General features: G+C 37.4%; 1 protein-coding gene across 1 annotated transcript; it reads right to left on the bottom strand.

The window, feature by feature from the left end:
- Positions 1–8,630: 8,630 nt before the first annotated feature.
- LOC131435708 (uncharacterized) lies at positions 8,631–66,157 on the bottom strand. Its single transcript, XM_058603862.1, has 9 exons — positions 65,201–66,157; positions 20,112–20,214; positions 13,833–14,046; positions 13,626–13,771; positions 13,434–13,496; positions 11,525–13,045; positions 10,897–11,466; positions 10,689–10,766; positions 8,631–9,605 (listed from the first exon to the last, which is right to left on the bottom strand). The coding sequence occupies exons 1-9, from the start codon at positions 65,225–65,227 to the stop codon at positions 9,004–9,006; spliced, it is 3,324 nt and encodes a 1,107-aa protein (XP_058459845.1). The 5' UTR covers positions 65,228–66,157; the 3' UTR covers positions 8,631–9,003.
- Positions 66,158–68,402: the final 2,245 nt, after the last annotated feature.

Here is a 68,402-nt window from a genome sequence, read left to right as displayed (position 1 = left end):
CGTCAAATGGTGAGATAATTAAGTCCTCACAAGTTCCTGTTTCATGCCTCCTTGAGCGTCTATGATGACATTTGGTCAATAGAACGGCGTCGGCTGGGTTCTATCGCCTTCTGTGTTAGTAGCAGAATGAGAGGGTGGCTTGTAGGTTGAAGCCCATCCTAAAGTGCAATATTTATCATAGTGCATCGCAACGTGTGGTTCCGTTGTTTGTTGCATTATTTGTTATATATTGAATTGAATTATATTACATTGTATTATATATTGTTATTTTTATTATTATTATTATTATTATTAACAGTTCGGCTGAAAAGTTCGTATCGTTTAATAGAAACACACATTTTTTTGCCAAAATTCGTTTTTATTATTCAACATAATTGCCATCAGAGGCGATACAGCGATTATAGCGATCTTCCAACTTTTCGATACCATTTTTGTAGTGCGATTTGTCCTTTGCCTCAAAATAGGCCTCAGTTTCAGCGATTACCTCTTCATTGCTTCTACTTTTTTTACCAGCGAGCATTCTCTTGAGGTCTGAGAACAGGAAAAAGTCACTGGGGGCCAAATCTGGAGAATACGGTGGATGAGGGAGCAATTCAAAGCCCAATTCGTTCAATTTCAGCACTGCTCAGAATCATCAATTCGTTGTTGTTTTTGATCGATTGTGAGCTAAAGCGGCACCCATTTTGCACAAAGCTTTCTCATATCCAAATATTCGTGAATAATATGTCCAACACGTTCTTTTGATATCTTCAGGGTGTCAGCTAACTCGATCAACTTCACTTTACGGTCATTGAAAATCATTTTGTGGTTTCACGTTTTCATCGGTAACAGCCTCTTTTGGACGTCCACTGCGTTCATCGTCTTCGGTGCTCATATGACCAGTACGAAATTTTGCAAACCAATTGCGAATTGTTGCTTCGCCCGGTGCAGAGTCTGGATAACACTCATCAAGCCATTTTTTGGTATCGGCGGCACTTTTTTTCATCAAAAAGTAGTGTTTCATCAACACACGAAATTCCTTTTTTCCATTTTTTTCACAATAACAAAAGGAGCTTCACTCAAAATGCAACATCTTACAAACTAATAATCAGACAGCTGTCAAATTTATACACGTATCTTTTGAAGGTTGGTACTAACTGAAAATGGTATGGATTTAATTCTAGTGGCGCCCTCTCATAAAAACGATACGAACTTTTCAGCCGATCTGTTATTATTACTATTAAAAAAGAAATATATTTCCTGCAGTACTACGACGAAAGAAGAGCATACCTTATACTGCGACATCAACTGTTATATATTGTATCATAGCATATTACTTTATATGTTATATTTTGTTATGTTGTAATACGTTGTATGGTATTATAATTCATTGCTTTATATCATATTATATTGTATTAAATTATAGTATATTGTTAGAATGTATTGTATTATATTACATTATGTTATATTATATTATACTATATTTTTTTATATTATGTTATTTTTAAATAAGGTTATATCACAGAGAACAGATATCCAACAGACATTCATGCATGCAAAGTCGTGTGTAACGGTGATTTTTTTTATGCTTCACACAGCTTTTTAAAAAGGTTGTACTAGCTTGGATGTCTGTTCTCTATAGTTATATTATATTATATTATTTCCTTTCTCATATAGAAAGGTTATGCAATCACTTGAAAAACCGACTAGTGAAAATTGACCCGGAGAGCCAAGTGTCATATACCATTCGACTCAGTTCATCGAGCTGAGCAATGTCTCTGTGTGTGTATGTGTGTGTATGTGTGTGTGTGTGTGTGTGTGTGTGTTTGTGTGTGTGTGTGTGTGTGTGTGTGTATGTGTGTGTGTATGTGTCAAATAATCTCACTAGGTTTTCTCGGAGATGGCTGAACCGATTTTGACAAACTTAGATTCAAATAAAAGGTCTCGTGGTCCCATACGGAATTCCTGAATTTCATCCGGATCCGACTTCCGGTTCCGGAGTTTTACCCTATAAGTGTGTTCAATATTGTACACCGGCGAGACAAAACACGTAAAAAATTTCCTAAACTGGTCTCAAAACTACACAAATCGATAGTCATTATCGGTACGCAACTAAACAAAACGATTCCGGCTATCCTGGTTCCCGGTATCCGGTTCCGGAAGTACCGGAAATAGTGGTCATATATACCAAAATAGATCTCACACACTTTTCTCAGTGATAGTTTGACCGATCTCCACAAACTAAGATTCAAATGAAAGGTCTCGTGGTCCCATACGGAATTCCTGAATTTCATCCGGATCCGACTTCCGGTTCCGGAGTTAGAGGGTAAAGTGTGTTCAATATTGTACACCGTCATTTAAACCGGCGAAACAAAACACGTAAAACATTTCCTAAACTGGTCTCAAAACTAAACAAATCGATAGTCATTATCATTAGGCAACTAAACAAACCGATTCCGGCTATCCTGGTTCCCGGTATCCGGTTCCGGAAGTACCGGAAATAGTGGTCATATATACCAAAATGGATCTAACTCTCTTTTCTCAGCGATGGGTTGACCGATTTCCACAAACTTAGATTCAAATGAAAGGTCTCGTGGTCCCATACGGTATTCCTGAATTTCATCCGGATCCGACTTCCGGTTCCGGAGTTATAGGGTAAAGTGTGTTCAATATTGTACACCGTCATTTAAACCGGCGAAACAAAACACGTAAAACATTTCCTAAACTGGTCTCAAAACTAAACAAATCGATAGTCATTATCATTAGGCAACTAAACAAACCGATTCCGGCTATCCTGGTTCCCGGTATCCGGTTCCGGAAGTACCGGAAATAGTGGTCATATATACCAAAATAGATCTCACACACTTTTCTCAGCGATAGTTTGACCGATCTCCACAAACTAAGATTCAAATGAAAGGTCTCGTGGTCCCATACGGAATTCCTGAATTTCATCCGGATCCGACTTCCGGTTCCGGAGTTAGAGGGTAAAGTGTGTTCAATATTGTACACCGTCATTTAAACCGGCGAAACAAAACACGTAAAACATTTCCTAAACTGGTCTCAAAACTAAACAAATCGATAGTCATTATCATTAGGCAACTAAACAAACCGATTCCGGCTATCCTGGTTCCCGGTATCCGGTTCCGGAAGTACCGGAAATAGTGGTCATATATACCAAAATGGATCTAACTCTCTTTTCTCAGCGATGGGTTGACCGATTTCCACAAACTTAGATTCAAATGAAAGGTCTCGTGGTCCCATACGGTATTCCTGCATTTCATCCGGATCCGACTTCCGGTTCCGGAGTTATAGGGTAAAGTGTGTTCAATATTGTACACCGTCATTTAAACCGGCGAAACAAAACACGTAAAACATTTCCTAAACTGGTCTCAAAACTAAACAAATCGATAGTCATTATCATTAGGCAACTAAACAAACCGATTCCGGCTATCCTGGTTCCCGGTATCCGGTTCCGGAAGTACCGGAAATAGTGGTCATATATACCAAAATAGATCTCACACACTTTTCTCAGCGATAGTTTGACCGATCTCCACAAACTAAGATTCAAATGAAGGGTCTCGTGGTCCCATACGGAATTCCTGAATTTCATCCGGATCCGACTTCCGGTTCCGGAGTTATAGGGTAAAGTGTGTTCAATAGTGTAGACCGTCACTTAAACCGGCGAAACAAAAAACGTAAAAAAATTTATAAACTGGTGTCAAAACTACACAAATCGATAGTCATTATCAGTAGGCAACTAAACAAATCGATTTTGGTTATCCTGGTTCCCGGTATCCAGTTCCGAAAGTACCGGAAATAGTGGCCATATATACCAAAATGGATCTCACTCACTTTTGTCAGCGATGGTTTGACCAATTTCCACAAACTTAGATTCCAATGAAAGGTCTCCCGGTCCCATACGAAATTCCTGAATTTCATCCGGATCCGACTTCCGAATCCGGAGTTATAGGGTGCGTATTAGAAGAGTTTGTGTGTCATGTTAGTTGGTGGCCGTACGAACCGACTTCGATTATACCGGTTCTTGGGTTCCGGTGCCGGAAGCGCATATAATAGTGAACCCACTTCGTTTTCTTAAGGATGACATACGCGAGCAAAGCACTGTTTTATTCTGTATGTTATGCACAAACAATCTCTTGGTTTCTTTCAAAAATCGAAGAGAAAAATTTTGAATAGAATGCCACAATATTATATGTACATGAGAAAGGCATCATTACACTACTAGGTGGATTAAAACAGGTTGTTATATTGAATTGTATTGTATTATATTATATTTTTTTATATTAATTTATATTATATTATATTATATTATATTGTATTATGCTTAATTATATCGACAATGGGGAGGGGCAGGGAGTGTATCAGGGTATCTTACAAGTGAATGACTGGATGATGAAGTGGATTGCCAACCTGAGTAACGTGGGGGAAGCTTTGTGTTTCTCCCTGAAGGTCTGAAATTAGTAAGACGCACCCTTCTAACAAACAAACCATCAGGCGGGTTTAACCTGGTACAGCGAATTTTTTTATTATATGGCCGGATGTTTTTGCTGGAAGGCGCCGAGTCCTCAAAACCCATTTTGGCCTTCTTAACAGCAATTATATGAAAGCTATCTGATAATCAAATTCGGAACTACTGTAAGTCTACCCGCGTACACTGATAATGTCTTGAACTGATGGTGGCTTCACACATACATACATACATACATACATAATAAAGATTAATACGATTTGAAAATTCTGTGAATTATGACGAATATTTAAAAAAAATCAGAGAATTGAAAAAAAGCTGCAAAACTCTTTAATACAGTCTGTTACATAAGAGCGTGGTTACGATTACTCGCGATAGGTAAAGTGGAATGGTGTGAATTTTTCAACACAGAGGGCGGTAGTGTCCTTCATGGTGTTGAACAGTCGTTCGCACCGCACGCGTATAGCTCTTGGCTCCTGGAAATTTTTTCTGGCTACCTAGAGTTTTATTGATTCAAAGCTTCAGTCTTTTTCAAGGCTACCTGAATCACTAACAGTCTTTTTAAAGACTAATAATTAGTCAGCCTTTCTCAAGCCTATACAAAGAGTCATATTCTAATATAATCAGTCTTTTTCAAGACTAAGACATTAATCAGCCTTTTTCAAAACTAGCCATTCAAAGAATTATTCTTCAAACTAATCAGTATTTATTAAAACTACCACAAAATCAGTCTTTATCAAGACTCAACCAAACTAGGAGTCTAATCGAAGACTAATTTAGCTTAGTTAATTCAATTGCAAATTTAATTCATTTCAAAAATGCCTGCGTTCAACCGGAAAGGCAACAAGCCTAAGGCTAAAAATAATTCAATACGGAATAAATCACAATCCGTAATCAAAATTTTTCTAATAACATTCACAAGATGACAAGATGTGGTAAATCGCATTCGAAAGACGTTTGTCCAATGAATGAAACCACTGATAAATTTTCATGTTCAAATTGCGATGGAAATCATAAATCCAATTATTTGAAATGTCCTGTCAGGGAAAAATTTTTAAACGCTCGTTCGACAACAAGTCAAACAACGACCTTAAATTTACAGAACATACCTAAAAATCAAAAAACGTTATAAATGCCACGCCTAATTCATCTAAGGCGGTTATTTCTTGGAATTTAAAACAAAAAACAGATACGCTTTCCAATCCGTCTTCTAACGAAAACAATTTATTGACAGGTAGATCGACCTCGTCATCATCTTCTTCTAATGTCAGTTTTGCTGGTATATTAGGTAGAAATCTGCCACCTATTTCTTCTGATGTAAATAATCAAAACACAGGACCGCCTTGCAGTTCATCTTCTAACGAAAACAATTTATTAATAGGTAGACCGGCCAAATCATCTTCTTCTAATGGCAGTCTACCTACAAATATTCCTTCAATGCCATTCGCTTCTTTAAATGAAGTCGATTTAGGCGATATAACTGAAAATAAAATGATCTACCTACAAGATCAACTTTTTCAAATGATCATCCAAATGAATTCGACTTCATCACTTTTTGAAGCATTTCAAATCGGATGGCAATTTGTAAATAATATTATAATGAATTTAAAATTTAACAGTGATGTTAAATAATTATTTGAATATTTTAAATTGGAGTGCTCGATCTTTGAAATCGAGTGAAGATGAATTTTATAATTTTCTCGAAGTTCACAAAATCCATATTGCCATTGTGACAGAAACTTTTCTTAAACCAAATGTCAAATTGAAAAGTAATCCACATTATGTGGTTCATCGATTTGACAGGTTTACTGGAAGTGGAGTTGCCATTTTTGTCCAAAGGCAAATTAAACATCGAATTTTACCTTCTTTCAATACTAAAGTTATTGAAAGCTTGGGAATCGAAATTGAAACCATTCATGGAATTTATTTCATCGCTGGAGCATATTTGCCATTCCAATGCACCGGCGAACAATTAAATTTCTTTAAAGGCGATTTGCAAAAACTCACAAGATATCGACCGAAATTTTTCGTAATAGGGGACTTAAATGCTAAGCATGTCCAGTGGAATTGTAGGCAAAATAACAGTAATGATAAAATACTTCATAATCAACTCTCAGCTGGTTACTTCACAGTTCTTCATCCCAGTAATCCGACTTGTTTCTCTTGCGTGAAAAACCCGTCTACAATTGATCTGGTTCTAACAGATCAAAGTCTCATTAGTAGTGAACCGATTACACATGCTGACTTTGACTCAGATCATCTTCCAGTAACATTCAGACTTTCCAACGAAGCTTTAATTAATCCAATTAGTTCTATATTCAACTATCATAGAGCTAATTGGTTGGATTACAGATCTCACATTGAAAATCATGTGGATCATGAAACTATTTTAGAAAATTCTGCGGACATCGACACAGCAATTGATAATTTGAATCATTACATAATCGAAGCTAGAAATCTTTCAGTTCCCAAAGCTCAAATTAAATTAAATTCTCCTATCATCGATGACAATCTTCAACTGCTAATTCGGTTGAAGAATGTTCGTCAACGAATATCAATGTTCTCGTGATCCTGCTATGAAAAACATAGTTAAGGATTTACAGAAATAAATTAAACATAGATTTACTCTTTTGCGAAATGAAAATTTCGCTAAAGAAGTTGAACAAATTAAACCATATTCTAAACCTTTCTGGAAACTTTCTAAGGTTCTTAAGAAACCTCAGAAACCAATTCCTGCTGTCAAGGAAGAAAATCAAAAACTTCTTACAAATGGCGAAAAAGCTCAAAAACTCGCTCAGCAGTTCGAGAGTTTAATTTTGAACGTTGTGAGTCCTATTGAAAATGTAGTCTCACTGAAAGATGATCATATTTCAACTCAAGTATTATTACCAAATGACATTATTGATACGAATTTTGATGAAATTAGGTCAATCATTAGGACACTTAAAAACATGAAGGCTCCTGGTAATGATGGAATTTTTAATATTCATATTAAAAATCTTCCCGATGTTGCCTTGAGACTCTTTGTTAAAATTTTCAATAAGTGTTTTTCTTTAGCTTACTTCCCTAAGAGATGGAAAAACGCTAAAGTAATTCCTATCATCAAACCTGATAAAAACCCAGCAGAAACATCAAGTTATCGACCAATTAGCTTACTTTCTTCTATCAATAAACATTTTGAAAAAAATATCTTGTTGAGAATGAACGGTTTTTTTTTTCAAATGAACGGTTTTGCCCATCACTAGTTTCTACCCAAATAAACGCACGAGATTTGCGTTTCAGTGATGCTCGTGCTATATAGGCTGGACTAACTTTAGGCGACACAAAATTAATTATATTACGTGAGCACTGCAGTCAAACGAGCTTATGATGAATGTCAGACCTAAACCTTATTAAAATCTAATCTTTTTGAAATCTAGGATGTTTCAGTGTTATCGAAAATGCACTATGAAAAGCTTTTCACTTTTCTGAAAATCTGGTTATGAAAATGTTCGTGATATATCTCGATGAACATTAGAAAAGGTCCGACAGTCTCTCTTTGTTTACTCCTCCTTTCCATTATTACAGCAAATTCCAGTAATTTCCAATAATTTAGTACAGTGCATATCGAAAGTTGATGTTTTTAGTTATTATCGCATGTGAAGTGTTAGATGGAAGGATGGCTGATGGGACCATAATAACCGAAAGAGAAAATAAACAAGAGGAAACTGTTATTTGCTCTTGGGACCTTTTCTAATGTTCGTCTTCATATACCTATTAATTTTGTTCTTGGCAATTTCCAAATGTGTATAAGATCAATCTAGCATTGAAAATACTTGATCAAGGTATATCAGACGATTTTTTACAAGGTTCATGAAACCTGTTTAGCTTCGATCATTTATTGCTGTTAAATTCAACGAAATTTATTCAACACTTTTTTCCATCGACCTTCGAAAACATAAACTCCACACTTAGCCTAGAAAATCGTTTTACAAGAAAATTAAAGAGCCGTAAGATATCCGAATTTATCGAATTTCAAAGTCTCTCCTCTGTCTGGTCTGTCATCTTTGCACTGAAACCAACTCAGAATGAACATTTAGGGGTTTTGGGTTTGTGCAATAAGTTCAGAATAATTTCATCATTGACATCAAGGTCATGGATGTTCAAATGATAACGACTATCTCTATTACCTTAATTCAAGCATATTTATTAGAGCTCTACGTGGAAATAAATAAGTACAACTGAGAGGAACGTTGGTCTCGCAATTTAAATATAGCTTATGCGATTGTTTAATTATCGATCAAAGTTACGCAAATATTATGATACTTCTTCATGAGGACCTAAATCATCAAAAGGCAATAGCACACAAAAAGATAGAAAGCAAATGATTCACAATGAGCAACTGCTGTCAGTAATGCAAACTAAATCACGATACTTAAATTCAAATGAGTATTTTCTTATCACGTCCACCCGTTGATTGGCACCATCCAAGATATTAGGCCAAGTCCAGTCTTTCCTCGTGAAGTTTCTCCTCTAACAACCGTACGATTTTTCTCTCCTCAAACTCCCTCAATTTGTGTTTCCTGTTTTGCCTGCCGCTTGACAAACGGAACCCCGGCCATTTTTTGCAGGGGAAGTCGTCGGCTTCGCAGACGTCGGGTTCGATTTTGACGAGCCTTCGGAGGCTGTTGTAGGTTCCAACTTCCATCATCAGCCTGTACCAATCGTTGAATGGGAAGGTCTTCCAAAGCACGCCCATAACCATCAGGAGGCGGAGGAGCCGGCCAATTGATGTGTGTTGGCAGTTCGCTCCTCGCAGTTCCGCAGTTGGGCACATAGATAACCGGAATGAATCCGAGATAGCCTGCAGGCTGATTTGGTCGATTATGATCCTGAGGACAGTTACAAGGCCTTTGCGGAACATTTGATGGAGGAGGGTAAGGATAAGGAACGAAAAAATAGGGATACTGCGATATGGCCACCTGATAGTTAGGATTGGATGGGTATTGATTATTGTTACCACTAGATGGAGGTGAGCCGGTATCAATTGGCCGATTTGGAGGTTGCACTCCACTAGCAGTTGCTGGGTATTCCGTATAAGCAGTAGTGTATTCCGGCCTTGGTCCTTCGGTAGGTTCGTATGGATATCCGGTGGACGGTTCTAAAAAAATATCAGATTTATAAATGGAGCTCTTACATAACTTATTTGTAATAGTGCTGAACCTTGAGGGGGTCTACCAATATCTACACTACCACCACCGCCGACTGTTACGCTACCTTGCTGGGACCCTAGAAGAGGCGCACTAATACTGGCATTCGCTGTTAGCATACCACTAACTTCAGCACCGATGAGATCGGGACTTATCACACCCACGAGCGATCCACCGGAAGTACTACTTACGTTAACTGTACTGACCGCTAAGGTTTCGGTATGATTGAGCGTACCACCAATTGTCACCTGAGTTCCCATACTCGAACCTTCCAAATTGGTAGCCCCAGAAATCGACAAGTGCGTGCTGTTGAAACTGTTCGAACCTGTGTGCATTCCTTGCAACCCTTGGCCATCCAAAGATCCACTGCTTACAGACGTATTATTATAGGAAGCACCAACAATAGATCCGGTCAAGTTGTGACTCGTACTTGCTTGAATTCCCGGGTTACTGCCAATATTGCCACCAATAATCGTTGACCCAGTATGCGTGGAACTATTGTGAGATGTCGTTAAAGTTCCACTAATCCCTGCTTGAGAAATGCCAGTCTCTAAGGTGAAGCCTCCTAAATGTATTCAGAAGGATAAACGAGAAGCATAAAGCAGGAAAAGCGCAAATTGGAAGCGGCAATTAGTGAATAAAAGCTCTCGAAAATAAAACTAAAAGATCGGCAGGTATTTACCGTGTTGTCCACCAACAATAATTGATGCGCCAAGGCCCCCAATGCCAGCCAAATTTGGTCCAATGCCAATGTGCACTGATGTGCGTAGTTCGTGATAGTTATGTGTATGTGAGGATGTGCATTTGGTGGTTGTGAGTGTTTGTGTAGTAGTGCGCATGTGGTTATATCATTATTTTATGAAACAAAAACAGCGGGTTAACAATAATATGACTAGGCAATGTTCTTTTATTCTTTGGTTTAATGCAACAGTAATACATTCCTCAAGGTATTTAAATTAGTCAGCAACACTTACGAGTTAGTACTCAGATTTACTTGACCATCCGTTGAACCCAACGGTAATAAGTAACCTTACCTCCTGTTGGACGCACAGTCGTTCCTTGAGATTGACCCTGTTGTTGGCCTTGCCATTGACCTTGCCCCTGACCTTGACCTGCAAAACGCAATTCATTTATTCTCTCGATATATTTCTTCAATTTAAAATTGAGTTAAGTAGGTTAGAGGAATTTAAATTGTTTGTAATGACATTTGAAAGTCACTAACTATGGCAGGAAATTCAATACCTTGGTTTTGATTTTGACCTTGCCATTGCCCCTGCCCTTGGCTTGGCCCCTGACCTTGATTCTGTCCTTGCCATTGGCCTTGACTCTGTCCTTGTCCCGGGTGTTGGCTTTGTGGCTGACCTTGTCCTTGATTTTGTCCTTGATCTGGCCGTTGACCTTGTCCTTGCCATTGACCTTGAGCTTGCCCCTGCCCAGGTTGCTGTATTTGTCCTTGCCCTTGGCCTTGCCACTGCCCTTGTCCCTGTCCTTGGCTTTGAGATTGCCCCTGACCTTGTCCCTGTCCTTGCCACTGTCCTTGCCCTTGCCCTTGACCTTGACCTTGACCTTGACCTTGACCTTGACCTTGACCTTGACCTTGACCTTGACCTTGACCTTGATCTTGACCTTGACCTTGACCTTGACCTTGACCTTGACCTTGACCTTGACCTTGACCTTGACCTTGACCTTGACCTTGACCTTGACCTTGACCTTGACCTTGACCTTGATCTTGACCTTGACCTTGACCTTGACCTTGCCCTTGACCTTGACCTTGACCTTGACCTTGATCTTGACCTTGACCTTGAGATTGATCTAGAAAAAAATGGAATTTATTCAAATTAAAATTATCCCACTTATGTTCTGTTCTTACCAGGTTGCTGTCCTTGCCCTGGTTTTTGATGGCTCCATTCTACCTGTGTATTATGTTCACTAGATCCTAAGGGACCTTGATGCGAACCTTGATGTTGTGCTTGGTGATGGCCACTACCATTTTGATGACTTCCTTGGTAGCTTCCCTGATGCTGACCAGAACTTATCGGGCCCTGGTGCTGCCCTTGATGTTGTCCCTGATGTTGACCTTGTTGAGCCCCTTGATGATTACCCTGATGCTGACCTGAACTAATCGGTCCCTGGTGAGATCCTTGATTCTGACCACCTTGTTGACCAGATGCTCCTTGATAAGATCCTTGATGCTGCGTTCCCTGAGATCCTTGCCCAACACCCTGATGGCTACCTTGATGCTGACCTTGATATTGACCTGAGCTAACAGGCCCTTGATGAGAACCTTGATGTTGGCCACCATGTTGACCAGACATTCCTTGGTGGCTTCCTTGGTGTTGACCTTGATGTTGTCCTGAACTAATAGGCCCGTGATGTGATCCCTGGTATTGCCCTTGATGCTGGTGACCAGATCCTGATGATGACATTTGTCCTTGACTCTGACCTCCTTGATTTTGATTTTGCCAGTTTCCTCCTTGTTGTTGACTTTGGCCAGAGCTTGATTGATTCTGCCCTTGACTAGAACCTGGACGATTTTGTGTTTGCAATTGACCTTGCCCTTGTCCTTGATGTTGGCCCTGTCCTTGCCATTGACCTTGTCCTTGACCCTGCCATTGACCCTGTCCTGGTCCCTGACTCTGTCCTTGGCCTTGCCATTGTCCTTGTCCTTGTTCTTGTCCTTGTCCTTGTCCTTGTCCTTGTCCTTGTCCTTGTCCTTGTCCTTGTCCTTGTCCTTGTCCTTGTCCTTGTCCTTGTCCATGTCCTTGTCCTTGTCCTTGTCCTTGTCCCTGTCCTTGTCCTTGTCCTTGTCCTTGTCCTTGTCCTTGTCCTTGTCCTTGTCCTTGTCCTTGTCCTTGTCCTTGTCCTTGTCCTTGTCCTTGTCCTTGTCCTTGTCCTTGTCCTTGTCCTTGTCCTTGTCCTTGTCCTTGTCCTTGTCCTTGTCCTTGTCCTTGTCCTTGTCCTTGTCCTTGTCCTTGTCCTTGTCCTTGTCCTTGTCCTTGTCCTTGTCCTTGTCCTTGTCCTTGTCCTTGTCCTTGTCCTTGTCCTTGTCCTTGTCCTTGTCCTTGTCCTTGTCCTTGTCCTTGTCCTTGTCCTTGTCCTTGTCCTTGTCCTTGTCCTTGTCCTTGTCCTTGTCCTTGTCCTTGTCCTTGTCCTTGTCCTTGTCCTTGTCCTTGTCCTTGTCCTTGTCCTTGTCCTTGTCCTTGTCCTTGTCCTTGTCCTTGTCCTTGTCCTTGTCCTTGTCCTTGTCCTTGTCCTTGTCCTTGTCCTTGTCCTTGTCCTTGTCCTTGTCCTTGTCCTTGTCCTTGTCCTTGTCCTTGTCCTTGTCCTTGTCCTTGTCCTTGTCCTTGTCCTTGTCCTTGTCCTTGTCCTTGTCCTTGTCCTTGTCCTTGTCCTTGTCCTTGTCCTTGTCCTTGTCCTTGTCCTTGTCCTTGTCCTTGTCCTTGTCCTTGTCCTTGTCCTTGTCCTTGTCCTTGTCCTTGTCCTTGTCCTTGTCCTTGTCCTTGTCCTTGTCCTTGTCCTTGTCCTTGTCCTTGTCCTTGTCCTTGTCCTTGTCCTTGTCCTTGTCCTTGTCCTTGTCCTTGTCCTTGTCCTTGTCCTTGTCCTTGTCCTTGTCCTTGTCCTTGTCCTTGTCCTTGTCCTTGCCCTGATCCTTGATTTGATCCAGCATCAGGACGATGACCTTGCCCTTGCCCTTGCCCTGAGAAAAATGTAAGCAAAAATCATAAACTTGCTCTGAAAACCGTACCTCATGGGTAATCTGAAACGAAAATAGAGAATACCTTGAGGATTACCAGTTCCACTTCCACCAGGTGTACCCGTGCCGCCGGAGGGTTTTGTAGGTGCTGTGAAATAGTTCGTGGAACGAACATGAACAAAACGGTGATTGTTGGTGCGAAAAAGCCTAGGTGCAATAGTGAGTGCCACGTGAAACCTGCCGGTCTCTACAGAAACCCGTGTTGGAGACTACTTACCGGGAGTGGGACGTGCTGTTGTTACCGGAGGTCCGTCCGGTCGAATACCACCCGGGTACATTCCGCACCCTCGGGGTAAATAAAGATCTCTCCACTCGACCATTTGACCACGTTTCCGTAGTCTGGGATCTTCGTCAGTAATTGAACTATTTGAAATTAAAATGACATATTTTACCTTAACATAAATCTGCTTGTTGAAAAACCTACTTGCTGTACTGCGTCGGTGCATCTGTGAATATTTCTGTTGGTCGATTCGGCTCAACTAGCCGGTACCCATGGGAATCCGCTACGTAATGTGTGACACGAAGCATTCCATTGGGGTCGATGTAACCGTAACAACCGTACGTGACTCCATCTGGACCACGTGTCTCGTGATGAAACTGCCCGTTGGGACCAACCTCGTAGCCGAACTGATAGGCACCTGTAAATAAAATAGGTAACCAGAAATCATTCATCAACTTTGACATGGGATTATAGCTAAAAAGCAGTTTATATTTTTGATGTGGAGCACATCTTTGTTTTCTATATAGGGAAAAAAATTAAAAGCTCAAGGAAAAATACATGTAGAAATGTGGTCAGATATCACGTGTAACATGTCAGAGGCAGGTAGCTGCTAAAGAACGAGACACAAAGCGCTATAAAACGATTTGGAGCTTTAATTGATTTGCTTGATTTTGTGTCACGCGAGTTTAGATGAAATGCTTTGTTATGTCGTTTTCACCTGAGAAATTTGCAAGTATCCCAGGGTAAATTTTAATTGCTTAAGATTAATTTCTAATCTAAACAAGATGAATTCGATTAGTTATCGAAATTGCAAAATGGTAGTAATGGAACAGAGCTAGTACAAACTTTTTCAAAAAAGCTGTGTAAAGCATACAAGTGAAAATCCGTTTCAAATGACCGTTGCGTACGACTTTGCACGCATTAATAATCATTGTATGGGAGCTCGAACGCAAGAGCCCATAAGCGACTGCTGGGCTGCTCGAAGCGCCTTTACAGGAGAATTGCTAGTTGGTGATTGCTTTTTAAAACAACCGTTAAATTTCTCACACACATTGAAATCTCTACTTGGATGTCTGTTCTCTTTGGTGATGGTAAAGAACTTAACGCTATTGGCATATTGTCGCAAAACTGAAATGTAGAGGCGCTGCTTGTTTAGAGGTGATACTTTCAGCAAGAGCTGTCAAATCGGTACGATTTCTTTTGAAAACGGGATAAAATTCATTTAAAAAATCATGGAATAAGTTGAAGAAAAAGTTTTTACTCTGAGGTGGTAATGTTGAACTTAGTTCATTGTGCGAAATCTACCGTTTATTCAGAATAGAGTATTAAACTTGATTTGATACCATTTTTCAAATGCCTAGAAATAACAAATAAAGTATCCAAAATAAATAGTATTCGATCGCTATACATTCTAGTACTCGAGAAATTAACATTACACTGATTCCTGTTTAAATAAATGTTGATCCGAAAAATCTAACCTTACCCAATTTCACACATTTCTGAAGATTTTCCATGTTTAATCGTAGTTTACACTAAAAAAAAAGTAGTAGTAATCACTTTGAAATCGATTTTCTTCTACTCCGAGTGTACTTTTATTGCTTATATCTATTTATACTATTGAATAAACGATAAAAATGTTGCAAATCACTACTGCCGATATGAAAATTTCCGAAAGAATATTCCTTTTCATGGTTCCATTTTTCATTGGCAGGTGTCGCTACCGGTAAATCAGCTTTGCGACAATGTGCCAATAAATAACTACATGCGAAGAGAAGCTTAAATTTCGAAATCCGTTACGTTAGTATGCACGTAGGTATAATTGCATATATTTGGGCTATTGATGTAATTTCGTCGGATACAAGACAAACACGAATCAAGACAAACAGAGTTTGGGTTCACGTGTTCGATGTTGGTTCGGAATACGTTGAGGTCTTTTTTAACACGGGGGCTACCTAGCGCGTGAAAAACCGCAATAAACGCGTAACTTTGAGAATCCGCGTAGCTTCGGAAATCCTAGTTAAAAAAAATCGCGTGTCAAACGCATACAAAAAAAATCGCGTGTAATAGATCGATGGAAGGAGACTCTCGTGCAATCGCGCTCTCAAAAGCATGGTGATTGATTAAAAATATTTATCCTTAGAAATTTTGGTCGCCATGTTCCACATCAGTACAACCGCATGGGCTGATTCTTGTAGTTTTATCTTTCAACCTTTATCTAAATCAACTTCATATTCCTCTTAACATTAAAACCCTTTTTAATCCACCTAGTGGTGTAATGATGCCTTTCTCATATTGCTTATATTTTCAAAAATATTCACTAGAGGATTTTTTTTTTCAATCTTGAATAAAATAAACTTGCTTTGGGTACGAACTAACAACCTTTTCAATTTGTAAACAGGTATGTAAAGTTCATAAGAATTTTTGTTTGTTTTGATCGTCGCACTAAATAATTAAACACACTTTACTCTATAGATCTGGAGCCGGAAGTCAGACCCGGATGATATTAAACAGCAAGCTATGAGACTAAGGGAACTTTTATTTGAGTATAAGTTTTTGTAAATCGATCAAATCATCTCTGAAAAATTGAGTGACTCTCGTTTTAGAGTTTTAGACCACTATTTCCGGTACTTCTAGAACCGAGAACTTGGAACCAGTATAACCGAAGTCGGTTGTAGAGTAAGTAACTAATATAGCCTACACATTAAATCAGTTTTCAGTCAAATTTTTTAGAATTTTACCCTCTTTTGCGTCGTCGCTCTAAATGACGGTGTGCAATTTTAAACACATGCCGAACAAGAAATTGACGTCAATTTGGTCAGCTGGGATTGGTGGATGAAAACATAGGTCAATTCTAACCTTTTTTCAATAGTATGCTATTGAAATACTGAAACGGCGTTGCCATACATGTTTAAGTTAATAGTTTCCGAATCGATTGGTTATTAAATTTTATCAATCCATCAACAAATAACTGAGTTATTAACGTTCAAAATTATGACGCAAAAAGGTTACGCGGCTATTTTTGAAACTTTTAATTGACCCCCGGCCCCGTATAGGCATTTTTAATGCCAAAAATTAAATGTTTTCCTTTCTCATATAGACAGGATAAGCAATCACTATGAAAATAGACTGTTGAAACGAAACTCGGTTGGTTGGGTGTCATATACCATTTAAATCAGTTCATCTCGAGGTTAGCAAAAGTCTGTAGGTGTGTATGTCTTTATGTGAGTATGTGTGTATGTTAGTTTGGGTAGAGTAAACCCCTGCTTCTCTATTTTGAGGTTTCTGTTAAGACATTAAATAGTCTTGAACATAATTTTTACATATCACTACTAATGAGCAACGGACAGAGAGAAAAGTCAAAAATGCAATACTTTTCAATAGAACGCACCTGAATTCTACACGGAAAGAAAGTCGTTACTACTGTTATAATTAGAAAATCATGATACCAATCATTTTAATTTATCATGAAATCATGAGCAATAACTCTTCTCCCATGAAAATTAATCATGGTTTGAAAATGCATTACTTGAAGAATGCATTTCTTTCAAAGCTCGTAACTCTAATTTTCTACCCGGATATTACTTTGAACCCTCTGCCTCAAGTGATGTGATAGATTAATAGATTAATGGTAAAGCAAAAAGCAGACATTGAAAAGCAAGACCTACTGAAAATGTTTACTTGATCCTGAAACATGTTATTTAATAATCGTGTTGTTTTACCCACCGGCTGATAGAGAATTAAACATAACATATAAAAATAAAGATAATGAACCGAAAATTGACATCATAAGAGACTAAGCACGGCTATGCTTTTTATTTGACAAACATCAATGTTACATTTTGTTCGAATGTATTCTTACATATTTGATGTGATCGTTGTTGCTAGAATAATATTCCGAGAGCTAGCGTTTAATTCGAAATCTAACGAAATCATGATCCGAGAAATTTTAATCATGGTGTGTTATCATAACATGAAAATATATTATTTTCCCCAAATCATGACTCGTTTTGATCATTTCTAGAATCGGAATTTTGCCCGTGTATTCGTGTTTTTATACACACCTAGAAGCGTGTTTCTATATGCACCTAGAATATATCGTGGAAATTTTTGGCTTCTTTTTTGGCTTCTGATACCGACATATTTTCGTTTTTGTTAAACATGACTCATTGTTACAGTTGATCTATATCATGTTTAATGTACATTGATATATTTTTAAGTGATGAAATATGTAAGCTTAGACGCATACTTAAAACATGGGGTATGTTTAACACAAATTCAAATCATTTTTGTAGAATTAAGTCATATTACGAATTACGTTCTTATGAATTGAGTCATATTTGGATTTGCATCACCAGTAAATTTCCTAATTTTTTACATATGAAAAAACGAATTAAATCCATATATTGTCAAATTGTGTACGTCTTATTAGATGATGAAAAATAATGATTTCGAATATATCTAATACCAGTATCCGGTTTCATTCGCACCGGAAAAGGGATCATAGACTCCATAATGCAACTCATTCCATTACCTCAAAAATGGAAGAACAGTTTTCTACAAATTTAGGTTCAAAGGTCTTACGGTCTTCAGCACTGCTATTAAGTTTCATCGAAGTCAGACACCCGGTTCCGAAATTACATGGAGATGCGTTCGGAATTCACTTCATTTTCTCAGAAATGGCTTAACAGGTTTTCACTAACTTAGGTTCATACAAAAGGCCGCATGGTCTCATAGACTGCTATTGAATTTCATCCGAATCCGACTACCGGGTACGAAAATAAAGGGTGGGATGTACTTAAAGTTTCAAACTGTCGATTTTTTTTTTATTTGACTAAAACTGTTTCAATCCATAGGTTATGCAAGTTAATGCCCGTGTAAACATTCTTGTTTTTATTTAATGAAATGATTTTTAAATACCTAAACATTTTAGAAGAATGTGACAAATATGAGAAGGCATTCATAATTTGAATCATACGTTATACGTTACGGAATTACCAAAACATCTTATTCTGTTTTACTATGCTATATAGAAAACAAAGATGTATTTCAATTACAAGTAGGTTTACATTTTTTTCCTACAACAAATCACAGAATTGCGGAAGCAAATAATGCCTTAATGGTAACAGATCGGCTGAAAAGTTCGTATCGTTTCTATAAGAGGGCGCCACTAGAATTAAATCCATACCATTTTCAGTTAGTACCAACCTTCAAAAAATACGTGTATAAATTTGACAGCTGTCTGATTATTAGTTTGTGAGATATTGCATTTTGAGTGAAGCTACTTTTGTTATTGTGAAAAAAATGGAAAAAAAGGAATTTCGTGTGTTAATGAAACACTACTTTTTGATGAAAAAAAGTGCTGCCGATACCAAAAAATGGCTTGATGAGTGTTATCCAGACTCTGCACCGGGCGAAGCAACAATTCGTAAGTGGTTTGCAAATTTTCGTACTGGTCATATGAGCACCGAAGACGATGAACGCAGTGGACGTCCAAAAGAGGCTGTTACCGATGAAAATGTGAAAAAAAATCCACAAAATGATTTTCAATGACCGTAAAGTGAAGTTGATCGAGATAGCTGACACCCTAAAGATATCAAAGGAACGTGTTGGACATATTATTCACGAATATTTGGATACGAGAAAGCTTTGTGCAAAATTGGTACCGCGTGAGCTCACAATCGATCAAAAACAACAACGAAAAACCACGCTAAAATTGAACGAATTGGGCTTCGAATTGCTCCCTCATCCACCGTATTCTCCAGATTTGCCCCCCAGTGACTTCTTCCTGTTCTCAGACCTCAAGAGAATGCTCGCTGGTAAAAAATTTAGAAGCAATGAAGAGGTAATCGCTGAAACTGAGGCCTATTTTGAGTCAAAGGACAAATCGTACTACAAAAATGGAATCGAAAAGTTGGAAGATCGCTATAATCGCTGTATCGCCTCTGATGGCAATAATGTTGAATAATAAAAACGAATTTTGGCAAAAAAATGTGTGTTTCTATTAAACGATACGAACTTTTCAGCCGAACTGTTAATAACCAAATTATGTATATATTAGGGCTGAAGAGTTATCACTCGTGACTGAACACCCAACTTAAATCTTAACAATTGAAATTTAACTCATATTGCAATAAATAATACATTGAAAAAAAATGTGTATCACATTCCACGCATTTTTAATAAAACGCAGTACGCAAATTTGAACATATTTTAGTTTTGAGGTTGTCGTGTTTAAGAAAGTAATCCAATATACTAGAATATCGCTATATCTTCAACCCATTCCATTACAACTGCTTAGAGTACATAGCATATGGTAAGTTTGTCAAGCTATGCGATACGTCAACAATAAAAATTGCATTTCAAACATGTTCTTCTCCCTATACTGCTATTATCATAAAAATCCATATTATTACAATGGCTCTTTATAACCGACTTCAAAACTCTTAGTGCCCGTTCTTGAATCGACATGTAAAAAACACTCACTTGTGTTGAAATTCGCCTCATGGTACTGAGTTTTTCCAGGTTCAGCTATGTCCACAATAACTTCCTGCTGCCCTCGAACAAAGGCGAACTGTAGCATCAGAGTCTGAAAAAGAAAATAAACAGAAAATATACCGGTCAATGTCTAGAAAACGCCATGATGGAAAAAATCTTTTCAATTTGGTATGACCAGAGTTGTATTGAGCGTTTCTGGAACCCGAAGCGAGCTCAAAAATATTCTCGCTCTAGGTATTCAATTTTTGGTGAGTTGCAATGCAATTAAAAACCAATGGTAAGCCCAAAATGTTGATAAGTTGTTAGTCTGTGCAAAAGGTTTTATAAAAGCTTTAACAATGACCTAAAACATTTATACTAATTTTGAAAAAAGAAATCGATTAAAGCTGTCTTGGAATAGGTAGTCATTGTTGAATTGATTACAGAACCCTTATGAATTTTAATTAAAACTTGAAAGCATTAGCATGTTATACGTACATAGCATGAAACACTACAAGATATATTCCTTTGAGTTTGTTCGAACTGTTGACGTAGGACTACACAATTATTGTGAAAATCACTGTTAATTTCTGCTCTGAGCTTTTAGGTAGAAGTTATGTTTTTTGTTCTCAAAGACTTTTTGTATGAGTGCTTGTAATTTTGATTATGTCAAGAGGGTCAGTTTAAATAGTCCCGCTCATGCTATGCAAAATGCAATAGGAAAATGTATAGGAAATCATCGTTTCTGTTAAGAGATGCTATGCGAACGGCTTGGTAAACAGGTAAAATTATACATTGCTCGTTATTAATTGAAGTATCGATCACCAATTATCTCAATTGTATTATTATCTACTCAAATCGACGCGATTTGAGCACTGTTTGCATGTTTTTGTTGATTTTTTTAAAGTTTCGAAATTTGCGATACCAATGCAGTACAATAGTAGTACAGTAGTACAGAAATCTACGATCACTCGCATTTTAATAAATTTGGAGCTCCCAATAGCAAATTTTCGGAAATGGCAACCTCGGAACTCAGAGAGCAATTTTTTGGTGGAAGTGGAATCAATCACGGAAGTTGTCCTTTTTATCCAAACTAAAGTTATTAATGCGCACCGCAGAGTTAAATATATTTTTTAAAACAGAAAATCTAATTTTCGCTTTTGAAGAGGTTCGCTAGTTGGCTCTCGAAAACCGATCGCAATAGTTGTTTACTCCCTTGCAGATATTTCGATTTTTTTTTCATTTTTTTTTGGAAAATATAAACTAATTCGTTATTATTGCGATTCTATGCTAAAGAAAAGTGATTTTTGATTCATTTTTCATGTGGAAATTCGAAAGGCGAATTCATATAGACTGATGCATGAAGCCATTGCCGACCTTGTGTGTGGTGATCACATGGAACTAGTAATCATGAAAATTGGATTCCCGAATTGACAGGAATGAGATAGTCGGTGAGAAGGTTCTAATTTTAATTAAATTATTTTGCATTTTGTGATGAAACCCAACTTTTCATTCTTGGTTCCATCTTCTACCATGGTCGAATCGCAAGCTTACAGTGAATCCCACTCCAACCACCTCGACACATATGGAAGAGAATTATGAGTCGTCCTCTTTCCGGAAAGTAGGTAAAGCATCAACCCTTACTTACATTGTATACGTTTTCAAAGATTATCAAACAAACACTGTTTCTGTGCCGTATTCATCAAATTGGTTCCCAAGATACCCATATTGTAAGGGTTTTCAAGAAATATCAATGAACCGGAAGTCGCCATCTTGGAATTCAAAACAACCTCAAATATCGTTTTCCGATATCTACTCATCAAACCCGTTCCGAAAATACCCATATTGTAAGGGTTTCAATAAACCGAAATTCGCCATTTTGGAATTCAGAACTACTACTCATTAAGATATCCATATTGTAAGGATTTTCAAGGATCATAAATAAACTGTATGTCGCCATCTTGGATTTCAGAACATTGTTTTCGGACATCTACTCATTAAACCCGTTCCGAAAATACCCAAAAAGTAAGGATTTTCAGGAAATATCAATAAACCGAAAGTGGCCATCTTGGATTTTGAAACGATCTCAAACATCATTTTCTCCCTATTCTTCACATCCGTTCCGAAAATATCCATATGATTAGGGGTTCCCACATTCATTACACAAAACTTTTCTTACGATGTAAATTCTAAAAAACGTAAACTTTTTTTTGCGAACTAGCTAGATTTACGAGCCCCCGTTTAGTTCGTAAATGGAGGTTTCGGTGTATTTCGTTGCCTTAGACTTAGATCGATGTTCCGGAGGATGTTCGAAAAAAATAGCAAATAAATTCCTGATCTGGTCGGCAATTGGCGGACGTTCCCTTAGGTTGCTGTCAGAGTGGAAGCGTCACGCAGTTGTTGCATTTGATCAAAGCAAACCTGTCAGAGTAAATGCGATGCGATAACAGTACATTGCATTGAATCGCTTCGCTTCGCATCGCGTTCCGCGTTCACTCTGACATCAACCTTAGGGTGAAACCAGAGTAGGAGCGACAAGCGATGCGATGCGATGCGAATATTAAAGGACCGCATGGCGAAGCACGACCGAATTTCGTCCATTTAAAAAAAAATAAATATGCATGCGACAGTAAACACGATACGTTGCGTACCGACGAGCGATTTTCAGCGCCACAAGCGACCAAGCACAACGTGCAAAGTTTTTCACGCGATCTACGAGCGAACAGAGGTTGAATTGATTTTTGTCATGACGGAACAAGATAATTCGATTGATGTTGAATCGGTGCTATATTAAAACGAAATGCGCCCCGGGGTCAACAATATCGTAATTACCGGAAACAGGTTCCTGTGAAGAAGTTTTGGAAATATTAGGAACTACTGGTTAGAATAGTCATGAAATTTTTGAGAATATGTGAGCAATTCTTTATACAGATGGTCATATTCACCGAACTTTCTACTGTTTCGATTATTGGAATGAATTCCGAACTCTTTTATGATTTCCGAAGAAATAGTTGCGTACGCCCTCGGACATAAAAAACTCTTCGTCCAAATCCATTCTTTTGAAACTTTAACAACGAATGAAAATTTCAATTTTTTTTCCTCTGGTGCTTTTGAGCATCACTTCTAGTTGCTTTTACTATGGCTACTAGGGTAACAGAGGTATTTTGGCCCACTTTAAGATTGATTTTATTTTGGCCCACTTTGTAAAAATATCCCCCGAATGTTATAATATCTTTGAAAACCCCTTCCGCAATAGATAATTTAATGTGATTAGCTTCAAATTGATGCAACATGGATTACTTAACATCGATAAAATCCGATGAAATTGATAAAGTTTGTTAGGTGGGCCAAAATATATGAAGTGGCCAAAATACCTCTGTTACCCTATGTAGCATTGAAAATTTTCGCGTTACGCATCGCAAACCTGTCAGAGTGAATGCGATGCGAAAACAATCCATCGCATTGAATCGCTTCGCTTCGCTCACACTGACATCAACCTTAGTCACCTCCGGAACAATCAACGATACGATTTCTATGGAAGAGTGGTTTAAGATGCGTCTTTTACCATTCGTATGGAAGCACAAAGCATTGTATTGGCTATATCACAAACTCTGTATTGGCTAGATCTATCATTCTGCCACTATGCTTGAAACATATTAGAGTAATACCGAGTCATCGTAGTCAGTTTTGTACTAAAAATATGATAAACTACCACCGGAACCGCCTTGAGTTGAACAAAATTGAGGAATGGAAATGTATGTCCCTTGGTGATTAGTCTGCTGCTACTGTCTCTCCTCGGAAGATCAATATATATTTTTCTGTCATTTCAATAGTGATCAATAAAATGTCAAACCATTTCTAAACTTTTTTTTCTATTTCGTGTTTGCATAATCAGTATATAACAGCCTATGTTGAACTATTATGCCACCTAGCAGTCCAACATAAAATGCCCGGGTTGGCGGTTCAATGCATAGGACGCTGGTCTTACAAGCCAGTTGTCGTATGTTCGAGCCCCGACCTGGAAGGGATTCTTAGTGTCAGTAGGATCCATAGTACTAGCCATGCAATGATTCTGTACACTGAGAATCGGCTGCGAAGTCTGTTGAAACAGAAAGGCCAAATTCCACAAAAGGAATGTAATGTCAGGACTTTGCTTTAGTCCAACATAAATCGCTGAGCAGACGTAAAGTTTCTGCTATTTACAGAGGTCAAAAACGAAGCATAAAGAAATAGGGTATATAAACAGTGCATAAACTCTAAGCACAAAATAAGGTTAAGCCCTGGAGGACCATTTTAACATAGTTTTAAACAATCCAGGGAACGGTTCATAGAAACTAACTTTCACAACAGCCTCTAGCTCATTCTCTGTACCTAAATTGCATGAGACGTTTAATATATAAAATTATTCATATTTTACTCGTTATCTCCAGGTATGCAGCGGCATTCGAAAACAACAAATTTTTGATACAGAAATTTTAGTTGAATAAACAATTTTCAGTAGAACCTTTCAAGACAAGGAATATTAATTACAATAAATCATGAGAAAAAGCCTCACACTGTCATTGTAATATATGTTAAGTTAAGTTAAGTTTTTATATCTACTTTACGATTCCAGTTGATTTACTAAGGTAAATTTGATACACCACTTTATGAGCACGAAACTTAAAAAAGTAGTACAAAATTCTTTTTTTTTTTGAAAAGGTGGTGGAAGCCTGCAAAAACACAATCGAATACGCAATACATTACTCTTCTACCGAAAGGCTGCTAGTTCCGTTATACTAAACAACTGTAATTGTTGACATTGACTGATCGTAACACCTTGTGAGAAAAGTGCTGGCCACAACTACAGTACCCGCTACAATTATCATTGTTCCATTAGCTCCGCTTTTCATTCAAGGCGCGCTACTATGAAATAAAACCTCGAAAATTAACAATCTCCACTTGACTAATATGCTACCCGTTTCTACGAAGCATTGAGTAATGTATAATAATTAGACTATGCCGGATGAGAATCTCCCTGCAGCTACATGTGAAATAGCATCTAGATTTCACTTTCTCAGAATCTCGGAGGTATTGGGGGTGAGCTAGTTTTGCGTCACGCTGCCGCAGTCTTTCATAGCGAGAACCGCTCATCAACCGGCATGAGTTGACGTTGATTGTATCGATAAGGCGCGTGTGCTGGAGCACTCCGCGATGCGATATTTGAACGCTTAGTCATCCACTCACTTCGCAATTTGCCTCTAACTAAGGTTGAATGTTTGAGAAAAGAATGGTTTAATCTTGAATTTGACCAAATTAAACGAACCAAGGACTAGAAACGGATTGCTCATAAAACGACCCTTTCTATTCTGTACCGAAAATGCTCGCCATTTGATCAGGCGTCAATCGCTTTGACCCGGTACACATGTCTATTCGGCAGATCTGGTAATTCATTTAGCTGATATGACCACTTGAGTGGTCCTTCGTCTGACCAAAATGCATGACTGATTATTAACTCAAGTTAAAAATAACATTCAACGGCTCAATATGTTCGAGTCGCTCATTTGTTTATCTCGCAACTCAACGCATAATTTGACCTGTTCTGGTAGCGCACAGCTGAGTGTGTAGTCCCGTAGATGTATAAGTCAAGAAACTGATGGTAGTCCGACCCCTGTCAGCTCCGCCACGGTGAGACACGACAAGCTGTGCGGTGCAGATATCCAGTTTGATTGGTTTCGGCGTTTCGGATGATACGAACGGAAATTATTTTGAGGTAGGGACAATAGCACGATTGTTTGCGATGAATGGCATATTTGACATTTGGATCGGTCGCAGAAGTTGGTGTCATCCTACATTGGTTTGCGTGAGCATCCAATGCGACAAATGGCAATGGTCCCTATATTTGTCACGGTTTTTGAAACTGCACAATGACTTTTTAATGATTTGTTTTATGTGAGGCAAAGTTTATCGAATTTTGAGTCGAAATTCCGCATAGTTCTGTTCTCGGAAAAACATCATTGCGAAATTTTAAATATAAACCTTCCATGAAATTTATCCAATCCTTTCAGTCGATGCATCGAAAATAAGTAAATAAAAAATGGACAGTGAAAGGATCACCGGACGGAGCTGAGATTAATTTATGTGCAATTACCTTTTATTCAATCTCTCATAAACTGGTCCAACATAAGCTGGTCTGGTGATAGATGCGATAAAAATTTCCGTTCGATGATAGTCTCTGATATTACAACCAAAACTGAAACCTGTTATAAAAGAATTGTTTATCTTTTGTAAGTTCATTCGTTACCTTTTCATTCTGGGATTTTGGCCATTCCCATATAGGCTGGCTGTGCAATCAAATCATTGTTGAAAACCAACTTTTGAGCTGTAGCCTAAAGGATAATTCGATCGTTCGATTCAGTTCGTCAAGTTCAGAAATGGTATGAGAAGGACTAAACAGACTTTTTAGGTATACAAAATCATAAAATGTATGTACTATCACCAATTGTAGCAAAACAATTATTTTAGTGAAACGGTCAGTCATTACATCACCCTACGTAACGGAACAAAAATTGATTAAGTGATTCCAGGGTACTTCGCTTTTAATAGCAGGTGGTGAGGAATCTCCTTTTAATAACAAGATCTTATAGGAAAATCGCAATGAATGCCGTCGTTATGGAGATGGAGTTCCAATTGTTAATAGTAATTGACATTTTCACTCTCCCTACTCAATACATCTCTATTCCCGATCAGATGTGGTTATCAAAATTGTATCATGTTTTGATATTATGAATTACACAAAACCTGTCTGAATTCGATATAAATTCACCATGGATAGTTGTTAAAATATCAAGATTTTATATTAAACATTTGTATCGATTGTATCTGAATATACCTAAGACTTTTTTTTATGTAAAATAATATTGTCGTATCTTAATTGGTCTAAAATTGTGTATCGTGGATTGTATATCATTTGCATCTTCTTTCAGAGTGTTAAAAATAAATTGTAATGTTATATAATGTTCAAAACACAATTTTTGTTACCATAATTTTATATATTAATGAATACCACTATTGACAAATCAAATTTTGGTACAATTTAAATAAAATTATCTATGAACAGGAAAAGTGTGCATCTTAATTATATGTCTTTATTGGTTTAAATATCAAAGCGAGCTACTGCCGTGATGGTGTCTCCCGATGCACAGTGATGCCAGGTGGCAGAAATTCAAAAAATAAATTTATTTTTTTCCTGCACTGTATTAATTTTTTTGAATTCTCAAATAAGTGAAGAAATACAGTTTAAAGTATATAAATTTTTGAATAAGAAATAATCTCTCCATATCCTCTCAAAGATAGAATATTGTAAACTTTCTTTTCATCCTTCCATACAAAATATATGGCGCAATGACGATGTTTTGCGATTAGAGTTCTATATAGGTAGGAAAGGGCTGCCACTGTTCAATAGTATTTGATTTTATAGCATTTTTTCTCTACTTTTCTGAAAACACTATGCGATCCTGCACATTTCTGCACCTTAAAGGTTATTTTCAATAGTTTGCGGGGTCGACAATAAAAAATCACAGAAACAAGGGCCAGACTTTTGTCGGTGTCAGTAAAATTTAAATAAACGGTTTTATGATAAATAGAATCAGAATATCCATAACATACATAACATAAAACACCTATATAAATTTCGTTATATAAATCTATTTATAATATATCGGGCATTGGAATAAGCTTTTAAAGTTTCATGATTTTTAGTGAGAGTATCGTTGCAAAGTATAGTCCATCGTTATATACCACCACTAAGACTCGGATACCACGTTTGAAAAATTCTTTTTCCTCAGATTCGACAAATGAATCGATCCAATTTTTGGTGGTGTCGTAGCTGACCTGACAAGTTATGCGCCATGGATGGGAGCAAATGGCAACCGTATGGAACAATGCCAGGTAAAATATGGCGGCTTGGGCAGAACTTTTCATTGCAGCGATTATGAAAATAAGCTTTTACAACTTTCGAAGCATGGAGTCTTGCATTGTCATGAAGCAAAAATACTATGCCATGAAAATCTTCATATTGCGTCCGCTTTTCATGCAATGCTTTGTCCAAATGCATTTGAGTAGCTCATAATAAATAGCGCCCAGTTGATCCCACCACATGCACTTTTTCTGTTCTCCGGAACTTTCTTGTAGTCCATATAAAAATTCCCAAATTCGAACCACGAAAACCACTTTATGCATGTTTGCTCAGAGTAATTTTTTCGTCGTTTTTCATTTTACATAGTTTAATAAGATACTTTAATATAATAAAAATCCACTATTATTAGAAAAGCGATAGTGTTCAACCAAATTTTATTTTGCACTTGGGTTTGTGTTTTTTCATAAAGTCTAAAAACTTAAAAAATGCCAAATGCAGAGCATTTTCCAAAAATTATTATTTTTGTTAAAAAACAAAAAAGCAACACTTTTTTGATTGCTACTCTCCCATCTTCAATCATAGTGCAATAAACTACATCAGTTCTATGTTACAACATATCAGAAAATAAAAATATTAAGATAAGAACTTCTGGAGAAAATTGATGTTTTCAAGATATAAGGAAAAGTTTTTTTTCCCTGTGTATACATTTTCCACACAGGTTTAATCATTATTTGAAACATTAGTTAAAGCTCCTAATTAATCACGAAATAAATAAAAATACACAAGTTAATTTATTTAAAAAAGTCGTCATTTTCCGGTCCATAGCGAACGGTGCATCAGGTCACTTTTAGGTGGATCGAATATTTTTATACATTATCAAGATGGAAATATATTCAGAGACTTCAAATTATTAATAAAAAATCATCCAGCTGACGTTTCTCGACGTATTTATGGTTTTTGCCAACTTTTGTATGGAGAGGCATCACTGTGCGATGCCTTGATTTGTAATAAATGTAAAAATAATGTTCAATGACAACTACAACTACAACTACAATATCAAAAATACAGTTGATAAAATAGAATAATGACAAGGAAATAACTTGTGTACAACGAATATGATTTGAAATTTACGGTATACCGAGAAATCTGAAGAAAAATTTATTCTATGTATAATAAACCCTTGGGATAAATTATTATTGAATTTAAGCTTTCAATTAAACTTATGATTTTGTAAGTTCAGTTCAGCCATTATCAGGAAATTGATGGCGGATTTATTTCGACCCCACAAATTATTTAGAAGAAAACTTTTTAAAATCCGCTAAGGGGGAAATCATTCCTTTCTCATTATGGTTTGTAAGAGAAATCGAGAAAATTTCCAATTCGTGGTTTATCGTCGACAAACATGTGCCGAAACCGGAAAGGGATGACCGATATAAACTAAATGAATTATTGTCAACTATTGTCAACTATTGTCAACTGTTGTTATTTTCCCACCTGTTTGCGTAGTCGCTTATGAGCCGGTATGAATTTTTGTCGTGAATACGACTTACTTTACTATGGGGCGCCTTTTCAAAACTTACCCTCTGAGAGAGTGATAAGTTTTTGATCGTGAATATCTCTTGTTGTATCTAACGATTGACCATAATTTTTGCTAAATGCCATCGGAAATATGATCACAGTTTTATGATAAACTTTTCAGTTGTGTGACATAATCTCAAACAATTCAAAATTAAACTTTTCTGAAATGTTTGATATAAACGAGTATCAAAGAGCATTTATATAATCTAAAGGATTTATATAATCTAACTACCAATAGAATCAACATTTTTCAACTTAAACTTGTATAGAAACAGCATTGAAGTATTTCAATAGAACACTTTTGAAAAATCTGTCTCATACGACCCATGTCAACACCAGCCAATCAGAAGAGGAAGAGAACAAAATATCTGCTGCTGTACAACAAATCGTTCTAGAAAAATGTTCCGAACAGTGCTTAATATCGTAGTGAGTTCCACAAATTCCTTCTGAAAGGCACACGGAGAACCCGCAGATCACAAAATTACAATATTGCAATTGTTGTTTCACGCCCTGGTTGTTTCAACTAAAATGTTGTTGATTTAACTAACATATCTGTTGATTTTTTCATAACTATTCAGGTAACCGAAATTGTTGTATTCAAATGCTGTCACTTGGCGGAGAACGAAGACAGCAAAACGCAGAACAAAAAACCTCTTCATTTCACCAGAAGCGTTTCATATTGAAAATTTTCAATGGTACATGAACGTCATTTATGTTAGTTACGTAGTGGTCGTTTTATGTAAGTGAAAGTATGCAGAAGAATATAACAGTTAATTGTAAAACAAGTTTTCCGTGTGTTAAATAGATATTCCTGCAGTGTAAATGTTTTAATTTCATCTGAGAGTAATATATTCTAGGACAGTTCATGTCAATGTTATTAAAACCGCTTAACGCTTAAAAATTTGCTGCTAAAGTGAAGTGGTACTATTTTTGTATTTACTTGAAAGTGTATCTGTAGCATTAGGTTTACCAGCAAGCCATTCTGCAAGTGAATGAAAAATTTCCTAATTACCTGTGACCATTTTTCTGGTGAGTTCCCTTTTGAGAATCGTAATCTTTTGGTTCATTTCTATATCCTTTGTGAGTTTAGTGATAAAGATATAAGCAGTTAATTAGGTAAAATTTCGTTGTTCAGTGAACGATTAGCTGACCCTCGAAGAGGCTAACAGTAAGAAATATTTGTGCAATTGGCGTCTTAAGTTCAAATAACTGAATAATTGGTTGAAACAACTGAAACATTTTTTTGCTTTCATGCATACAAGTAACTTTGCTGGGATTGTGTCTTTGCTCAATTGCACGAATGACATCTCATTGAAACGTTTCATTGTTCGCTCAGGGTGTTTGGCATTGCTCAACTGAAACGTTTCATGACTTGTTTGTGGTGCGTGTCTTTGTTGGCTAAGCTGCCAGCACGATAAATAAAAAATGACAGATTAGTTAAAACAATAGTCGATTAGTTGTACCAAATTTTAACCAATAAAAATCAGAAAAACAACTAATATTTTTGTTGTTTTGCGATCGCTGGCTTTTCCGTCAGGAATAAATCCCGTACAGCATCCTGATAGTTTCTTTCAATGAAATGCAAATCCAAAATGAAATAATCGACATTAAAATTCTACACGGAAAAGCCAGCGATCGCAAAACAACTAAAATATTAGTTGTTTTTCTGATATTGATTGGTTAAAATTTGGTACAACTAATCGACTGTTGTTTTAACTAATCTGTCATTTTTGATTTATCGTGCTGGCAGCTTAGCAACGACACCCAACAAGTAATGAAACGTTTCAGTTGAGCAATGCCAAACACCCTGAGCGAACAATGAAACGTTTCAATGAGATGTCACTCGTGCAATTGAGCAAAGACACAATCCCAGCAAAGTTACTTGTTTGCATGAAAGCAAAAAAATGTCTCAGTTGTTTCAACCAATTATTCAGTTATTTGAACTTAAAACGCCAATATATATATATATATATATATATATATATATATATATATATATATATATATATATATATATATATATATATATATATATATATATATATATATATATATATATATATATATCTATATTTTTTACTGTTAGCTCTTTTCGGAGGCAGCTAATCGTTCACTGCTTGAACAACGAAATTTCACCCAATTAACTGCTTATATCTTTATCACTAAACTCACAAAGGATATGGAAATGAACCAAAAGATTACAATTCTCAAAGGGAACTCACCAGAAAAATGGTCACAGGGAATTAGGAAATTTTTCTTTCACTTGCAGAATGGCTTGCTGGTAAACCTAATGCTACAGATACACTTTCAAGTAAATACAAAAATAGTACCACTTCACTTTAGCAGCAAATTTTTAAGCGTTAAGCGGTTTTAATAACATTGACATGAACTGTCCTAGAATACATTACTCTCAGATGAAATTAAAACATTTATACTGTAGGAATATCTATTGAACACATGGAAAACTTGTTTTACAATTAACTGTTATATTCTTCTTCATACTTTCACTTACATAAAACGACCACTACTTAACTAACATAAATGACGTTCATTTACCATTGAAAATTTTCAATATGAAACGCTTCTGGTGAAATGAAGAGGTTTTTTGTTCTGCGTTTTGCTGTCTTCGTTCTCCGCCAAGTGACAGCATTTGAATACAACAATTTCGGTTACCTGAATAGTTATGGAAAAATCAACAGATATGTTAGTTAAATCAACAACATTTTAGTTGAAACAACCAGGGCGTGAAACAACAATTGCAATATTGTAATTTTGTGATCTGCGGGTTCTCCGTGTGCCTTTCAGAAGGACGAAATTGTGGAACTCACTACGATATTAAGCACTGTTCGGAACATTTTTCTAGAACGATTTGTTGTACAGCAGCAGATATTTTGTTCTCTCCCTCTTCTGATTGGCTGGTGTTGACATGGGTCAAATGAGACAGATTTTTCAAAAGTGTTCTATTGAAATACTTCAATGCTGTTTCTATACAAGTTTAAGTTGAAAAATGTTGATTCTATTGGTAGTTAGATTATATAAATCCTTTAGATTATATAAATGCTCTTTGATACTCGTTTATATCAAACATTTCAGAAAAGTTTAATTTTGAATTCATTGAGATTATGTCACACAACTGAAAAGTTTATCATAAAATTGTGATCATATTTCCGATGGCATTTAGCAAAAATTATGGTCAATCGTTAGATACAACAAGAGATATTCACGATCAAAAACTTATCACTCTCTCAGAGGGTAAGTTTTGAAAAGGCGCCCCATAGTTAAGTAAATCGTATTCACGACAAAAAACCGTCTGCATTGGTGAACTAGATTTTCATGTGAATGTCCCCCTGCACCTCACGACAATTCGAAGTAAAACGAATTTCAAAGTAGAACCTCGTTGGCGACTGTCTCTCGAAAGTTGTTGAATTTGGAAGGATCTACTGTTTATTGTAGCTAGCCATTCTCAGATTGTAGAGAATAGCTACCGATGAGAGCATACGGCAACATTCACGAGAGAAAATGTCGTTAGACCTATGACATTTTTTATCGTTACAGTCACGGCGAAGTACAGTTTGCGACTGCTGCCATTTGGCGTTTGCAACCCTGCTCCCATCAATTGAAATCCTCATTTTATCAGTGAATATAACGAATATTTAATATATGAATATCAGTGAATATTTTATCAGTGAACATATGAATTATAATATAATTCTTTCTTTTCTCATTTTTTCTTGAAAGTATTAGCCTTCAATTCAACCAAGCTCTTTGTTTGAACGTCTTTTCGTCATTGAAATGTATTTGAGAAGCAGAAAATGAAATCTGTTCTTTGTTTGATTACTGGGTGAACATTTTCATTTATCCTCTTGAAATAATGAAACAATTCTCCCGACCAGACGAGCCCTGATGTCATGCATCCGTGCGTAATATTGGATTTCCAATACGGGATACTGATGTCAATGGGAAAATCAGACGATTCAATTACATCGAACCATGTCCATTCAATGTTCAATTCAATTGGTATTGTAGCTCAATTTCTGCAAAGCAGGCTTCGTTTCTAGATTCTTGATTCTTCGTTATTTTCTTGGAGAGGACAGGCCATCGTGAATAAATGCTTATTTTCATTGCATTTATCGTCGAGCTACAGGTGATAAGACACTAACCAATCCTTGATCTATCTCGATATATCCACCATAATCCTATTTTAACCGCACCTCTACCACGTTCATCACATTGTTCAACATTCGATTGATCTGTTCGATGTACACAAATGTCAAGAAGAGCAATGAAAAGACATAAAACCTCATGACGTGGGAAGAGAAACGCTTTCGTTACACCCGGAATGGCACCAATAGAAGTAGACATGCCCCGTCCATCGCTTGTTTGTTCTGAAATGCAACTATGTCGAAAGTTTAATCGAGTTATTATGCACGAAGTTTGCATATTCAACTGAATTAAATCGTTTTTACTAGGCCGGATAGGTTACCAAGCAATCATTAAACAGTAAAACCAAATCAATCAAGTCATTAAAAATAAATGGAAACAGGTCTTTGCGACGACAGATGACGGATGAATAAATAAGAACCAATCAATCATTTTTTAAATCATCAGTCGACAGATAGTGCCAATTGATGTCAATACGATAGGTACCGAACAATTTAAAACAACAATAATAACAAATCAAACCATAAACACCTACATGAATGCTATGATTGATGAAATAATTATAAATAATTGAATAACGACGTCAGATGAGCCTTACAGGTGAATACCGCCTTACAGATGCTCCACAAATCTTGCGAAGAGTGTCGACGAGATAAATACTGATTTGTTGTTGTTACTATTAGTAGAAAAAATGAAGGAATATCATGGCATCGCACACAACTAAATTGAAGTCGCGGGAGAATCATTTACAGTTTTACACCATTTGCGTAAATGGCAACAATCATTAGGTACGAAACCTTGAGATAGTCCTTCGTCGGCATAGTTATGACGGCTCGATAAGTTCTGATGCAGTTTACCATAATATGAGTCATACAACAGTAACAGTAACTGTTGAGCCACTTATCGAAGCGTTCTTCTTTACACGGGAAATTACAATCATATTATATCAAAGCTCATCATTTCGCGCCTGACGCTATTATTTAGAAAATAAATTCTTCTCATTACCGCAATCCCATAGTTATTTTTGAATGGCATCATTACATCAGAGTTTGTCAAGAGCTTCTCGTATCCACATAAAACGAATTATTTGCGTTTATGAGACTTTTGGTAATAGTTTCACGATGCATGACATAAATGCGACGCGATCCATATTTGAAAGTAAAACTGCTCAAGCCAAACAGCGACGTGATCAAGTACGAATGAGAATAAGTTCATCATCATAAACGAAAAGTGAATGCTACGTTTCTTTTTTCTATCTATACTTGAAGCCACTTACTATTATCACCCTTGTTTTATTTGCACTGTCTGTGATCAGTTTTTTTGCCAATGCACGAGTTAGAGTTAGCAAATACGTATTTCCATACACCACTTCGGTACTACCGGGACGCATTGCAGCAATGTTTTCCATTACATCTTGTTCAGTTAATGACGAGTTTAAGAAAGATTTATGAGCCCTAAATATTAGGATGGCCTTGCAATTTACGCTAATTAATGCCAAAAAATTATGCCTCTAAATATGAGTTAAGCCGTGTTTCGAGTTTGTTGAGTAGGACTGACCATACTCAACGTACAATTAAAACTTCACTATACAACTGTTTTTCATATACTAGTAACTTAGCTTAGCTTAGTTGACCGCCGGTGAGTTTTCCGTGATTGATCAGAAATCAGTTGAAACTGCATATTGAACCCAAAAGCATGATACTTGGGGAGTCGTAGATCATGATCAACGTGCAATTTAAGCTGACATTACAAGTGTTACAGCAAAGAAGTGGTGTTAGTGGGCGAGGAAATGATCAGAATTTGTCTTGGTAGAAAATGTGATCTACTGTCTGCTGCCGAAAATTTGTTGCAATTTTATCTCGTTTTGTATTAATGTGTGCTCCCTACTAGAATACGAAATTTCTTCCGAAACTCGTAAAAATTCGGACAGCCGGCTGTCGGGAGGTTCGCTATCAATTCATACATTTGATTAATTGTGTTCTGTTTTCTTGCAATAGACAGTCGTAATACTAGAATGATATCACTTGATCATCATCAATCGAATAACAACGCCTTACGCGATACGAAGTAATGTCAATATCTACTCTCTAACCAAAACAAAAAAATACCAAATGGATTCTCCTCGCAGTTTAAACTATATTTACATCCGTCTTAGTTTGACACGGTCGCAAAAAAATATCTGCACGGTTATAAGCTTCAAGCCCGATTTTTAGTAAGGAGACATATAAAAATATATTGTAAATAAGAAAAAATATCTCTAACGAACGATCTCACCAGTATCCTGCGTCTTCTATTCGCATTGCTGCAAGTAGCGCGAGAGAGAGAGATTGCCGTTTCAACCTTCCGAGTGAACGGACGTGCTTTGTGTTTACTGCGAAAGCGTTGAAAACCAGTGCCGTGTGTGATAAAGTGACCGGACGATCAAAACTAGATCGCTATTGTGTAATAGACAATAGTGCTTTTTCCTGTGAGAGGTTTTATGCACATTATATACTGAAGCAGTGTATTGTTGTGAGCGGAAGATCGAAACAGTACCGTTAGCCGGTGATTGTTCGATCGATCAAAACAGGCCCAGCGGTGTACGTGATATCACTGTGCGGATTAAAAAAGAGTGTGCTTTTTCCTCTCGGAGGTTTTTTGCACACCATCGCAGCGGCGATACGCCGATCGACGAGGGCTAGGCCTTGGTGGCCCCCGTTGGATTTAAGTTAAGTATCATTATTTAGTTTTTTTTCCTTCCTGCATTCGACTGTTCTATTTCTCCCCGATTCACTTATTTCTGTGCGGAGGTAGCTCCACAACATGTCTAGTCTAAATTCTGACCCCCCCGTTCCCGATGATCAAATGGAGACTTCCCTTGACTATAAAAAGTCTCGCATAAAGAGCTATCCGGATGGGCTCGCACTACCGGCCGGTCCTTATGCGGTCTATTTCCGGACCAAATCGAAAGAAAAAAAATTAAATATTTTAAAAATATCGCGGGACCTGTCCTCGCGATACAATACTATAAAAAGTTTTGATAAGATACGTCCAGACAAGCTCAGGGTCCTGTTTACCAGCTCAAAACAGGCTAATGAGCTCGTTCAAAATGATCCTTTTACGCGGGAGTACCGCGTCTACGTGCCAGCTCGCGAAGTAGAAATCGACGGTGTGGTCACCGATTCGAGTTTGACTTGCGAGGACGTTCTTAAGTACGGGGCGGGTTGTTTTAAAGACCCCGCACTTAAGAATGTCAAGATACTGGATTGCAAGCGATTGCATTCAGTATCGATCGCCGGGGATGGAACAAAGTCCTATCCCCAATCAGACTCTTATCGTGTGACCTTCGCCGGATCGGCTTTGCCCAACTTCATCCTCTTGGACCGGGTTCGTTTGCCTGTTCGCCTATTCGTACCCCGAGTAATGAACTGTACTAATTGCAAACAACTGGGGCATACAGCTACCCATTGCAGCAATAAGCCACGTTGTGCTAACTGTGGGGAAGCTCATGCGGACGGCTCTTGCGGTAAGGATGCTGAAAAGTGTCTCTACTGTAAGGAGGGTCCGCATGACCTCTCTGATTGTCCCGCTTACAAAATGCGAGGTGATCGAATGAAGCGTTCCCTAAAGGAGCACTCCAAGCGTTCTTTCGCAGAGATGCTTAAAAGTGCCACCCCTCCTAAACAGACAACGAACCCATATGCCTGCTTGTCAACTGACGAGAGCGATTCTGACGACCCTTTGGAAGGTCCATCTTCGGCGGTCCCTCATAGCTGTAGGAAAAGAATAAATAAATCCTCTCATAAGCTACCTAGTAAGGGTTCGAAGGTGTCTTCCGAAGGGCTTCGAAAAGTTACAGCTAACGGGAATCGGGACACAACACCGAAGCAAAAAGCTCCTGGTCTCGGAAAACTCAATTCCGAGATGGAATTCCCACGACTTCCCGGGACTACAAAATCCCCAAGCGTCCCAGAAAGTCTACCAGAGAACCAACTAGGTGCTGGACTTATCAAGTTCTCTGATGTTGTGGACTGGATTTTTACAACTTTCAGTATTTCAGACCCTCTTAGAAGCATTTTAATTGCTTTCATGCCAACAGTAAAAACATATTTGAAGCAGTTGACTGCAAATTGGCCCCTTCTCTCAGCGATTGTATCCTTCGATGGCTAAATCATCCACCGAGGTCACGGATCTAATCACTGTTTTACAGTGGAATTGCAGAAGTATCATCCCAAAAATAGATTCTTTTAAATTTCTAGAAAATAATCTGCAATGTGACGCATTTGCATTGTGCGAAACTTGGCTAACTTCTGAAATATCCTTAAACTTCCACGATTTTAACATTATTCGCCTGGATCGAGATGATCCCTATGGAGGAGTACTTTTAGGGATCAAAAAGTGCTATTCTTTTTATCGAATTAACCTCCCCTCGATACCAGGTATTGAAGTTGTCGCATGTCATGTTACAATCAAAGGTAAGGACCTTTGTATTGCTTCCATCTACATTCCCCCTAGAGCCTTGGTTGGGCATCGGCGGCTCAGTAATATCATAGAGCTCCTTCCCGCACCGACGTTGGTTTTAGGAGACTTTAACTCACACGGTACGGGATGGGGCTGTCTTCACGACGATAACAGATCAGCTATGATCCATGATATTTGCGACAACTTCAATATGACAATCTTGAATACGGGAGAAATGACACGGATTCCTGCACCACCAGCAAGACCAAGTGCGCTGGATTTATCCCTTTGCTCGACATCGCTACGGTTGGATTGCACGTGGGAGGTAATTCCTGATCCCCACGGTAGTGATCATCTACCGATCGTAATATCAATCACCACCGGCTTAAAACCATCGAAGACAATCAATGTTTCGTATGACCTCACACGAAATATTGATTGGAATAGCTATGCGACCTCGATATCTGAGAAACTTGAAAGAACTCAACAACTTCCTCCGGAGGAAGAGTACACGTTTTTGGCTGGCTTGATTCTCGATACTGCAATTCAAGCTCAGACGAAACGTGTACCCGGCGCAAAAACTAACATCCGTCCTCCCAACCCGTGGTGGGACAAAGAGTGCACAAATTTAAACGCGGAGAGAGCCTCCGCGTATAAAAAATTCAGAAAAAATGGAACACCTGATAATTACCGGAATTACGCGGCGTTAGACGTTAAAACTAAGAACTTGATTAGAGCCAAGAAACGCGGTTACTGGCGTCGGTTTATAGACGGCTTAACGAAAGAAACATCTATTAGCACTCTTTGGAACACAGCCCGACGAATGCGCAATCATAACACCACGAATGAAAGCGAGGAATACTCCAACCGCTGGATATTCGATTTCGCTAAAAAAGTATGCCCAGACTCTGTTCCGGAACAGAAGATCACCCGCGCCGCGACACCAAATACAAACGAATCACCGTTTTCGATGGTAGAGCTCTCACTTGCACTTTTGTCATGTAACAATAAAGCCCCGGGATTAGACAGAATAAAATTCAACTTGTTGAACAATCTGCCTGACCCCGCCAAAAGGCGCTTGCTGAATTTATTCAACAAGTTCCTCACGGGTAATATTGTCCCACACGACTGGAGACAAGTCAGAGTTATCGCCATTCAAAAACCAGGGAAACCAGCCTCCGATCACAATTCGTATCGGCCGATTGCTATGCTTTCCTGTATCCGGAAATTGTTCGAAAAAATGATTCTGTTTCGTCTAGACAATTGGGTCGAAACTAATGGTTTACTTTCAGATACACAATTTGGTTTCCGCAGGGGCAAAGGAACGAACGATTGTCTTGCGTTGCTCTCAACAGAAATTCAAATGGCATTTGCTCGTAAAGAACAAATGGCGTCAGTTTTCCTAGACATTAAGGGGGCTTTTGACGCAGTTTCTATAAATATCCTATCTGAGAAGTTGCATCAGCATGGTCTTTCGTCAGTTTTGAACAACTTTTTACATAATCTATTGTCTGAGAAACACATGTACTTTGCGCATGGTGATTTGTCGACAATACGATTCAGCTACATGGGTCTTCCTCAGGGCTCATGCTTAAGCCCCCTTTTATACAATTTTTACGTAAGTAATATCGATGAATGTATCAACACATCTTGCACGCTAAGACAACTTGCCGACGACGTTGTGTCTATTATAGGACCCAAAGCTGCCGATCTCCAAGGACCATAACAAGATACTCTCGACAACTTATCATCATGGGCTCTTCAAATGGGTATCGAGTTCTCTACGGAGAAAACTGAGCTGGTTGTATTTTCGAGGAAGCGAGAACCAGCACAATTACAGCTTCAACTAGGGGGTGAAACCATAGCTCAGGCCTTCACATTTAAATATCTCGGGGTCTGGTTCGACTCCAAAGGCACCTGGGGATGTCACATTAGGTATCTGAAACAAAAATGCCAGCAGAGAATCAACTTTCTTCGTACAATAACCGGATCATGGTGGGGTGCCCACCCAGGAGACCTGATCAGGTTGTATCAAACAACGATATTGTCCGTGATGGAATACGGATGCTTCTGGTTCCGATCAGTGGCGAACACTCATTTCATCAAGCTGGAAAGAATTCAGTATCGTTGTTTGCGTATTGCCTTGGGTTGCATGCAATCGACTCATACGATGAGCCTCGAAGTGCTGGCGGGCGTTCTTCCACTGAAAAACCGGTTCTGGGATCTCTCATATCGTTTGCACATTCGATGCGACATTTTGAATCCTCTGGTGATTGAAAACTTCGAAAGGTTAGTTGAGCTTAACTCTCAAATCCGTTTTATGTCCTTGTATTTTGACTACATGGCTCAGAATAATAATCCTTCTTCGTTTGTTTCCAACCGTGCTCATTTCTTGGATACTTCTGATTCTACTGTGTTTTTCGACACATCCATGAGAGAAGAAATTCGTGGAATTCCGGATTACGTGCGCCCTCAAGTGGCCCCAAATATTTTTTATAATAAATTTAGAACAGTCAACTGTGAAAAGGTGTTTTACACTGACGGATCAAACATCAACGAGTCCACAGGCTTCGGTATCTTCAATCAAAACATCACCGCTTCTTACAAACTCAGTGATCCGGCTTCAGTTTACGTCGCAGAATTAGCTGCTATTCAGTACACCCTCGAGATCATTGAAACCATGCCCAAAGACCATTACTTCATTGTCACGGACAGTCTAAGTTCAATAGAAGCTCTCCGGGCAATGAAGCCAGGAAAGTATCCCCCATATTTCCTGGGGAAAATACGGGAACATTTGAGAACTTTATCTGAACGGTCTTATTTAATATCGTTAGTCTGGGTCCCTTCGCATTGTTCCATTCCGGGCAATGAAAAGGCAGACTTATTGGCTAAAGTGGGCGCATTGGAAGGTGATATTTATGAAAGACCAATCTGCTTCAATGAATTTTTCAGTATTTCTCGTCAGAAAACTCTCGAAAGTTGGCAAACTTCATGGACGAATGACGAACTGGGACGATGGCTACACTCCATTATCCCTAAGGTATCGACGAAACCTTGGTTCAAGGGGATGAACGTGAGTCGTGATTTCATTCGCGTTATGTCACGGCTCATGTCAAATCACTATACATTCAACGCACATCTCCGGCGTATCGGGATCGTGGAGAACGGTCTCTGCACCTGTGGCGACGGTTATCAGGACATCGAGCATGTCGTGTGGTCGTGCGTAGAGTATCGTGACGCCAGGTCGAAGCTACTGGAATCCCTCAGGGCCCGAGGTAGACCGCCTGAGGTGCCGGTTCGGGATGTGTTGGCGAGTCGGGATAGTTCATATATGCTTCTCATATACCAGTACCTTAAACACATTGATATACAAGTGTAATGTGTTATTCTTCGCTCAGAAAATATAATCTCCACCTACAGGTTCGACACTAACATCCGCCCGATTCTCTCGATCCCCGTCCCTGTCCACCATCTTCATTGGAATTAACAAGATCTTTTTTTTTGTCACTAACTTTTTCGTTCCCCTTTCCCTGTTTTTTCACCATCTCGATGGCAACTAATTAGATCTCTGTCGTTTTCAAACATTTTGTTCCCACACCCCTTTTTTACCCCGTTTCCCACAATATTTACTTCTTTTTTTCATTCTCTTCCGTAACATCACCATCACCGGAAGACCGCTCCAGTCAATGACCAGCATGCGGGCCACCCGCCGGGCCTTCGTAGCCTGGGGGTGTTTCCCGCGGACCCTCACGGACCGAAGAATGCGGCCAACATAGAAAATTACCATCGCCATCTGGAATCATCTCATCCTAAATTCAATTCACCGGCCACTACCGATCGCCAGATACTATATTACATAATGATACTACTCTAGTTTTAAGTTAGACGATAATTAAGATTAGTAAATACCCTTGGCATCTTAGAGCTTAAGCAGTGTGCCTTAATATTATATTATATTATTGAATAAAAAAAAAAAAAAAGTAGCGCGAGATGACACACTACTGAAAAAAATAAATAAAATAAACACACGCAGATGAGTTTTGTTGTAGACCAATTTTAGATCTTCAGTTTGAATCACACGATTGACTTGTAAATTTTCACACATTTCATATAAATCTGATAACACCGACAATGATATGCAGAGGTAAATTCGCAGTTTCCGTCGCTGGAATATTTTTCATTTTGCGAATCAGCAATGTTGAATAATAACACTTTTCACTAAACAGCACACACTTGTCAAAGCTGCACTATCACTTAAAATAACTGTTTCGATCAATTACTCTACTATAAGTTGCCTGATACACAGTGGAATTAGACTTTTTTGGGAGCAATACCCAGGTACCTTGTCATATAATAGTAACTTGAGGGGCCCATTTAATCTATCATTTATGCATTCATTCTAATGACAGCTGATTTGAATTTTGTTATCGGGCTCTAAAGCTTGCTTCAAATAGAATTGAAACATAGACAATTGCCTGTATTTCTGTTATTTATTATTGAATTCAAGATCTTGTTTTATACAAATGTTACGTTTTATTCATACTTGGGTGGGTTAAGGTTTTTCGGAACAAACTGGACCCCTTTCTCTGCATCAGAAAACACCCGTCGAACTTGGTCAGCACCTGGTCGTATAGTTTCCGAGCACTAATTTTGACCACACTATTCTGTTTTATGGTCCGATTTGGCTGTTTGCTAGCTCGATACGACTTGATTCCTTCCCGGAGTAGAGTTCTCTTCACGGTACTATGGGCAGCACCGGATTTTCTGACCAAATCACGGTCCGACAGATTAGGATTCCTCTTAATCGTCTTCAAAATCTTACCACGCTGTTTTCGATCGACAGTTCCACTCCGACGATTGGCTTGAGGCTTCCGAATCGTCGTCAATGTTTCCTTAAACCGTTTAGCTAGCCTAGATGCAGACCACAATGGATTTTCCAAATAACTGTGCACAATTTTTTCCCTTCTTTCGGCTTCCATGTTGATTGTTTACAACTTACCTTACCTTACCTAACAGCTATAGGCCTGGGGTGTCCTTTGCTGTATCAAGCATACGTCTCCACAAAACTCGGTCCATGGCTGCTCGTCGCCAGCAACTCAAGGCACGGATGCTTCTGAGATCACCCTCCACTTGATCGATCCACCTTGCTCGCTGCCCTCCTCTTCTTCTTGTACCAGTCGGATTAGATTCAAGAACCATTTTCACTGGGCTGTCGTCCGACCTCCTTATGACATGCCCAGCCCATCGTAGACGTCCGATTTTAGCTGTCCGTACGATGGGTGGTTCTCCTAGCAGCTGTTGCAATTCGTGATTCATACGCCGTCTCCACGTTCCGTCTTCCATCTGCACTCCGCCATAGATGGTCCTCAGTACCTTTCTTTCGAAAACACTCAGGGTGCGTTGGTCCTCTGCCAACATAGTCCAGGTCTCGTGGCCATAGAGAACAACCGGTCTAATGAGCGTTTTGTAGATGGTCAATTTCGTGCGGCTGCGTACTTTTCTCGATCGGAGGGTTTTTCTGAGTCCAAAGTACGCACGATTCCCTGCCAAAATACGTCTATGAATTTTTCTGCTAGTGTCATTATCGGCGGTCACCAGTGAGCCCAAATACACGAACTCGTCAACCACCTCGATATCGTCACCGTCTATCAATATTCGTGGTGGGAGGCGTAGTGTTTCTTCTCTAGAGCCTCTTCCTCTCATGTATTTTGTTTTCGACGCATTTATGGCCAGTCCGATACGCCTAGCTTCAGCTTCTAGTCCGATGTAGGTTTCCATCATCTTCTCAAGGTTACGTGTCACAATATCAATATCGTCAGCGAAGCCAAAAAGTTGTACGGACTTTCGGAAGATCGTGCCACACAATTCAGCCATCAGTAGCTTCTTGAATGAATGAAATCAATGTTTCAAAACTCCTTTGTTCGCATTATTATGAAAATATTGACATAAAACGGACTTGTTCTGACGAAAAAAAAACAACATTCATTTGCGATAGGTTCTATCAAAATTGAGCTAGCTATTTCTGAGATCTTGACCTCAATGTTGAGGTACACACATACAGGCACAGACTGACAGTTTTTCAACTTGTCGAGCTTAATCGAATAGTATACGAAAATCGGACCTCCGGGCTTCGGTAAAATTAAACAGTGCAATTTTACGGAAAACTTAGTTCTTTAGATATTATTTCTTAATACCTCGAGTACGGTTGTCTCCAGGACAAAGGTCATTTAAACGAATTTATTACTTTTAAGCTATAAAATCAATTTGTAATATTTAAATGGCTATACAATATCGTGAAAAAATAACAGATGCATTGTTTCAGTTATCTGACTCTTGATTTTTTTATTTGTGTTTGTTTTTTAAAGTGTCCAATTGAATTCCTACAACTTCGTTTCAGACACTATTTTAGTACAATTCATAGTTTTTTTAATAAACAATCCGAAGAAAGTCCGATTGCGTACAAAATACATCCACCCTTTTTGAAAATCTGTCTCGATTCGAATTGTTCTCTGCAATATGAATGGTTTGTCATGCAGGAAACGCTTACAAAGTTTCATCCAGATCACAGTATTTGAACTGGGATAACTTGCAACCAATTTTTGGAATTTCTTATTATTATCTTATTTATTGTTGATGGTTACCTTTCACACTATGCCTGTTCTTCAGATGTATTATATGTATCCTCTGTACTCTAATATAGTTTATACATTTTGTGTATAAGTGTTGTTGATTTTCATTCCATATCATCCTGATTGTAGATAACACCGAAACAATCTCAAAAAACCTGTTTTAATCCACCTAGTGGTGTAATGATGCCTTTCTCATATCAATCATATTATCATATATATTTTCCTCGATACTTGAAAGAATAACCGAAATTGGTTTGTTTGGCCGTTTACTGACGAGAACCATCAATTGAAAAAGATTTCAGGTCGATTTAGATACTTTTTTACGTTATTTTGCCTTTTTCAATGATGGTTTAAATCTGTAGGTTGGATCCGGATGAAATTCAAGAAATTAGTGTGGGACCTAAGTAGCTTTCATTGGAATCTAAGTTTATGAAAATCGGTCGCGCCGTCTATGAGAAAAGTTAGAAAACATATTTTAATTTTTTTGCACATTTTACCCCATAACTCCGGAACCAAAAGTCAGATCCCAATGAAATTCAAGAATTTAGTATGGGACCTGAATAGTTTTCATTTGAATCTAAGTTTGTTTAGCCATCTCCGAATAAAGTTGGTGCACTTATTTTCACAATTTTTGCACATTTTACCCCATAATTCCGGAACCGGAAGTTGGTAGTGCAAAAAAAACGTTACATACACACATACACACACAGAAATTTTGGATACTCGACGAACTGAGTCGAATGGTATATGACACTCGGGGCGTCGGTTCAAAAGTCGGTTTTCACAGTAATTGCATAACCTTTCTATATGAGAAAGGCAAAAAGACTTACACAAATCTTTTAAATCTATAGATGCGGAACGCTGGTAATTTCTACCTAATTGAGCGTAAGCCGGATAAATTATAAAACGAATCTTCAAAAGACTCACTCAAAGAACTTATCGAGCAAATCGCGTGAGTCATTAGTACCTATGGTAAATATGACGGACGTTGTTCCATTTATGGGATACATCCATTAGAATGCGACAGGTCACTCCATAGTCAGACGGCTTGCTTTTGCAAACTCGATCGCATCATTCATTATGGCTAACAGATACTTTTCGGTATTAGAATTTGGTTAATGGATGACCTTCGCTATACTTTTACGCTTGAAGCATTGCTCAGTGTTGTTCCGGGTCAGTAAATGTTTAATCCATCCACAGTTCCAATATAACGAGTATGTAATTCAACATCCTCGATTTCGTAAAGAATCAATGAACTCGTCGCATTATTATTGGAAATAACATCTTAGATAATCATTATTACACTCAATAATTAGCTAATCAGAAATATTTGTCATACTTTTTACCACTTAAGCTGCTATCATTTATAGTTCATTTCGATCGTACTTTTATGTCTGACTTCTACTGAACTCATTCACATGAGAGCTTATATGTAATGTGCATTCAACTTAGTTTGTGATATTTTTTTAAAAATTTTAAAACAAAAAACTTGGAGTCGGTAATCCCAGAGACATAACCGCGAGATTGACGTAGGACTGCATTCGAGATGTGTATACAGGGTCCGGCACTCGAAGTGTAACCAATTAAAAAGGCCATAAATTCAGTTTGGAAAATTACTTTCACTTAATTCAAAGTACAAAATGTGTAAAAATAATACAAAATTCAGAATCAATTCACTTTTGCTCGATATGACCACCTTTTGCCTTGACTATGGCCTTGAGACGGTCAAAAAACGAATCGCAAGCTGTCCGAATGTGACTTGCAGGTGTATTTTGGCCCACTCGCGGACAATAACTTTTTTCAGCGCCTCGAGACTGGTGTATCTTTTAGTTCGGACTTTGCTCTCCAAAATGGCCCAAAGAGAATAATCAATTGGATTCGCATCTGGTGAATTCGAGAGCCATTATGTGGACGTGATGAAGTTCGGAACGTTGTTTTTCAGCCATTCTTGGTTCACTCGAGCTTTGTGAGACGGTGCCGAGTCCTGCTGAAATGTCCATGGTCTGCACCGAAATGTTTGTCTGCCCACGGCTTCAAAGTAACCTCCAGAATACTTTCCCGATAATATGTCGCATTTACCTTGACGCCAGGCTCGAAGGTCTGAAGTTGGTTACACTTCGAGTGCCGGACCCTGTAGATAGCAATTGATTTGATAACGTTTAATATTTGTAGTATTGAAAAGCACCATTCGGTTTCAATAGATTGCGTTTGCATTTTATTCTCTCCGTGGCGCTTAACGCGCTCCGCAATTGACATGGCGGGTCTCGACGAATTAAGCGAACTTTCGTTATCGCGCTTCTTATTGACCTTTGCCGCGTCGTATTTTGCCTGCATGTTTTGAGACATCTTCAAGCTTCCACCAATCTATTACAAAGATAAAATTAAACGATTTCAATAGTGTCACTATTTATGTACCATTTAATTCCACTATTTCACTGTCACGTTATTACACTTTCACAAAGTCACTATACTTTAATGAAGCATAACAAACGTTACAATACTGATACGCGTATTTTATAAGTTTGATTAATAAAACCGATACACTGAAGAAGGATGTAAATAACATTCCGAAATACGCGTATCTGTATTGTAACGTTTGTTATGCTTCAATAAAGTATAGTGACTTTGTAAAAGTGTAATAACGTGACAGTGAAATAGTGGAATTAAATGGTACATAAATAGTGACACTATTGAATATATTCCGCTAACAGCTCCAAGTGAAAAATAGTGAGTTAAACGATTTGCTACATTTCTTCTATATCTTCAAAATAACAGCTTTAAGTTCCGCCCATATTAAGTTTTCAAAACTAAGGCATCTGTCATGATGTTATTTGGGATTCATCTCTAGTCCCTAAAGGTGTCATATTGTGGAATTCTCTCCCATATTAAACACTGCTCGGTGCAGTTTTCTTGAATTCAAAGCAACTGAATGTTGGTTTTATTTGCATTCGTTTAATGCGCAGTCCGCACTGTGAACGTTTCACTATACTGATTATTTCATTAGATTACCCTTAGAATAGCCGATTAAATGATTTTTCTGCGTCGCTCACATTTCGGTGTATTTTTCTCAAATGCGAATGACCAGCAGTTGGACGACGATACAATCGCTCATATATTTCAATATTTCATTTATCTCAATATTTCAGTGATAGAAACTGCTGTACGGAATTAATTTCTGCAATTCAGAAGGACCACATTGTAGAATTCTCTACGATATTAAAAACTGTTCGGAATATTTTTCTCGAACGCGATGCAGTAAAATGCTAGTTAACGTTCGTTTGATGCAAATTACGCACAGCGAAAAGTACACATAGCTATTCAAATTATTCAAGATTTGCACTAAACTGATGATTTTTACCTTCGATTCGCATATAAGCAATCTTAATAGTTCTTTAGATAACATTTAGATCCATTAGAACGGCTGATTTTGTGTAATGTTCTCCATCGTTGTACACTTTTCGTTTTCTCCAATGCAAACGACCACCACCAGGATCCGAATTTTTAATATTGGAACTGGATTCAGGAACTGAGCTAAATTCAGAAACCTTTGCTCAGTGAACTGCGCAGACTAGAATAAACGAAAAATATGTAATGTTAACCTTTTATAGTTACCTAGTATGTAACTCAGAAATCATATGTTACCTAATTACCTAGTAGGTAACTCAGAAATATTAATTTTGTTATTTGTGGTTTTGTCATACAACTGAAAATTTTATCATAAATTTCTGATCATTTTTACCTATGGCATGTAGCAAAAAATATGTTAATACGTTAGATACAGAGGTTCAAAAATGTATCACTCTCCCAAAGGGTAAATTGTGAAAAGGTGTCCCATAGTCAAGGATGGCTTTTATCGTATCAAAGAACGCTCTCTAGCAACTTTTCACACGATTCAATCAGTGCCATCAAAGAGAGACGGATATCATCGCAACAAAAAAAAAAACCGACATGATTCATTTAACATAGAATGGATACCAGTGCGAGAGCGAATTTCTCTCGATGACCTGTCTGAGCATCACGAGTTAGCACACTGCTGTGGGGATTCTCTCTGAAGCAACAAATGGTCGTTTATTCTCGTTTCGCGATCCGATTCTATATGGGCTGTTAATTGCGATAGAATCATTTTACTATGGCCGCTTATTCTAACTATATGCATATAAACTTTGTATAAGCTGTGTCTATGAAAATGTCTGTGAATGCTCCACGCAAGGGTCTTGAAATATTGTAACCTAGTATGAGAATCATCGATTCGATTTTCTGCGATAATTGTCAACTTGTGATTCTCTCTTGGTAAATTCCACACAGCGCCGATCATTATCAGACAGTAATTTTTTTAAGGTCCGTGAAATACTCAGAGTATGAAGTGGAGCGAAGAAATCTATAAAAAATTTCTCACGGTTCATGCATTGAGAGACACGAGTTCTTGTAGCATCTTCTACCGGATTGAACATGTTGTATACAATATAGAAAAATATCGAGCAGCTTCTGTCAAATAATCGGCAATCACAAACACTGTCCATAGTAAAGTAAGATGTGCTTACTTCAAAATCAATTACGAATGAATTAGTTGCTAGAACTCTGGGTTTCGAATGAAATGGAATTCTTTTTTCCATCAACATTATTTTGCTTCATTCTATCTCTTACTAGATCAACTAAAATTAAGAAGAAATGAATCACCAAAAACAACAACCAACGACCTTTACTCACTAACCCTCGAAAAATATCTAACAGTCGAATGTATATCGAAATTCGCTAGACATGGGGTGTGTTAGCGCCCGGTTGGCTACTGAATCGTGCATATTTAGCCGCTGTCAATTTCCGTGTCTCTTTTCGTTTCACCGCTCTATGCTCATCGGTATAAACGGTATCTGGTCATAGAGGAAGTTGTCGACCTTGGAAAACTCGTTTGATGATTTTGTAATGCAACACGCTTCGACAGATCAAAGCCAAAATTCTACAGACATAATACCGCATCATTGCAACGTTAGCAGAAGGTTTAGTTTTGCCACCATAATAAATATTCAATGAACACTTCCCAAAATGTTATAGATTGACAATGGTTAATTGTTTACATAACTGCAGAAAACGTTCTCTTTGGGTTTGGAATTTAGTTGTTGCCGGAGAACTTGCATCATTCTTCGAGTGGCTCAAATATTTTATTGAACAGGCCAGTTCAAACCATTAAACTAAAAAAAAAAACGAAACCAAATGCCAACATATTTAGTTCCATTGTTAAATTCAAAATTGTACGAACGATTAACTCAATTAACGATAATTAATAGGAAACCTCACTGCATTATGTGCGTCACTAACAGGTTTTCATAAATTGGCGTGCGAGTTCAAAGTTCCGACTGAACGTTAAGCGTTGTTCTCAAGCGAAAATTTGTCACACGTACATAATAGCCATTAACCATTTTTCAAACCGCACCATAACAAGAGGTGGCGATTTGCTGTTTATGTCATTGCTGGCTGCAGAAACAATCTTCCGAGCCACCCACTTAACTCCAGCTTTAACCTGGTCTACTGTGAGAGTTGAGCGTCCGGTAATTAACCGTGATATCGCTGCATCATGAGAACGTCATTCCGGATGAAGAGCAGTTTCGTGCTCGGGCGATAATGGTCAACCGTAAGGGCACTTATATTTCACTCGCACTGACTCGAATCGTAACGATTTAGCAGAAAAAAGTCAAACTTGTTATCCAGAACATTATCCAGATGATGGTCAATAAATTAAATATTTGTTGCCTGTGTGGTAATAAAAAGACACCATTAATCATAAGAAAGGTCAATTAACTTTTATTGTAGAGATTGTTTTTATTAATCTTAGTTAAGCTGGGTAACTTAATTTGGTAATACTCGATAAAATGATAATCCGGGATAGTATAGTGGAGATTCAATGCATGTGCGTATGTTTGAATCCCAACCTGAAAGGATTCTTAGTGTCAATAGGAGCGTAGTATTAGCCATGCAATCATCCTGTACGCTATAAATCGGCTGCGAAATCTTTTGATACAAAAAGGCCAAATTCCACAAAAAAAATTTAATGCAAAGACTTTGCTTTGCTATCAAATCAATCACCCCTATACCTGACATCTCTGGTGATATGCAACACGTGCACACTTCACAGGTTCCATACATTCGTCTAACAGTCTAATAGTAAAGAATGTGTTGACTTATAATTCTTCACTGTTAGACATGGCGACTCCAAAACCATCGGACAATCAAGACTTTTGTCCAAAACGCCTCCGAAATTAATAAAACCTGTCTCTTCTTTCAATCATGACTGTTTATACTTAAATTTTTCCATTTCTAGTAGATTTAACGGTAACCAAACACCTCTTTCGAAATGACCAAAAATAATCACCTTACTAAACAGGTAAAAATGCTAAGGACTTTAGCTTTCCATTGCTATACAAATGTGCGCATAATATGCTTTTAGTCCAAAGTTATAAGCCAAGAATAAAAGGGTGCAGGTAACCGAACACCCTCCCCTAGTTTAGTTATTATTATTAATTTTATTGTACAACCATTGTACTTCGGGAACGGTAGCTTTCAGCAACGTTTTGATAAGCACATTTTTTATATTCAAATTTTGAATACTTTCAAAAAATTAAAGCAAAAATTATTAACAAACAGTGTTTCATAAATCCCAATTTTTATAGACTATAACTATTTTGTTAATTGTTCCTCCATTTTAACCTAGAGTGCATTAAACTTCTTTATTATCAGCTACAACATATCGAAAAATACACACAGTAAAAAATGCCGCTTTCTGAGATGATTGATGTTTAAGTTTCATTATCGATGTAATATAAAATACAAAAGTTTTTAACAAATATCTCTGGATCGATAGTTAAGGAGAGTGTTCGGTTACCGGCACCCTTTTCTTTTAGGCTTATAACTTGATTCAATCGATTGAAAAAACTTTATTATCAATATAGTAAAGTGATAAATTTTGGCCATTTCAAAAGAGGTGTTCGGTTACCGGCACCCCAAGAAATTTCGCTAAAAATGGAAAAAAAATATAAGTAAAGACTGCAATTATTCAAAGAAAAAACGGAATTTATTCTTTTCGGAGGCGTTTTGAACAAAAGTCTTCATTGTCTGGTAGTGATTTCGCCTTGGCTCTCTTTGCCGATGATTTGGATGGTGATGCCTTTGGTGTTGATTTGGTCGGTCTTCCAACGGCTTCTTGGGATTGAATACGTTGCTGCAGTCGAGTTTATTGGCTTCTTATCCACTAAGCAACGTTTTATGGCATTAATCAGTGCATTAGAGTTCATTTCCCTTGACTTGGACGATTTTTTTGAAGTCGCCATGGCTAACAGAACCAGAGAACCAAAGTTTTTACTTATATGACGGATGTATTGATGCCGTCATGCTGTCCACGTGTTGCATATTACCAGAGATGCCAGGTAATACAAAAAGTTTAGCTAGCAAAATCGAAAAGATCGCGCCAATTTTCAAAAGTCAGTAATTTCTGACGAATGTCTGCAAACAATCAAAATTTCAAAAGTTTGTGAAAAGTTTTTAGACGAAAAAGATTTACATGTTAACTAAGAAATGATAATTTACAGACTAATTTAAAAACTTGCCATCTTTGCATATCACTGACAATTTTTCACGATTTGTCGAAAAAAGGGGTACCGGTAACCGAACACCTTGGGGTAGACATTTTAAAAATGAGGAATACAACTTTGGTTGCGAAAATTTTCATAGCATCCAGTATTAAATCACGAAATAGATCGATTTCACCTCATAACTATTTAATCCACTCACCTTTTTAATGGATGCTTTTCAATTTATGATACTATAAAAAAGTCATAAAAAACTTTGTATTAACTTTCACGCAATAAAAATTTGTTTTAAGCGCAGCAAAAAGTACAAGCGTCTGTTTGCTTTGGTATTCGGCCCAAAAAGAACGTGCTTCTATTACACACACACATCACATTTGTCGGAATGACGCTATCTGCTTTCTGTCAAAAGTTTTCGGTGGGGTACCGGCAACCGAACATCTTCCCCTATCTAGCAAAATTTGGATAAACACATTTTTATTTGAAATTTTGTGTAGATTCATAAAATTAGTTCGAAAATTTTTTCAATAATATTTCTTCAATTTTCTATAATCCGCCTAGTTATAAAAGACCATAACTGCTTCGTTTATTATTTTCCCATTTTGACCTTGATTGCAGAAAAACTTCTCCAATTATGCAACATTGACCTCTCAAACTAATATGTGCTTTTGTGGCTCAGTCGAATAACGGATATACGTTGTGATTAAATAATTTCCGGTTCCAGTCCCATGCGATGCTTTTTTTTCATTGAACTTCCATATATGTAATTTTCAAAAAGTAATTCCGTTATATAAGATGGATGTCTTTTGTTGGAGTTGCTTCAAAAGAATTTTACTGTTTTTTTTTCAAATTGTGTAGATTTAATGACAATTAAAAATAACGTATTTTTTTCAATTTATTTCATAATAACCTCTATGGTGCAGGGTCTAACAAATACATTTTTTTTTGCTGGTGCGTTCATAAAGTTAAAACAAAATTCAACTCGTACTGAAATCAAATTCTTGTTGTTTATAAATTCCTAAAACCATAATACCAAAAACATCGAATCGAGAATAACGTTTGTGTACAAACTAACTAACTGTTCTTCATAGCTATCACTCGCTCGGTCTACAACAAAAATTAACTAATCCATACAAAATCGCAAACATAAAATCACTGATCATAAAGACACAATCTTATCAATTGACTCGATAATTTGCATAGTTTCTCTAGGTGCCGGAATAAAACCAAAAGGTTGTTGAAAACTGAATTCTGAATTATATTACACTGTGTTCCCTGCACATGACAAATAGGGTCACAAATTTTCATACAGTAAACATCTCTCTACTGCGGAAGCAACTGGTAATACAGGTCAACACTTGTGACCGAACATCCAACTTAATCTTTTAAAAATATACTATTTGAAAAGACAGCCTGATAAAGAATTGGAAAGTATCATTCCGAGATTGCGGAATCCGATATAAACAACACTTGATACTTAATCTTATTTTCCAAACGTTCTCCTAGTCCTTTCTGATAAAATTATCATATTTATCATCATATATATACCTGTTTTGCCTCATTAATTTATTTATGGAACGTCGCAAATCGAAAACTATGCAAACCGAATTTGAACAAGAGAAAATGGTGGAGTAATGTTTCTAGTTTTTTTTTTCTTAGAATGAATGCACAGTAATTACAAACAAACTGCTATCAGTAAATCGTCTCGCATAAATAAGACGCCCTGAATCATCCAGCAATCTTGTTCTTGAACATTGATCCCCACACACTCGAAGTGATTTGGCCTTCACACGACTGGATCTGAAGTATAACCGATCGGAAAATGTTAGAACACAGGCGGCTGAACAGCATCGGGTTTCCACTCGCGATGGAATAGTGGGTTACAGATAAATGTGAAGGATACACCTTGATCGCGAGGTGCAACTCAGTATCATGAGTAAATCCAACACAATCGAAGTTATGAAACTAAAAATATGTATCACACCAAGATCAAAACGAGTAATAGTACGTTTGTATGTTTCCACTCGAACCTAAAAAGACATCTCCACAGGAGCACTTTTTTGCTCACTCAGCTTGAAGGTAGACAGCAGAGAGCGTAATTTTCGTTAATTCCCCGAAGCTAACAAATTCTCTTAACTAAAAACGTGCGAAGGTGAAGTTTCCAACTCACCCACTTGCATGTGAACACGCGCATGCTCTTCCTACTCGAGTTTTAAGGGCACCTGTGAAATTTGAACAAAATTGCATTATTTGTTTAAATGAACCAAGAAAAAGGAAGGTATCTAGAACGGAAAAGCAAATTCTGCTCAATCACCATTTTGTATCAAAATATTTTCTGTGCTTCAGAATGATTACTATAATCCCCATTGTTACAAGGCTTAACCCCTTAACCTTGCTTGGTGGTCTGCCAATCGTACAGTGCGAAGCTAACATATCCCAATATACATATGATTTATTTTGTAGGAATTGCCATTTATGTTTCAAATACCACGTCATTATTCTACCCACTAACGAGTGATGTCCGCTGTGAAAACGGAACTGTTTGGTTGAACTGAAGACGTTCTTAATTAGGAATCTTGTTTAAAACCCTTTCACGACCATAAGATGTCCGGGACGAAATATGTCAGTACAACACAATATTTTAGCTATTGTGGGTGTAAAGTAAGAGAATATCATCAGAAAAACATAGCAGGGTGCATAAGTTTCCATAATATCATGGGAAATATTTTTACCTATGATCCTCAGAAATAAATAAACGAAGAGTAGGGTAAACATAACAAATTTATTATGTGTTCTTTTTTTTCTATGCGCCGTTTTGCACAAACTTTTTTAGTGCAATGAAGATTGACAGTTCTTTTTTTTTTTATTCGTTCAGAAACTCATTTGTCGCCTTGGAAATAAGTTTTTTTTAATTTTCAGTAAAAAAACACATCGATTTAATAATAATTAAAGAGTCGATTTTTATAGAAGGGAAATATATTTCCCCATGAGCGTTAAGGGGTTTATGGTGACTGGTAAAGCGAGACGGATGCAGCTAATAAGTGCCAAAATATATGCAAATAATACTCCATATAAAAGCGCCGCATGTTGCCATCTTTTTGGAATCTATAAACTGGTGCCAAAGGTAAATAAAAGGATTGATTCAACCAATTGATTCCAATAAATGCAAATCAAAATCTCACATTACTAGGGCGAAGCAGGAAGAGATCCGGGAGCAATATGCTGGAAAATTCTAAGGAAGGCTTTTTGGTAATTTTATCCTGAATACCAATATCGGTGTTTCGCAAACTTACGTCCAGAATGTAGCTTACATCAGACCCTGTCAGCTTGGAGCGAAGTCAATCTTCAGTTCAGCAACGCCATCGCACGGCATCACATTCAACAAATCATGTCAATTGTATGGGTGCGCAACCCTGCTATTTTGGCGCGCACGAATTTGACATTTTCTCCCCTACTTCTATGTATAGGATTCGATGCGGGTTCGTCTGGGGGCGACATGCTCGTAAAAAAGGATGTTGCCAATGATTTGTTCGGGAAATGTGAGAGCTGGATATCTTGTTAATATGATGTCTTTGCTTACATGCATACCAGGTATGCCAGCTAATAATGCGAGATGTTTCTCCAAACAGGGATTAGTTCATCGTGGAAACTATTGCGTCATTTTTATACTGCAACATCACGTTCCAAAAAAATATTGCTGTTACGTTAATTGCAAGTTTAGTGACATGAACATGTCGAAATTCTAGTCGAGTAAATAGCATTTGATGGAAGTGTTGATTCTTTGCTTAGTTTTAAAAACAAAAGTACTGCTGAATCCCATCGAATTCTTGTGGAAGCTTACTGGGAACATACTCTATAGGTCGCGACTTGTGAACACAGGTTTTAGCATTTTAAAAATGAAGATTTTAGTGTGAACGGTAAAGAACGCAATGACAAAAAAATGAAAGTGCCGGACTGCAAGTATTGCAGAAAGAAGACAATACTCACACCCAATACAAATGGCAGAGATGTTAACCGTTAGTAATCGAATCATATCTGATCGTCTACGCGTCATGGACAAGATTCAGAAGATGAATAAATGGGTTCCTCATGAGCTGAAAACAGCAGAAAAATAAAAAAAACGATAAGCGAAATCTTGTTTTCTCGACATGAAACAAAGAATTTTATTCCATGAGTTACTAGTGAGCGTTCTTCGATACGATAAAAGCCCTCCTTGCTTGCCGTGATCAAAAAAACAACTTAGAAATGGTACTAAGAGAGGTAGGCTGCAGAAGTCTTTTGAGGCATTTTTCTTTAAATAGTTGGCCTTTGATAATGTCGGTCGGCTTGCTGAATTGGCCGCACCTACTGATCGCCTGTCACATAAAGTACTCCTTGGCAGGTTTGTTGACCTTCTTCTTCCGGAACATACTGAGTTCTGCTTGGTGCCCGCTCTAATGTACGTCTCATCATCTATTACGACACATCTCTACTGCACAAACCACTCCCGGTACAGCATCCTGGCACGAGATTTGGTCAGCATATTAAGTTCATTGGTTCGGTTAGGCATTTTGTTTGCTTTGCAGACATGATATCCGGCCCGCTTCATACTTCTAATGAGTACCCAAAAAATACCGAGAACTGCAATTTAATCGAATCATAATTTATTACCTCTAGCATTGTATACCATTCGACTCAGTTCTAAAAGATCGGAGAATGTCTGTGTATGCTTATTTTAAATCAATTCCAATACCATATTAAGACGATTCGGCGAAATGACCCTTTCGACGAAATGGCTTTTAGCGAAACGGCCTTCGTAGACGTTCATAAATCATAAAAAAACACTGAAGGGCAAAATAAAATATTTATCAAAACAAATTCTATACTGGTGAAATTTATAGGACTGAATGCCTCCAATTGCAGTTTTTGATGTGCCGTAATAAGAAATAACTATATCTATTGGATTTAGCCTTATGCCACTATTATAAAATAGTATTGGAATAGGTGACATGAAGCTAACTCAGTGCCTGTGGTTCAACAAAACACGAATCCACAGAAGTGCCCTAAAATCAATCCAATCAAAATCTATTTAATCATGATAAAGCGGGTACTCAGAAAGACTAAGAAAAGGTAAAGGATGAATACAAAATGTTTAGGAAGTAGAGAAAGAAAAAGATACCAGATACGTTTCTAACTTATAGCTCTTATGGATTTCCTCAAGGCTCAAGTGTGGCTCCAATTCTGTACAATAATTTTACCTTTGATCTCTTAAATCCACCCAACGGATTGGATTCTCTGATAAGATTTTCAGCTACTATTACAGTGGCAAATCATTAGTTCGAAAGTAAGCTTTTGTCAGCCAGCTAATTATACAAATACACAACAACTGTAGAATAAGTCATTTTTGACGATCGAATATATCGGTCTTAGAAGACGTAAATTTAGGTGCATGATTTTTTTCCAGGTGTGTAACTTAGGAAGAAGCACCTATGACTTTCATCATGACAACACTCGACTGCATAGATCTTTGATCATCCGAATTATGCCACATCCACCGTATAGCCTCGACCTTGCACAGTCCGATTATCATTTGTTTCGTCGCTGCAGAACTTTTCTAACGTTTTTTTTTTCAGTGGTGCGACAATATTTATTCGTATGGTTTATGTATTAAAAAAAGAACACTTTTATCTACACAAACTTAGAACCAAGGATGGCTTTTATCGTACCAAAGAACGCTCTCTAGCAACTCTTCACACGATTCAATCAGTGCCATCAAAGAGAGACGGATATCATCGCAGCAACAAAAAACCGGCATGGTTCTTTTAACATAGAATGGACAGCAGTGCAAGAGCGAATTTCTCTCGATGATCTGTCTGAGCTTCACGAGTTAGCACACTGCTGTGGGGAATCTCTCTGAAGCAACAGACGGTCGCTTATTCTCGTTTCGCGATCCGATTCTATATGGGCTGTTGATAATTGCGATAGAATAATTTTACTATTGCCGCTTATTCTAACTATGTTGCCGCTTATTCTAACCTTTGTATAAGTTCTGTCTATGAAAGTGTATATGAATGTTCCACACAAAGGTTTTGAAATATTGCAACCTAGTATGAGAATCATCAAGTCGATTTTATGTGATAATTGTCAACTTGCGACTCTCTCTTGGTAAATTCCACACAGCCCCGATCATTATCAGACTGTAAATTTTGTTCAAGGACCGTGAAATAGTCAGAGTATGAAGTGGAGCGAAGAAATGTAATTATATTATTCAATAACATGGCGAGAGTGGTACTCTATATTCGTGATTGAGTGTGATGGGTTGATTCCATATATAACCCTACTGTCATTCTTATTCTGTTGAATCATTTCGATCCGGTAGTATCACGGTTCAACATGTCCATACAATTATGTAGATTCTTATCGTTACAAGATCTCCTCCCATACGCAATGTTATGCATTTGTAATTACCGTTTACTACGCACGCCGCACAGGCAGCAACAGAAGACAGTAATGCGGTAGTGTGGATTTACGCTATCAGCATCTGTGCATTTACGGCGTGAGCAGTTGTTTGGTTCTCACCCATTATCATTACAATAATGTCTAGCTAACAAAGTGTCAAAGTTGTCCAACGCTGTTCAACATTGAGCGGCGTGCGCTACCCGATCGTTCGGGGCTCGTCGCTTGTGGTACGCATCAAGTCTTTTTCTTCTAGCACCGCTGGAGGTCGCTCGAAATACTCACGCTTTTTTCGTTTTACTGTTGTTAATCGTCGTTGTTTATTTACCTACCTGATGTGTGAGTCAGAGAGCGATTTAGAGTGGGCCCTCACCAGTGGTAATGATCGTTGAATTATGATTTGTGATTGGGCAAGCGCCCCTGATAAGAACTACCCGAAACCAAGCAGCAAAATCGATGCGATATTGGTTCCATCGCACATTTGTCCCCGAGCCAGTGCTTATGAAGAAGAGCTTTAACAAAGGTCAAAGAAACATGCGATTTTTTCTTGCAACAACAGTCAACGATAGACCTGATGATGGTGGCTTATTATGCAATTTGTGAACTCTCCTCGGTAAGCAGCTGCGATTGAGACTTAAAATGCGGATATTTCGGCAGCTAGTTGTGCCCGTGAAACGATTGGTCGGTCAATGGGATGGAGCCTGAGTGAGTGTGTTTGTTGTTATTCAATGGGTGGTAAAGGAATTGAATGATAAACAGAAATTTACGATTGAAGTGAGAATAGCACGATTATATGCGGTCGGTTTGGGTGAGTGGGAAGGTCAACATGTCGCACAATTAATCATTGGATGCTACAAGTAACTGATTAGATGCTTTAATTTTGTTTTTTAATTTGACAGCTTTTGAGAAGAACAAATATACCCGGTTATAAAATTATTGCGATTTTATTTTATTTCGAGAACTAATTTTCAATGTAAATTTATTTGTTATATTCTTTGTTGTTATGTTGTAGTTGACAAATGATTAAGTTATTGCACAAATGAGCAATTCCAATAATCAACAGATTTCTCATACTCCGGTTTGAATGTAACTTCATCTAGAAATGCGTCGAAATATATATCCCAAAATTTTGTTTAAGTTTAGGTTTTGTTTCTGAGAATCGGTTTTTTTTCCAAATAAATATTGTTCGAGATTACACCAGATCTCGATGATTCATGAATTTGACAACAAATGTTTTTTCTTTGCAGTTTAGAAAAAATAACTTCAGCGTGTGTATTTTGGTATGCATTTTAAACCATTGAAAACGATGTGTTAAAAGAAGTTATAGAAAATCAAATTTGCAATATAAAAAATGTACACTGGACAAGAGTTCAATTTTTTTTCATGAATTCAAAAGTTAAAGAAATAATATACATTGAAAAAAAAGTTCAACGGTGTTTCAAAAATTTAACCGAAGAAAATATTTTATTTTGAAAAAACCGATTGTTTATATAAAAAAATAGTCATACATACATTGAAAGCAGTTGATCATGATTCTTGGAGTATTTGTGTTCGTGTGAACGTAATAATCGAGTCATTAACATCCATTTGATGACCTTTATACATAGCATCCTTCCAATTGTCATGCAAAATAGTAGGTTAGTAGCAGTGGAGCATTTCGGCATGAACCCGTGTTGAGTTTCTACGTACTGCTTGCAGTGATCAAAAATGGGCTCCCGAACGACCAGCTCAAACAACATAGAAATGGTACTAAGAAAGTTAGGCTGCAGAAGTCTTTTGAGGCATTTTTCTTTAAATAGTTGGCCTTTGATAGTGTCGGTCGTTATGTACGGCTTGCTGAATTGGCCGCACCTACAGATCGCCTGCCATATAAAGTACTTCTTGGCAGGTTTGTTGACCTTCTTCTTCCGGAACAACCGGAGTTCGGCTTGGTGTCCGCTTTAATGTACGTCTCATCATCTATTACGACACATCTCTACAGCACAAACCACTCCCGGTACAGCATCGTGGCACGAAATTTGGTCAGCATATTCTGTTTATTGGTTCGGTTAGGCATTTTCTTTGCTTTGCAGACATGATATCCGGCCCGCTTCATACTTCAATAAGTACCCAAAAAATACCGAGAACTACCATTTAATCGAATCATAATTTATATACTCGTTTTCGATGAATTTTTCGTTTTCGAGTTTTCTGTGATATATTCCTTTTCGGTAAATCGGGATTTGGGAGTACGATGCGGTGCCTCGCTGTTGCCCTCCAAAAGTCCAATGTCAATGTGTATCAGGCAATTTATAATGAACTAATTGATCGAAACAGTTATTTTGAGTGATAGTGCAGATGTGACACCCGGAGGGCCGAGTGTCATATACCAATCGATTCAGCTCAACGAACTGAGCAATTGTCCGTGTGTATGTGTACAACTAAGAGGTCAAGATCTCAGAAATGGCTGGACCGATTTTGATCAAACTAGTCGCAAATGAAAGGTTTCCCCGTCACCCTAAACGCTATTGAATGGTTTTGAGATCGGATCTTTACTTTATGAGTTATACGAAGTTTTATGTCAAAATTTTCAGTTTTTTTACAGTATCTGTCACACTTGACCTTCAAAACAGAATATGTTTCCAGACTTAGATTCCGCACGGTAATAGCTATCCAACAAGCCATAGATTGTTAAAACCCGTCCATTTTCAACGGAGATATCGACATTTTTGTATAAGCGACTTTTCCCCTATTCCAGCAGTAGGACTTTTGAGAGCTGTATGACAAAGCAATGCTTGGGAGCAACGTGAAACACGATTTTTATACTGTTACATACAATTATTTCTAAGTACTAAAAAGACTGTGTACAGCATTCTTTTTCATGACAATTTGCCTCGGACCGATTTTAGCACGGTTCGTTTTTGGCAACATAATCGTTCGAATATGGCATATGTAAACCAGACGATATCAGCATTTTCGAGTTGAAAGTAATTCCATAATTATATTGATTTAAACTACTTACAGCAATATATGCTGGAAGAACATAACTTCCATATACCATAAGACTCAGTTCGTCGAGATCAGCAAATGCGTATGTGACCAATAAATTCACTCAATTTTTTTCGGAGATGACTTATCCGTTTTCTACAAACTCAGATTCATATGAAAAGTCTTATGCACCTAAACAAGGTTCATGAATTATGTTTGGATCCGACTTCTGGTTCCGGAACTACAGGATGATATGTAAAACAAAATTCAAATTGTGTAGCTCAACCTGCTGAACCGATCTAAGATTGAATTGAAATCTAAGAATCATCTAAGATTCAAAAGAAAAGTTTTAAGATTCTGTAAAACATCTTGCTTTTCAGTCAGATATAACTTCCGGTTTCGGGGATACAGAGTGATTAGTATAAAAATGTCTATTTCATTTGAATAGTCGATGATCAAGTTTACGATTCGGAAGGTACCCAAAAATTTGATTCGCACTACGATTTCTCAAAGATGTCTACACTGATTTTAAAACATTTTGAAACAAATGTAAACTATACAGTTACTCAGGTGAATTTATCTGGCTTCGGCTACATCGATTTTTGAGTTCCGGTTCCAGTATCGAATCATTTCTCATAACTCAATCGTTTTCTCAGAAAAAGCCAAATCGAATTTAAGAAACAAAAATTCAAATTAAAATAAACTTATAGTCCCATAAACAAATTAATTAATTTGATCAAATTCTGACTTCCGATTCTGGAATACCGATATAGAAGATGACAATCCCTAAAAGCATTAAAGTAGGACTCAAAACTATTGCAATTTATTCGGCAAGTCAATTCATGGCTTACGAATTGATTTGGGCTATGCTGGTTCCTGAGTACCGGATCTGGAAGTATCGTAAATAACCGTACTCTCTAAAGTGGAACTTATTTCGACATCTCATGGAATAATCAATCGATTGTCACACTTTTAGATTTAAATTCTATCCGATTTGCAGTTTCGACATGAGTGATAAAAATCTCAAATTGCCGCTTAAAAAGACGCACATTAAAAAAAATGTCATGAAAACTGAAACACCGAAAAATATTCATGCAAAAAACACATGCGAATTGATAAAACAAAAAGGTATCATCTTACGGCTAGGTGGATTAAGCACAGCAAATCCCCCCCCCCCCCCCCCCCCCCATAATTTTTGGCAACTAGAATGAATATTAGAAAATTTGCTAGAAATATCTTATTATATAACACTTTTTTCTATTATCCTCGTAGTTCGCCTCCGTAATCCTTCATATTTCTTAACTAAGTTACTAAAATTTTCAAACTAATTTACTACAATGTGAAATGTGCTATACTTTACCACTTTCAAATGTTGGTTATTACCGGAATAGTAGGGAAAATGTTTGTGATTTTTACTTGATTGCTTTTTATTTGCTCTAACCTCTTCGTTTTCTTTATAAAAATGCTATATATATATTGCAAAGTTCAAAGATCTGTAATAATTCATAGATGTTTGTTTTACATTTTCCAACATATTAAATTCGAAAACTTCCACGAAACTGTAGATTTTTTTCGATTTTTATGTAAATATAAGATTTTACTCCTAAAATTTTACACATTGCTAAGTTCATTGAGTTGGTAAACAAAATTTCTACGTAAGTGCCTACAACTTCTTCAATTTTAAAAACTTCTGTGAAAATATCGATTTTTTTTAATTTTTGGTAAATATAAAATTTTTTTTTTTCTTTTGAAATTTTAGCTGAAAGTAAATTTAGTCGGTTGGTATACGAACATTGTTGAATGCGTGCTTAACTAAGTCACAAAAAAACTCTAAGATGCAGAAATGTCTGTAAAAATACAAAATTTTTAGTAAATATGTTAGAATTTCCTGTTAAAAAGTTTAATTGAAGCAGTTCGATATGGAGCTCATGCTAACACATGTGTATTTTTTTGTTTTAATTTTAAAATTTCTGTAAAATATCTAATTTTTTGGAAACTATTTTTTCCCGTGCATTATAGCTGGTATCAAATTCAATCGATTGGTGTACAAAAATGCTTAGCTGTATTTAGCAATCTTCGAATACTTCTAATATTCTAAAATTTCTGTGAAAATATCGAATTTTTTAGACATTTTCAGTAAAGTTGAAATTTATTTTTTTTCTAAAACATATAGCTGATATCAAATGCAATCTATTGGTACATAAAAATGCAAATGTCGTCACTTTGAATTTAAAGATATGTCGAAAATACGAAGTTTTCGATAATTTTTGCTTGGACTTTTGGTTACGTTTGTGATCATAACTTTCATCAACAAAGTGTAATTGAAAAGTTTTCTGTTTCATTTATGTTGTGATAGACGTATCTTTTTAATGATAAACAAATTTTTAAAATCGAACTTCTATCAGCTAAGATATGGCCAGCCAAAGTAAGCGTTACCACTTTTTTCATCAGACTTTAGTTGGAACTATTTATAAAAACTTTGAATAGAATATTCGGTTTTCCATCGTTTCAAATGAATTTTATTCCGAATGAATTTATCTTTATAATGGTAAAAAATGTTGAAATCGGTCCAAAAATGGCTAAGATATAGTCAGTCAAAATTAGCGTTCCCACTTTTTTACCCCCTTGATATTCGGAGTGTTAGAGGGGCGAAACAAAACACGTAAAAAATGTTCTAAACTGGCCTCAAAACTACTTCAATAGGTAGTCATTATCAGTAAACGGCCAAACACGGTCATTCTTTCAAGAATCGAAGAAAATTATTTTCAAGACTACCGCAGTATAACATAGATAGTATGAATGATATGAGAGAGGCATCATTACACCACTAGATGGATTAAAACAGGTCTTTCTGGATACACTTGTCTGCACTGATATAAATGAACTTGCTTTTGAAATCATTTCATCTCCAATCGGATGCGAGCACACGAAGTACAACTTTGCATAATTTTTTTCCTTTCAATTAAGATGTAGTGATATGGAGCTTTTTTTAACTTTTTCGATAAATTTTACGTTACGCTATTCAAATAATAGTTAATTTCATATTCTGCGGTATAACACTTGAATTATAGATATAATAGTATTTGAATATTTCCCACAAAAATCAAAAGCGATTATCAACATTGAACAATGTGAACATTTATTATAAAACAAAATCAAATGAATTGTGAAGCTGCACAGCACACACATCATAAGTTTGTATTTTCCGTCAGTCAGTTGACCACCGAAAATGTTCTGGTCCGCCAAATACGTTACACTTAGTAACGGAATAACGCTTCGTTTCTCTGCTACACTTCGTTGCCATAACTATTCACTATCAAGTAGCTGCTAATATATTCTAACACCAAATGCAAACTTTAACACTATCCCAGCACAATGTGTCATCGAATGGTATAATTTTCGAACGAATTTACTCACCACAAGCACCAAAGAAGAAATTCCCATCGTTGCCGATAAGTTCGCAACGCTTTTCCGCTTGATTTCTTCGTCCCTCGATAACCCTATTGTCACGGCAACGGTTTTCCTCCCTTAGCAGAACCGGGGCCGAGGAGTTTTGCGGTAAAGCGAAGAACGGTTGTTTATGTTGATGTAGCGAGTTGTTAGTACCGGCACAGACACAAGTGATTGTATTGTTTACTTGTTCATTAGCACTGCACTTCAAATGGCAAATCGGTAGATTTTCATACCTACGCCGTTCGCCAGTTTAGGATGTATAATCTCTCGAAGACTTTTACGTGCCTGCACAATTTAAAACACTCGATTGTCTGATGGAAACGCTCCAAAGTTGTCGAAGCGATGCGCACGCCTTAAAATACGCCGCGTCGACTGAGTTAGAATATAGGAAATGCTGCAATCATCACAGAAATTTTCAGTCGAGGGCACTCTAAACTATTCCGACAGCCGTAAGGCAATAAAATGTATTAATCATATTAAAACAGAATAGATTGGATTCTACAATGAGGTACGGTATTACTTCTCTCGCGGTTTTCTCACTGAATGTAATATTCGGCATCAACTGAAAGGTCAAATGAGTAGTGACAGAACAAACAATTTGCGGCATCAACAGTTCCAACTACAAACCAGAATTGAAAATATCTAGGAAATGTGCGTCAACTGTCTACAATAGCAAGTGCCCATTCAATTGAAGTTCCGCAATCAAATTTATTCTAATGTATTCACAAAATACACGGACAGTCGAAAAGTTCAAGTTCAAGAAAGACTAAACAACGGATTGATATGAAAATTGCTTCCATCACTCGTTAACACAGTTTTATCTCAGAAGATTCTGATCTACTCCAGAATCCAACCGTCTTCCTGCTGTCACATCTGAGAAATTTTGCACTACTTTAGAACGACCCTCACCGATCGAGCGCTTCCAAATAACTGCCAGCAAAATTTAGCATAAACTTCGTTTTAAATGCGGTAGTCCGACGACACGCTTAGTTCCCGGACAGTTTGCAGCACGGTGGAGGCATCGCGCATCTCGTGGTTCTCTCACGCAAAATCGCAGCGACACGGCAACCGCTGCCGCAGCACTCATCCACCGGAGAGACAGACAGGTTTCGCGACGCAACCGGCAGCATCCCACGTCCCAAACATGTGTTTAGTCAGACCAAAACAAAACCGATAGCTATTACAGTGTTCGGTCGGTGTCCTGTTAGCATTAACGGTGAGTTCCACAGAATGTACTCACGAGCGATGATCAAGCACGTGGATTTGGTTATGTTTGGAGAGCAAACGAACATGTGACGCCGGATCAGAGTTTCAGAGAGAGGACGGCACTTTTGAGTAATCATCAGATGGCACGTACAAATGATCATTGTCTGTTGATTCAAGATTTTGGTTATAAAGAGAACATCGAAAAAGGTTTCCTTCATTTAGTTTTATCAGCTTTATCTGTAATATATTGGACAGAACCGTGATTCAAGAGAATAACATTAATTCATTAATTGAAACCTTTTTAATAAAATTACTTTCCTAAAGAAACATTGAAAAACAATATTTCTTCTGAAGGTTTTTTAAAATTAAATTTTTCGTCTCCTTTCCAACAACTTATCACCATTTAAGTGCCTTTGGAAAGTTATTTTAATTATCATATAGATCCAAATTATCAATACTTGAACAAAAAATAACAATATTCATTTTTTCTGGGTGATTTTAATTATCATATAGATCCAAATTATCAATACTTGAACAAAAAATAACAATATTCATTTTTTCTGGGTGATTTTACGAACGCTGACCCTATAACGAAAACGAAGTTTCGTATATTCGAATGTAAAAATGACATTTGAAGTTTGTTTGTTTGACCACTACTCATAGTCTACAATAGTATTCATTATATTTGTCGTTTTTAAGGTGAATCCGTATTACTTTAGTAGTGAACGACCAAAATGGTTAAAGCCGGGGTCAGGGGCGACAAGTTCCATGAAATATTGGGGGGCACAAAAAATTATTACTACAGATCATTGAACTTAGTTTTGCCCACCTACCCCCCCCCCCCCATAGTTGCCGCGCCTGGCCGGGGTAAAAGAAATGATATAAAAAAAAGATTCGCCTTGGGACAGTAAAGGTTATATTTACCAGGCATTGTAATTAAAATTGGAGATGCATGAAATAACGATAAATAACTTTAATATTTTTCAGACATTTGCGAGTTTTAGTACCTCATGATAACCGATTTGTGCAAAGTGGACAAGAATAGTTCACATACTTTTATGTTTTACGTCTCAGACGCATCAGTGCAGTATCAGGTAATGTTAAAACAATGCTAATGCCATCTCGCGGTGCAGGATTTTGCTACATCAATTCAAACGCACCATTCAGACTTTGAATCTAAGTTCGTGAAAATCAATCGATACTAGTTCCATTTTGGAGGTATAGACAACTATAATTTTAATTTTTTACATCGTGATTCAAATGAGCGACAACAACAAAAAAGTTTACTGCGGCCTAATACACATATTCAAGTTAACATGAACGGACATGAATGAAACATTTATTGTTAAAGTTTTTTAAAAAAACCCTGTTTGTGATACTGTTTGAAACATAGCAGATTTCGAAAAGTAATTGAGCGTTATATGAATAGCTAATAAGTGTAACTTATTGGTCGTTTGCCGGCCCCTTTAAGTAGTTTTGAATACGGAGCCCGAATTTATATTTTGTGCACGAAAACCGGACTAGAGCTTTCCAGAGCAGAAAAAGTTTAAAGTCATTTTTAGTGCAACAACCGGGAAAAAAACTTTGAATGGGATAACCGGATAAAATCTTAGTAAGCATTTTCAGAGCAGATGTGTTGATATTTGCATGGAAACTTTCTACGTGTTTCCCTCAGCTGCGGGATTCATTCCACATTTTGAATGTTATGTATTTTATGTAACTGATTACAACCCACTATTTAACCTACAAGTTGTTTGAGATCTAAAAGATTTTTGAATAATGGATATTGATGACGAATCTTTCATTTTAATCTAATTATATAAAAGTCAATATTTTTATCTTGACGAATTAAGTTCGATAATATATGTCTATTAAAATATTTTTCGGAATCAAAATTCGTTCAAGTGTAAAAAATTACACCAATTATCGCTATTATCAGGTTCGAAAAGTAGTTTAATAT

Source organism: Malaya genurostris, chromosome 3 (genome assembly GCF_030247185.1).
Source record: "Malaya genurostris strain Urasoe2022 chromosome 3, Malgen_1.1, whole genome shotgun sequence".
Taxonomy (NCBI): Eukaryota; Metazoa; Arthropoda; class Insecta; order Diptera; family Culicidae; genus Malaya; species Malaya genurostris.
This window is presented reverse-complemented; position numbering and strand designations above follow the sequence as displayed.

Coding starts and splice junctions, on each gene's coding strand:
- LOC131435708 (XM_058603862.1), bottom strand. CDS start 65,227: ATGGGAATTTCTTCTTTGGTGCTTGTG. Junction 20,215..65,200: donor TTTCTTCTTTGGTGCTTGTG/GTGAGTAAATTC, acceptor TTTCTTTTTCAG/ACTCTGATGCTACAGTTCGC. Junction 13,497..13,625: donor AACAGCACGTCCCACTCCCG/GTAAGTAGTCTC, acceptor ACTATTTCACAG/CACCTACAAAACCCTCCGGC.